The sequence below is a fragment of the Bos grunniens genome, chromosome 13, assembly GCF_055505025.1.
Source record: "Bos grunniens cultivar Pamir isolate PY7600 chromosome 13, Bosgru_T2T1.0, whole genome shotgun sequence".
Lineage (NCBI taxonomy): Eukaryota > Metazoa > Chordata > Mammalia > Artiodactyla > Bovidae > Bos > Bos grunniens.
In genome coordinates this window covers 32,526,127-32,581,805 of record NC_141177.1, presented here as the reverse complement: position 1 = coordinate 32,581,805, position 55,679 = coordinate 32,526,127, and the positions used below count along the sequence as shown (strand labels likewise).

Below are 55,679 nucleotides of genomic sequence, written 5' to 3'. Positions count from 1 at the left end.
CAGAGCCCCCCACAGCCTACTCCTAACTCCAAGAAGAGCTTGCCCAGTCATGTAATCTCCAACCACTGTCCTACTGCCAAGAATTGCTTTCTGAGAAGCCAAGAATACAGTCTATGATCACCCATCATCCCGATTCCCTGCAGGAACCTTCTGCCTTTAGCAAGGACTTCAATACTGTCCGGGCTTGTAGGTCTGGGTCAGAAAGGACATTGAGAGTGGAGGGAAACTGTCATTTCTCAATTCTCCATTTGCTAGAAAAGGAGTCACAGCAATTCTGAATTTTTAGAACAATGAGCTGAGAACGAGGCAGTGGTTAGATCTTTCCTCAATCAGGCAGGACAGAACTAAAAAGAGCTTCTGTCTCTTCCAGCTCCTCGAGCCAGAGTCAAGCCATGAAATGAATCCTCCAGGAATCTGAATCCCTTGGCCCATTCCTGCCAGGCCCCTTTGCTGGAGCTGTGCCACCTTTGTACCCTGGGTGGCTTCCCGTCGCATGGGCCACTGTTCCCTCTATCACCAGTGCCAACAATATCCCTCTTGGGTTAGATGACTCTCCCAAAGAGAGATGTTAGCTACTGCCGTGATAATGCTGCAAAACAAGCCACCCCTAAATTCACAGGTTATAAGAGCAAGCATTTGTCTTTCTTGTTTATGTGTCTGTCTACAGGCCCTAGGTTGGATTCCAGGCTTCTATAAGCTCAGATCTATTCCCCCTTTGTCCATATTCTCCATGAAGCATCAGCTATGAGGGACCTGTTCTTGTGACAAATTGCAAGTACATGAGAGGCAGAAACCCAAGTGCAAACGTGTTGGGAGCTTCAGCTCATACCACAGTGTGTCTGTTCACCTTCTGTTAGCCAAAACAAGTCAGATGGCTAAGCCCAAAGTCAAAAGGCAGGAAATATCCTCTATTCCCAGAGGAAGAAAAGTGATTGATACTCGCTGAGTATCAATTTCAATGAATATCAATATCAATATTTGCTGATAATCTTTAATCCACCACAGGGAGTTAGGTTAGGACTTGCAACACATGAATTTGAGGGGACACAATTCAGCCAATAACAACCTCTTTAGTGAGAGGAGATGCAAGTTCACATAGCAAAGCAAGCAGAAATAAAGAACTGAGGTCACTTTTGCCATTACCAACCCCAAGTGGCAACACCAATCTAGCTTTTGCCCCAAGCTAGACCAAGCTCTATCAAAAGGAATCAGGGTTCTCTGAAGAAATGGCTGTTTCAATGACAGAGACAGGAAATATACAAGATACGCCTAGAGCACCTTATAGTGCCGGAAAGTCAGAAAGTGTTCAAAAAGAAAAGAAAAAAATATCCAAACATTGATGGCAGCAGGTCAGAGACATAGGAGCCAACTGAAAGAGCTCCCAACAACCAAAGTTGGAATAATTTAACAACAAAACAAAGTAGTATTAGATTATAATCCAAAATATAAAATAAATATGCATGAGTCCATTCTGATATAAATAAATGACTGAACAAGTTAATAAATGAAAGGGGGAAAGGAAGAGAAGGAACAATTTTCCTGTGCAGAAGAATTCCAAATAAATTATATAGATACTATTCTCTAAAGGAGGGGAACATAACTCCCCACTCCCTAAGTGTGTGGGCTGCAAAGTGACTTCCTTCCAAAGAGGACAGTATGATGGCAGGGGGATGGGGGAGGATAACTTCACAGTGCAGAAACCTGATAAAGTCTATCTCAGCAAAGTGATCAAGGTTCTATGATGAGATGAAAATGGCACTTAAACTCCGTGGTTTTCCTCCTAAAAACCTATAATCCCAGTCTAGTCATGAAAAACACATCAGACAAATTCCAATAGGGGGCATCCTACAATACATCTGACTATACTACTCAAGGGAGAAGGCAATGGCACCCCACTCCAGTATTCTTGCCTGGAAAATCCCATGGATGGGGGAGCCTGGTGGGCTGCAGTCCATGGGGTCGCTGAGGGTTGGACACGACTGAGTGACTTCACTTTCACTTTTCACTTCCATGCATTGGAGAGGGAAATGGCAACCCACTCCAGCGGGTTTTTTTGCCTGGAAAATCCCAGGGACGGGGGAGCCTGGTGGGCTGCCGTCTATGGGGTCGCACAGAGTCAGACACGACTGAAGTGACTTAGCTTATACAACTCAAAATGGTTAAGATCATTGAAGATAAGCAGAGTCTGAGAAAACATCACAACCAAGAAGAATCTAACAAACATGATGGCTAAATGTAACGTGGCATCATAGACAGAATTCTGGAACAGAAAAAGACATTAGTTTATTCATCTTTCCTTAGTTTAACCTATGAACTTTGGTTCACTGATTAAAACATCGGTTCTCTGGTTATGACAAATATACCACATTAATGTAAGATGTTAATAGGGAAAATGGGGGTAGAGGCTAAATACTCACTTTTTCTATAAGTCTAAAACTGTTCTTTAAAAAGCTATTAATACAAAAAAATGATAGAGTTGAACGGATAAACAGATACACAATTATATTTAGACACTTAAACTATTCTCTCAACAATCAAAAGAACTAGACAGAAAATCAGCAAAGATATAGAGGAAATCAACAACACTATCAGCCAACAGTATCTAGTCAACAGCTGTAGGATACTGCACCCAACAATAGCATAAACACATCCTTTTCAAGCACCATAGATCATATTCTAAGATAGACCATATCCTGAGCCATAAAACAAACCTCAACAAATTTTATTTCTTTTTAATCAAAGGATAATTGCTTTACAATATGTGTTGGTTTCTGCAATACATCAATATTAATCAGTCTTAGGTACACATGTCCCCTCCCTCTTGAACCTTCCTCCCACCTCCCACCTCCCACCCCTCTATAACCCTCAACAAATTGAATTGAGATCATACAGTTCAGCTTCACTTGGGGAATAAAATAAGTTCATAGTTCCTATTTATTTATTTAGTAAACTTACTTACTGAAACATCATTAAATCTTCCTAGCACAGAAGCTGGCATAAAAAAGTCTGATGAACAAACAAAACAATCAATGAATGACGGAATGAAGGAACAAAAAAGAAAATATCTTGTTGTTCAGTTGCTCATTGTGTTCAACTCTTTGCAACTCCATGGACTACAGCATACCAGCCTTCCCTGTCCTTGACTAACTCCCAGAGTTTGCTCAAATTCATGTCCATTGAGTCGGTGATGCCATCCAACCATCTTATCCTCTGTTGCCCCCTTCTCCTCCTGCCCTCAATCTTTATCACGCGGCCAAAGTATTGGAGCTTCAGCATTAGTCCTTCCAATGAATATTCAAGACTGATCTCCTTTAGGATTGACTGGTTTGATCTCCTTGCTGTCCAAGAGACTCTCAAGAGTCTTCTACATTACCACAGTTCAAAAGCATCGATTTTTTGGTGCTCAGCCTTCTTTATCATCCAACTCTCACATCTGTACATGACTAGTGGAAAAACCACAGCTTTGACTATATGGATCTTTGTCTGCAAAGTAATGTCTCTCCTTTTTACTACACTAGGTTTGTCATAGCTTTTCTTCCAGGGAGCAAGGATCTTTTAATTTCATGCCTGCAGTCACCTTCTGCAGTGATTTTGGAGCCCAGGAAAATAATTCTGTCACTGTTTCCATTTTTTCCCCATCTCTTTGCCATGAAATAATGGGACCAGATGACATGATCTTAGCTTTTTTTTTTTTTTTCTTAATTGAAGGATAATTGCTTTACAGAATTTTGTTAGTTTCTGCCAAACATCAACATGAATCAGCCATAGGTATACATATGTTCCCTCCCCCTTGAACCTCCCTCCCCATCCCACCCCTTTAGGTTGTTACAGAGCCCTGGTTTGAGTTCCCTGAATCATACAGCAAATTCCCACTGGCTATCTATTTTACATATGGTAATATAAGTTTCCATGTTACTCTCTCCATACATCCCATCCTCTCCTCTCCTTTCCCACCCCCTCCCCGCCCACCCCCGCCGCTGTGTCCATAAGTCTGTTCTCCACGTCTGTGTCTCCACTGCTGCCCTGCAAATAATTCATCAGTACCATCTTTCTAGATTTCATGTATATGCGCTAGTATACGATATTTGTTTTTCTCTGACTTACTTCACTCTGTATAATAGGCTCTAGGTTCATCAACCTTATTAGAACTGACTCAAAGGTGTTCCTTTTTGTGGCTGAGTAATATTCCATTGTATATATGTACCATGTCTTCTTTATCCATTTATCTGTCAATGTACATGTAGGCTGCTTCTATGTTCTAGCTATCATAAATAGTGCTGCCACGAACATTGGGTTACACATGTCTTTTTCAATTTTTGTTTCCTCAGGGTATGTGCCTAGTAGTGGAATTTCTGGTTCATATGGTGGTTTTTTTTTTTTTTTTTTAAGGCCTTGAATAGCTTTATTGAAATCTGTATAAATAAACATGCACATTTCAAATGTAAACTCAAGTGAACTCAAGTGCAGACAAAATTTTAACCTCTGTCATGCAGGAGATTAGTTTACATTTAAAAAAAAAAAAAGAAAGAAAGAAAAAGAAAAGGAAAGGATAAAAAGGAAAAATGCAAAACAGCTTTAAAAATAACAGGATGAAAAACCAGCTTTAATATTAAGGTATAAAGCAAAGCCATGATCAACATACCTCATTTATCCTGGTTAAATGCATTTTTCTTTCACGTTTAAATGCTAACATAAATAAATAATTTACCATAATGTGCACTCACAGAGTGAACTTTTATTTACAATACACAATTTATAATCTATTGTATTTGATTAGTTCAAGTGAAGAACATTATACTTTTTGCTTTACTAATAGTGGGACACATAGCAATTTCTCAGGTAGTCGATACGTGAAACGTGCCCCAGCATTTATTTTCTATTAAAGGCAGTATTATATGCCAATTGACAATACATTCTTTCAACTAGATCGAAGGGGAAAAAGCAGCAAATGAAAAATGTTTCAAATGTTCACACATATTTTTGGGCATCCTGGATCCTTGAATGTGGTGAACTAAAATCAAATTCAAGGTTTATGTTTTATATACTGTACAGGTTCTGACTCTGGAACATGCAATGCCAATTCTCTTGTAACAAGTTCCCTTCTGAGAAAAGCTGTAAGGCTATGGTGAATTCCATCAGGAACACACAAAGAAAGTTAACAGACCTACCTTTAAAGCCAATTGTCCATTAGTAATTTAAAGGCCAGAAAAAAATTTCTCATCTAAGCTTGATGCAATCATTACTATGGATACAGAATACTATTAAATTTGTCTTTATATTACAATACTTATACATATTATAATAATACTTATTATTATACTTATTATACTTATTATAATACAATACAAAAATCTCCATACTGTCTTCCATAGTGGCTGTATCGATTTACATTCCCACCAACAGTGCAGGAAGGTTCCCTTTCCTCCATACACTCTCCAATATTTATTGTTTATAGACTTTTTGATGATGCCCATTCTGACTGGTGTGAGGTGATATCTCATTGTAGTTTTGATTTGCATTTCTCTAATAATGAGCGAAGTTGAGCATCTTTTCATGTGTTTGTTAGCCATCTGTATGTCTTCTTTGAAGAAATGTCTGTTTAGGTCTTTTCCCACTTTTTGAGTGGGTTGCTTGTTTTTCTGATATAGACTTGTATGAGCTGCTTATATATTTTGGAAATTAATCTTTTGCCACTTATTTCATTTGCTATTATTTTCTCCCATTCTGGGGGTTGTTTTTCATGATCTTAACTTTTCAATGTTGAGTTTTAAGCCTGCTTCTTAACTCTCCTCTTTCACCTTCATCAAGAGGCTCTTTAGTTCCTCTTCTCTTTCTGCCATTAGAATGGTATCATCTGCACATCTAAAGTTATTGATATTTCTCCTGGCAATCTTGATTCTAGCTTGTGATTCCTCCAGCCTGGCATTTTGCATGATGTTCTCTGCATAGAAGTTAAATAAGCAAGGTGACAATATAGAGCCTTGACGAACTCCTTTCCCAATTCTGAACCAGTCCATTGTTCCATGTCCAGTTCTAACTGTTGCTTCTTGACCTGCATACAGGTTTCTCAGGAGGCAGGTAAGGTGGTCTCATCCTGGAGGCCAACAAAGCCTCTTTTTACAAAAGGTTAAGAATGAAAAATAAATGATGCCCTGGAATAAGTTGCAATATTACTTTATTAACTTTATTCAGTATTAACTTATTTTCTATGGCTTATTGAAAAATTTTTTTTAATTCAGAAAATCTCACAGAATCCCAGACACAGATGTTCTCTGTGCAGCAAGAGGGCTGCATTCTGATATGGCCAGCAGATGGCACCAGAGGATGTGGTTCAGCCCATGAGGTTGTCCTTGCATAAACCTTAGGAGTCCTCCTTACCTCTCCCAGCCATGGAAAAGAGAGCCAGTCTAGTCCTTCCCTCTGTGGCCTGAGGACCCCCACCAACCACCACTAGAGTGAGGATAGTGAGGATGCAGAGAGAGCAAGTGTAGAAAATGGTAGAAAATGGCTTGACCAGAAAAAAAGGCAAGGAAAAGTGGGAGTAAGATGAGGGCTGGGGATGGGAAAGACACGAGGAAACTGAAATTCAAGTGGGAAGGAGTAGACAGAATGGGATAGGAAATGACAAGCAAAGTCCCTGCGTTTGGGGCATGGAATACACAAGTGATGGATCACACACTTCCACTGTGTCTGGGAAAGGTCTGCAAGGATGGGTGTGTAGGCTGCTGCTGCTGCTAAGTCACGTCAGTCGTGTCCGACTCTGTGCGACCCCATAGACGGCAGCCCACCAGGCTCCCCCGTCCCTGGGATTCTCCAGGCAAGAACACTGGAGTGGGTTGCCATTTCCTTCTCCAATGCATGAAAGTGAAAAGTGAAAGTGAAGTTGCTCAGTCGAGTCCGACTCTTCGCGACCCCATGGACTGCAGCCCACCAGGCTCCCCCGTCCATGGGATTTTCCAGGCAAGAGTACTGGAGTGGGGTGCCATCGCCTTCTCCGGGTGTGTAGGCTAGCAGTCTGTAGATTTGTCAAGGAAGTTGCCTCCAGGTGGCTTCTATTTTGTCTGTGAAGCAGGAGGCCATTCTGCCTGTTGACAGTTGGTAGGGGAGGGGAGGTGTCAGAGTTGAAGGGGTGCTGACAAGGGAAGCCCATGAGGACTGCTGGCCAGCACCAAGGATGGGTCTGGGAGATAACACTATCCAGCTCAGTTTCTTCATTCACTTGCTCATTCATTCTGCAAATATTCATTGATAACCCACTATACCAGGCACCATTTTGGACAATGCGAGCTACAGCCTGGGGGAAGGGGCAAGGGGAGCAGATAGACAAATAAATAGACATATAAATTTTAAAAATATGACATCATGGAAACAGAAGGACTATGAAGAAAGAGGCAAAGGGAAGGATAGGGAGTGCTGAGAGTGCTGTGAATGGGGACTTAGGGAAGTCTTCCTAGAGAAGTGACAGCTGATTAGAGGGCTGAATGCAGCAAGGGAACGAGACCTGCATTACTGGGGGCAAGCATTCCAGATAAACAGGACAGCCAGGGCCAACAGAAGGGGGACACAGAAGGAAATGGGGCCAAAGAATAGGTCACACGGGACGCTGGAAATCACGTTTTATGCTCAGTATGATGGGAGTCACTGGAACTAGGGAAGCACATAACTGGATTCATATTGGTAAAGGGATCATACAGGCTCCTGTGTGGAGAACAGGCTAAAAGGGCCAAGCATGGAAGAAGGGACACCAGCTGGTCAGTATGAGAAAACACGCTTCATGTGAATCTACCACTATGTTTGGCAGACCATTAGTTAGACAGGCAGTTCCCTAGAACGGAACCAACAGCCCACTTCACTCTTGCACCTTGGGATCACCCATGGGCTCATTTTGACAGGCCCAAGCAAACTCAGAGTGACTCAGACCCGAGGCACTTCACTCCTACCTTTGTGTGTAGGTAGGGTAGACATTCCAAGTGGCTCCCGTGAAGAGGAATACCTGTTCCAGAGCAGCAAAAGTAGGAAGAGACAGTACTTGCCGAGTACCCCAGGGAACCTGAAGGAACATTTCAGAGGCTTCCACAAAGCCACAAACCAAACACCTGGGTCGTGGATTCACTGATGCCCACAGCACAAGAAACCATGCAACCAGTTCTACACAGAATCCAGTGCCAGGAGAGAACTTCCCTCTCAAGTGACCTCCCACAAGTGACAAGAATTGTAGCAGTTTTGGCACAGGATGTCGGCCTGAGCGTGCTGTACTAGACACGCCTAATAGAGTCATCTGAGTATCAATCAATGCCACAGCTCTTTAAGAAACCTAGTCACAGCAAGGAACTCATCCTGTGTCTATCTAGTCTCTGGCACATATTTCAGGTGGGCATATCCACTCATTTCCCTTGGGTGTAGAGCCAAGAGTAGAAATGCTGCCAGGCACAAGGCCAGTTTTCGCAGAACCAGCCACACGGTCTCCTAGTGTGGCTGCACCCAGTTCCACCCTGTCTATAATGGCCTAAGATTTTTTTTTTAATGGCACCAGCCTCTTCTTTTTATCACACAATAACTAGAATAACCATTCACCGTAGCCCCAAACAGTGTAGCATCGGGGCTTCCCAGGTGGCGCAGGTGGTAAAGAACCTGCCTGCCAGTGAGATGTGGGTTCAGTCCCTAAGTCGGGAAGATATTCTGGAGAAGGAAATGGCAACCCATTCCAGTATTCTTGCCTGGAGAATTTCATGGACAGAGGAGCCTGGTGGGCTACAGTCCATAGGGTTGCAAAGAGTCAGACACGACTGAAGCGACTTAGCATGCATGTAGCACCAAACAGACCTTGGATTAAGTCTCATACCACCTATCTGAGTGAACTTAGGTGCCTTACTTGTATTACATAACCCTCTGGAGGTTCTGTTTCCTCACTGGGATGAATCACCCTCCCTAGTCTGAGGTGGCATCCATGTTAAATTAAGAGACTCTATGTCTAGCCCTTAAGTGTGGGCAAGTCCTGACCTGCCCACACCTGAAGCTCTCCAACTTGCAATCACCAAATAAACTTCACCCTCAGAGTTCTTTAAATTCCTACACTTGTGATCTGGAAATTCTACGTATTATTTTCATCCTTCATACTTATGTGATGCGCCGCTTCTGTCCATCCCGGCACAGTTAGTGGGAAAAATCCAGGACGTGGGGAGGGGTCAAGACTGGATCAGTGCCTCCAAAGGTGAAGTTAATAGGAGGTGCTTCCTGCCGCACAACTCTGGCCAGGAAGGAGACAGACACTCCTTGACCAAAGTAAGATCCAAATTTACATTGTCCATTTAAGTACCATTATGGTAAGATCTCCAAGACACATCATGTTAACTAAACAAGCAAAATGCAGAACAGGATGGATACTTTGTCACTTTCACATAAAAAGAGAGAAGGGTATATATTTATAATAACATATCTAGAAATGGATACACAATATACTAATATATATAATATAATAATACTGGGAGTGGCATTCCACTCCCAGTACCACTGGGAGTGGCAGTGGTACTGGGGACAGCTGTGGGAGGAAGTTGTTCAGTGTATCCTTTTATGACTTTTGAGCATGAACTACATTGATAGATCCTCTATTCCAAACATATTTTAATACATATACTTACAATTTTTCAAGTTACCCATGAGGTGAATACGAATCCCTAACATAAACTCCATGAGGGATGTCGGGTAGGTCAACCTTCACAAAACAAGGATGCCTCTTTGACATGTGCATGTAGGTGTGTGGGGGGGAGCGGGGAGGGCGGGGGGTGGGGGGCAGCGTGTATGTGCATGTAGGTGGGTGTGCATGTAGGGGTGTGCAGACAGGTACAGGGAGGAGTGTAGAGGCATAGCCATGTGTTGGACATCTTCATCACAGCCTAAGGTAAGGGAGTAAAGGATATAGAGTCATATGAAAGGCAGTGCCCTAAGCTTCTGAAGAGCTAACCCAACCTAAATTCACACAGAGTTAAACCAGGGGGTACACCCGGCTTTTCATCACATCCTCCACCACCCAACCCCTCAACTCTGTCGCTAGAAATCTGGAGTAAGAAAATCACTAAATGTTCTTTAAGGTTTTATGCACGTGTGTGTAGTTGTACTTGTGTATAGGTGGAAGGGTGTGGGGTGGTGTATCTGTGTAGGAGTGACGTATGTGTGTGTGGATATATAAGGGATGTATATGTGTGTGTATGTTTTCACCCACCAAAATGGCTGTACTACTGTACTTCCCAGAAGTTTTTCTGGGAAAAAGCTTCCCAGAAGTCAACTGGAGCATCCCAAGGGCAGAACCAGGGCCTTCTGGCCAGATGACATTGATTAATACTTAACACATCTGAGCTTGGCATGGAGCCACAACAGGTGTCCCCTCCCATAAAACTCACCTTCACTCCATGTGGCTATGTTACCCAATCAGGCTCTGAGAAGTCCAACAAAAGGCCAGCAGGCAGACCCAGGCCTATCTTGAAGGAGTTGGGGCTGGGTTATGAGGGGCTCTTACTCCTAAGGAGTCTCACTGGCAGGAAGGGAAACAATCACAAACAGACTGGGGTGAGAGGATGCCCCTTCCACTAAAGGCAGGCATCTTCCTTTCTGGGGGTATAACCAGACCACAGCTGGCCCTATTATCCCCTCGAAGAAGATATGACAAACACACAAAGACATACATACACACACATGTACATACATGCACACACACACACACAAGGCTAAGAAAAATGGAAGAGAGAAGCTGAGGAGCACAGGAAGGGCAAGCCTCTTTTATTATCCCAAAATGCAAAGTATTGAAGGCACTTACAATAACAAGGTTAGAGATGAGGGGAAGCATAGGGAGGTCAGAGATCAGAGCACAGAGGTAAATCAATGGACCCCACCCTGGTCACCACCCAGGAAGGAGAAAAGAAGAAGCTACAGGGCCAGGTCTGAAGCCAGTTAGATGTCTAGCTCTACAAAAGATACAAATCCATTCTACAGAGGACTCGGAAATGAGGAGTACACAGCAGCAAGGGGCAGGGCTGGCAGTCACGAGTTAGTGGTTCTTTAAGGAACACGCTCGGCAGCAACGAGGCACTCAGGTCCCCTGCTGGAAGAGGTCTCGGTACATCTCAATGAGACGGGCAGCCTCACGCTGGCCAGAGAGCAGAGCACCATGGGTGGTGGAATAGTACTTGCGATGGGTGGCCTCACCTGAGAACAGCACCTGCATAGGCTGGGCAGGGGGACAGGGAAGTGAAGATGGAGGAGCAAGAAAAGCTACCTGTCTGCCCCAGAACCCCCATCCATACTACAAGTTAGAAAGGAATAGGCGGGCATCTCAGATGCAGGTATTGTTATTTCCATAGGAGGAGGAGCTGCCCATCCCACCTGCCCATCTTCCCCTGCTTCTTCCCCAAACATCCGGGCCTCAGTCCTTTTTGCTCTGAGGTTTTTGTGAGTCCTGGCTCTACAATTTCAGAAATTCACACTGCCTCTTACTAGTGAACTTGGGGAATGATTTAACCTCCCTAAGCTTTGATTTCTTCATCTCCAAAATGAGTTTATACCATCTACTTCTGAGGGTGATTGTAAGGATTAAGTGAAATAATGTATCTAAAGGACTCAGAACCTGAAAGAATATAAGAACTCAATAAAGTTAGGCAGTAATTTAACAAACCTTTATGGAGCCCCTATTAGGTTCCAGGGACTGTTCTGGGCACTTGGAAGATAAAAGGTGACCAGGCAGCTGCTTTGAGGAGCTTCCTTGCTGGTGGGGAAGCCAGACACGAAACCCAATTACTAAATGGCATCATACGTGACGTGATGGGTGTTTGGGCGAGGTGCTGAGAGCCCAGAAAAGAGGCCCTCTGTCAGGGAGATCACACAAAGCTTCCCAGAGGACAGGACCTTTGGGCTTCTTCTCAGAAGATGCTGGATAAATAAACAGGCAAAGGATGTTTCAGGAAGAAGGAAAAATGGGGGCAAATGCATCTCCTAGGCCTTGTCTAGGAGATGGTGAAAATTTTGGCAGAGCCAAGCTTAACATCAAGAAAGCAGGCTGTTTAGGTGGGGTCCAAGCATAGAACAAATGCTTGCATTCCAAGCTTGAGTTTGGATTTTATTCCAAAATACCTCAAACTGAATGTGTAAGGTACCAGTCGGGGACCTTGTAGAATGAGGTTTTCATTCATCAGGTCTGGGGTGGGCTGCAAGTCTTATGTCTAATATGCTCCCACATGGTGCCAGTGCTGCTGGTCCATGGACCACCCACCTTGAGTAGTGAGGTTTTCACCCACCAATAAAAAGCCTGCAGAGGTGGTTAAGCTGAAAGGGAGGCACATATTGTGGCAGAGGGCAAGCTGCCTGCTCCACATCTTTTCTCTTTCTCCTCAGTAACAAAAATCCTGACATTTAACTGGGTCCATGGACAGAAGAGCCTGGCAGACTACAGTCCATGGGGTCGCAAGAGTTGGACACGACTTAGCGACCAAACCACCACCACCACTGCCCTCCAGGGGAAAAAAAAATGTATCCCAGTCTCTCTAGCAGCTGGTAGAGTCATGTGACTACGTTCTAGCCAATCAACTTCAAGTGCACTATTGCTTAGGGACACTGACTCTTCTCAAGGGTTCCCTTCTTTCACTCATCAGCCTGTCACAGACATGAGAACGAGAGAAGCAACCTCCACGGCCCTCTTGGATCACAAGGTGGCCTGGAAGATGGAGCCAGGTTCTACTGGTACTGGGCCCCAATATCTACCTCCGGATTTCCTTTTGTGTGACCTAAGTAAACTTCTGTCTTGTTTAAACCAGTTTGTTTTGCTTTTTGTTATATGCGCTAGTCCTAACTGACGCAGGGGACGAGAGAAGGAGGATGGCTATAGCAGTAGCCTTTCCTGAGCACAGCTAGGACACACACAACACATTGCTTAACTGCAATCTTCCTCATCAATTACACCAGAGAATTATTTTAAATATAATTTTGTTGGGGTTTTAACATTTATTGTATGGGTATGCTTGGTGGGGGGAACTCAAAATCTACTTTATAGGAGCAGAAATATATAGAGATAATTTCAATTTATTATTTTTCTGTGTGTTTTACTATATAGTTACTATAGTTTGGGGGAAGGTCAGTATTTTATTTCCTAAAATACATTGGGGGAAATAAGCAAAACATACTGGGTCAGTGCTGCCCAACAGAACTTTCCACAATGACAGAAATGCTCCATAATGACACACTCTAACGTGGCAACCTAATGAGGCTACTAATGTGGCCTCTAACGTGGCCACTCTGATGAGCAACAGGTGGCTCTCAAACTTGAAATCTGGCTAATGCAACTGAGGAACAAAATGTTGTATTTATTACTTTAGATTTTAATTAAATTAAATGTGGCTAACAGCGACCATATTGGACAGCACAGAATTAAAAGGCTCAGTTTTTATAACCTCAAGAAAGCATTTAAGATATCCTAGTTTGACCCTGTTTGTTCTTCCAGATGTTAAGTGTACTTTTTCTTGTTTTCTCCATCATTACAGGAGCTACTCCACCTATCTTACCTTGGCACTCCTCCCCTGGACCAAACACACATACACAACACCCACCCCTCAAAGACCCCTCACCCCGCAGCCCCTCACGTACCCAGCACACCCACACTCACCGCTGTCTTGGAGCTCTCCGTGTATGGCAGGGGCTTGGCCAGCTTCTCCACATCTGCCCCACTTGAGCCCACCTGTGTGTATGAATAGGATCCCCGGAAGTAGGGGTTGCTGCCCCAGGCTGAACGCAGGATTCGCCGAGGCTTTGGGATATTGGGGTTCCCTGTTGGGGAGTGAGAAGAGCCAAGGGGAAGGAGGATAAGAAATGGCTGCACACAGAAGACACTCCTGAGCAGACAACTCCCATTGTATCTCGGGGGCTCCAGGAAGGCCAGGCACGAAGAAGGGAGGGAGGGAGGCTGGGGTTCAAGCTGTATACCCCTCAATGTCTCCTTGTTTTTCTCCCCAAGAAAAACAGCTCCTCTCCGTGGGCCTTAATTTTCCTATCTGAAAAACATCCCAGATAATCATGTTCCCCATTCCAATTTCAGGGGTTCTTGTGGGGCTCTTCTGGGATAGTGCAGGAAAGATGTTTGAACAAAAATCAGACAAAACAACCACAAGTCCATCTCTTAGCAAGACAACATGACTAGGAAGTGGGGAATCTGAGTTGGGGTGATATCTGAGTTTTTCACCATCAGCCTTAGAAACAGAGAAGAAACAAAGAGCCTGTGATCTTGAGTGTCTCAAATTCCAAATGGAGAGAGCTTGCAATTTAGGAGGCCAAAGCCAAGACACAGTGTCCTACAGCATCTCTCCCAAGGGGTGCGCCCCCTCAGTTTCACAACCTGGGGATGAGGATGCTAGTACTGGTTCAGGAGACTCAGAGGGGCTAGAGGAGGAGGACAGACAGAGCGAGGCCTATTGAGCCGGCGGCGAGACAAGGACAGGGACGCACCTGTGAACTGCCGCAGCATCTCTGTGCAGATCTCGGCCACTGCCTCGTCATCACACTTCTCCATGACAAGGGCCTCCTCCCCACAGATCCAGCCACTCAGCACATGGCCGTATCGCTCAGGCGGGTAGAGGACATCAAAGCCACAGATCTTGCGGTACCAAAGCTCGGGCGGGTAGGTGAGCGTGCAGCTCTCCGCCTCGTCCTCCCACACAAACCGTAGGCTGTTGCACTCGGGGCCCCAGAAGGGCTCCTCGAATTCTAGAAAGATCTTGTCAGTGGTGCCGATGCCCAGTCGGTGGATGGCAGCCACCTTCTCGGCGGGCAGGCCTGGCCGAAAGAAGCTGGCATGCTGCCTCTTGAGCACGCCCAGTGACACGGTCACGATCACGTGGTCTGCCGGGATCACCTCACAGTCCTCGCACTCCACCACCACCGGCCACTGCTCATCCTCATCCTGCCTCTCCTCCCGGGGCTCCTCTCCACCCTGACTGCCCTCCCCGGCATCATGATTATGGTCACCCTCATCCCGGGGCTCAATCTCAGGGCCCCGAGGGCGGGATGAGGCCTGGTCCCAGTGAACACAACGGACGGGTTTCCCCAGCTGGATGACGTGGGCTGGGATGCCCTCAGCCAGCAGCTCCACAACCCGCATGAAGCCCGAGGGGATGACGTGGTGGGCACCAGGAATCTCAGTCCATTCCCCAAAGGCGCTCAGGGACACCTCATCCATGCTGTGCGAGCTACTCTCACAGCTTTCCACCTGTGGGAAGAGCCAGAGGGGAGCCAGGTGACCGCCAAGGCTGGGCAGGGATAGAAGCAGGACTTTAGGGCAGTGCTGCCCTCCTCGGACCCAACTTCCCCAGGGTCAGTCTTTCTCATTCTGGCATTTGTACTCAACAGAGCTCCGAGATGGCAAAGATACCTTCAGGTACTGCTGGATCATGGCGAGCTTCAGGCGCTTGGTGGCCTCTGGATCATCAGGGTCATCCCTGATGCGGTTGCGCACCTCCTCTCGGGTGAACACCCCCACGCTGTTCTGACTCTCAGCGTTAACTGGTTTACCATGCCGGAAGAACTCCTGGGTCAAGTTATAGACCTGCAAAGAGATCCCAGGAGACTGAAAACACATTCACTCGTCCCACCTCCATCTCAGACCTAAGGGTTCTAACTCAATACTCACCATCTCCAAAGTGTTCCCAGATATGCTGAGCCCATGGCACCTCTTCCTGGGAGAATTAATGCGGTACTCAGTTTTGTACTGAGGCTGCACCAACAAAATGGAGGTTTGGGGATGGCAAACTGAACCTGGGCAGTCAGCTTCCTTGCCTCCAGACACAGGAGGTGGGATGGGCCCCAGAAGCTCTCTTACTGAACCCCTGCTTAGAACAAAGTGAAATGTCTGGTGCCCGTACAGTGTGTGGGAAAGGAACTGCCCTTTCAAGTGCTCCACATAGCCAAGCATACCGCCCACTAAAGAACCCACGTCTACACAGATAACTCTTATTCAAGAACCAAATGCACAGACTCTCCCCTGACATTCCTGTCCAAGTGTATCTGCTTCACCCTCTCCCAGGAAGGCAGCATGGAGCTGTGTCCTGACTGGTGTTTTGCAGGGGAAAGAGCAAAAGGGGCCCGTACATTGACAGGAATGTGTCTACCCTGCAACTCAGCTCTAGGACTGCTGAGGAAGAAAGGTGGTATGGCCCAACCCCTATTACTCCCTCAAGGGAAAAGCCTCCACATAAGAGAGAAACATAAATTAAACTTTTCTTTGAATATAAAGAAGAAAGCAAGTTAAATTATTCCTTTTTCTTCTCCCAACAGTCACAAGATGCTGGGTGTTTGGCTTTAACTGAAGTCCTCAGCAAATTCCTCACCTAGTACCATTGCCAAGGAGTCAGGCTTTCAACTTGCCTCCTCCCCCTTAGATTTTTCCCCTTGGTGATAAGCAACAGAGTAGCCAGCCAATCAGTTTATGTTAACTAAAGGCCAAAATGCCCAGCTGAGGACTAACAGATTTGCATGATTCTTTGTGTCAACCACTGACTAGGACTGCCATAATTGAACATGCATTTGCCATGTGGGTGGTCTCCTGTCCTAGGTTAAACAACATCTTCCTAATGTGACCCAAGGGAAATGGGATGGGTCTGTAAGAGCTAACAATATTCACCCCATTTCTCATTAAGCACTTTTCACTGGGATCTCACTTATCCTTCATAACACTATGAAGTAGGTATAACTGTGTCTGTTTTACAGATGAGGAAAGTAAAGCTCAGAGAGTCTCAATAACTATCTCATGAATATACAAGTATGTACCATTCTATATGAATGGCAGAACTGGTACTTGAGTCAAGGCAATCTTGCTCCAGAGATTAAACTCTATATGATAACTACCGAACAAACTCATCTATTCGTTAACAAATATAAGACATTCAAATGAGTAGCCCTTCAAAGTCATCGCCTTGGGAGGGAGGCTACATATTTATTACGAAGCCACCCTCAGGCAAGGCTTCACATGCTTAGAGCACACCTCTTCAGAATGGCCTCCAGCACTGTCTAACAGCTATATAAGGAAATCTCTCTCTTGACCTCATGGTTAACACCTTTTCCTTCTGACTCAAAGCAGCACGACTTAGAATGATAATAATAATAATGTAATGTTAGTCGCTCACTCATGTCTGACTCTTTGTGACTCCATGGACTGTAGCCCACCAGGCTCCTTGTCCATGGAATTCTCCAGGCAAGAATACTGGAGTGGGTGGCCATTTCCTTCTCCAATGATAACCTACCTTTATCTATCCTACTTTCCATGACTCACACTCTTGGCTTTCAAAAATCAGACCCACAAGCAGAAGTTGATGATGATCTACCTTCAGGAACGTTTAAAAGAACAAGTAAGTCATGGATCCTGAACATCATTCTCAAGAGGCATCCATGCTTGAAGCACTCACAGTAATATAGGAATCAGGACATGACTGATTCTCAGTACACCAAGAAGGTCTACTTTCAAGAATGCTGATTCTTACTTGCTTAATATTGAGTGAGAACACACAACACTATAGGATTGTACACACACACTGTATGAGTGCACACACATAAGACAATGAGTGTTCCTGCCTTCCATTGAGCAGGGACAACCCCAAAGCAAGGGTCAGTTCTCCTTTCCTATGCCCAAGAGACATAAAAAATGTATAATAGGTAAGTGTTGAGACCAGTTTACTAACCTAAAGTGAAGGGTCATTACACTATAAATGGAAGCTATCAGAAGGCAAGATCTACAAGTTACCTTGCTTGTTTTTTGCAGTTCACAGCAAAGTTTCTAAAAATATTAACTTTTTTTTAAGCCAAAATAAGACAAGGGCACATTCCCTGACTTACAAAGCTACAGTAATCAAAACAGCATGGTACTGACACAAAAACAGACACACAGATCAATGGAACAAACCAGAGAGCCAGACACAAACCCACACACAATTACTCTGTGATACAGGAGGCAGAATATATATGGAAAAAAAGACAGTTTCTTCAACAAGTGGTGCTGGGGAAACTGGACAGCCATAAGTGAAAGACTGAAATTCGAACATTTTCTCACACCATATACAAAAATAAACTCAAAATGGACTAAAGACCTAAATGTAACAATGGAAATAATGAAACTCCTAGAAGAGAACATCAGCAGAACACTCTTTGACATAAATTGAAGCACATAAATTGAAGAATCCTAAGGCAGAAGAGACAAAAGCAAAAACAAATTTAATTTAATCTAAAAATGTTTGCACAGCAAAGGGAATCACTGACAAAACAAAAAGACAACCTACTGAATGGAAGAATGCATTTGCAAATAATATGACCAGTAATGGCTAATATCCAAAATACATAAACTGCTCATACAACTCAATTAAAAAAAAAAAACTATCAACTTGATTAAAAAATGGGCAGAAGACCTGAATACACATTTTTCCAAAGAAGAAATACAGATGGCCAACAGGCATAAGAAAGATGCTCAACATAGTTAATCATCAGAGAAATTTAAAATGACAATGAGATATCACACCTGTCAGAAGAGCTATCATCAAAAAGAACACAAGTAACAAACATTGGTGAACATATGGAGAAAATGGAACCTTTACCCTGTTGCCAGGAATGTAAATTGATGCAGCCACTATGGAAAATATGGAGGTTCCTCAAAATATTAAAACTAGAACTATCACATGACCCAGCAATTCCACTCCTGGGTATATATCCAAAGAAAAAGAAAAATTAATTTGAAGAGATACTTGTACCCCAAAGTTCACTGCAACATTATTTATAATAGCCAACCTATGGGAACAATCTATGTGCCCATCAACAGATGAATGTATAAAGAAGATGTTAGATAGATATAGATATAAAACATAAGTTATATATGTAGTATACATACACATGTTTTATATACATGTTAGATGCTGCTGCTAAGTCGCTTCAATTGTGTCCGACTCTGTGCGACCCCAGAGACAGCAGCCCACCAGGCTCCCCCGTCCCTGGGATTCTCCAGGCAAGAACACTGGAGTGGGTTGCCATCTCCTTCTCCAATGCATGAAAGTGAAAAGTGAAAGTGAAGTCGCTCAGTCGTGTCTGACTCCTAGCGACCACATGGACTGCAGCCTACCAGGCTCATCCATCCATGGGATTCTCCAGGCAAAAGTACTGGAGTGGGTTGCCATTGCCTTCTCCAAAACATGTTAGATAGATAGATATAAACTATATTGTTATATATATGTATATAGACACACACACACATTGGAATTTTACTCAGCCATACAAAAGAATGAAAATCTGCAATTTTCAACAACATGCATGGACCTAGAGGGTATTATATTTACTGAAATAAGTGAGACAGAGAAAGACAAATACTCTGATCATCACTTATATGTGAAATCTAAAAAACAAAACAAACAAACATAACAAAACAGAAATAGACTCAGATCTAGAGGACAAACTAGTAGTTACCAGTGGAGAGAAGGAAGGAATGAAGGGTAAAACAGGGGTATGGGATTAAGAGATAAAAACTACTATGTATAAAAAATAAATAAGCAACAACTATATATTGTACAGTACAGGGAAATATAACCATCATCTTGTAATAACTTTAAATGGAGTATAATATATAAAAATGTTGAATCACTATGCTGTACACCTGAAACTAATATAATATTGTAAATCAACTATACTTCAATTTTAAAAAATCAGTTATAATTCTATATACCAGGAACAATTAGAAAATAAGGGTTTTTTTTAAGTTATCATTTACAAAAATGCCTAAGAACATTAACAACAATGATCATACACATTTACCTAGTAACAAATCTGATAGATATTTAAGGACTTTCTGCGGAAATATTTAATCATAAGTATCAATAATCTCTTCCCTAGTACTTCTCTACTCATTGTCTTCATTCTACCCTCAAACTGGGGCCCAGAGAATGTACAGACATGACCAGGATCACAGAAAACCCTAGCAAGTTGCCTAGGCCCCCACCCCCATCACACACACACACACACACACACACCAGTGTGCTCCCTGTCCCCCACACTCCTGTGCTCAACTATTCCCGTAATACCTCACCTCGTTGTATAAATCACTGAATTCCTCAACCACATCCTTGGGGATCCTGCAGCCACGGTTGGTGAGGTAGCAGGCCACGCCATTCTTGGAGTAGAGGCTGATGCGGCCCACACTGCGCTCTCCATCAGTTGTCTCTTCCAGGAGCCCGTTGGCTTCTGCTAGATGATAGATAGGATTCCCGTGGGAGCCATGGATCCACGTGGCTCCCAGCTCAAAGGTAGCGTGTCCTGATGGCAACAACAGGTTCTTAGCACAGCAAGGACTCTTCAAAGAGGGCCAGAACACTGCCTCATCTTCCTTCTCCAAGGGGATCCTTCCATCCCCAGCAAGAGGGCAAGGAAGGGGATTAGGCCCCCCTCTGGCAACAAACCAAAGTCTTCAGTGAAAAGCTCCCAGTAAGAAACCATATGCAGCACAAAATGGATTCCACTTTATAAATGAGGTAACTTCCACCCTCAGTGACTCTGACGACACCAAGTCGCCTCACTGGAATTAGAAGATTCTCCTTCTGTGATAACATCCGACAATAGGCCCTCCCTCCTCACTGATGCCTCCCTCTCAGGAGAAATTCTACGGTACCAGAGGGTACCACATGGTACAGGTACCTGAAATACCCAGTGAGGAGGCCCAGCCTTTCAGACCCAAGGTCCCCATTTGGCCTTATTCCAATTCCTCAAAATCCAGTGGTTCAGGAATCTAAACCACTCATCCAGATGGAAAATGGGCAACTCCTAACTCAGTCTAGGGCAGAAGAAAGAGGGAAACATTCCAGTTTTGAAGACTCCTCCCCAGGGCAGTCTAAAACACACTTCTGGAGAAAACTAAGCTTTCTCATCCTATGGCATAGGTGGCAAAACCTTAAGAGATTGTTTGGGGCAAGGGAAAATCTTGGGCCCAAACTGGGATGAGGCTGGTGGCTCATTTTACCACCCCATCCATAGCCAAGGGACCAGATACTCTGAGGCAAGTTCCCACCGTGCCTGGGCCTATTTCCTCTTCTGGGGCTCAGTTTCCTTTTCTTATGCTGCAGAGCCTGTGATACAGTTGTCTCCTCCCTTGCCTAGCTCCCAGGAAAGTTGAAACAAAGAAAGGAAAATATAGAGGAACATTTTTTGTGTTTTGCTTTGTTTTTGGAGGCCTGATTCAAGACATCATGTATGATAACTTTTTTGCCAAGATGGACACAGTAATTCCTCCTATCCTTACACACATGGCCCTTTGCAATGTGACTTTGTCAGTCCTCCCATCAAAAGATGGAGTCTTTCCTCACCCCTTGAATCTGGGCTTGCCTTGTGACTTGCTTTGATTAATAGAATGCAATGAAAGCAATGTTGTGGCTTCAGAGGCTAGGCCTCAAGAAACCTTGTGCCTTCTAGCCTCACCCTCTTAGACTGTGACCACCATGAAGAGAAACTCAGATTTCTGGAGCCACAGAATATCAGCAAATAAAATAATGTTGTTTTAAGCCACTAATATTTCAGGCTGTTCTGTTATGCAGCAATAGCTATCTTGTAAACCATAACAGACAACAATCACCCCTCACCCCAGGAATTGGGCATTCCTCTTTTTCTGTGCTTTCTCTTTCCTGGGCTGCTTCTAATTAAACCATCAGTTCAAAAAAAAAAAAAAGCCCTGTAGCCCTGTATGCATCTATGCGCCAAACACAGAGCAAGAGAAAAAACAATCAACCTCAAACCACAGCCAGTAAGGCAGAACTTCCTGGTGACTCTGGAATCAGGGGCAGGAATGTATGGGTCCCTTTGTCCAGGGAAAGTGGGCAGACTAGAGGGCATGAAAAGCTGGAAACCCAGTGCCCTTCTTCCACAGGGTTCAGGGAGGGGGGCTGGTCACTGGGGACATTTATCACTAATTATCCTTTAGAGCCTCAAGTTCCCAAAGGTATTTTTTTGTTTTTGTTTTGCTTCTTTTGAGCTTCCAAAAGAAGCAAAAGGGGCTTGCATCATGGACCCTTCCCAGGGTACACCAGGGATTTCCAAGTCATAGTCACTGGGCAGCCATTCCAGGCATGGGGTATCCAGGCATAAGCAGGAATAAGGTGAGCAGCTCAAGGTTAGCAACATCAGAGTTCCACCCTATCCCTCAAGCGTTACAAGGAGGTGGGGGGGCCCGGAGCAGCCTCAGTCTTAGGATGTTCCCTGTCGTCCCCCACAGGCCTCTCACCTCTGTCGTCCTTGTAACCACAGGGTACTGGGCGCCATCTCCACAACTAGCCCACAGTGTCCCTGGGGCTTCTGGTCATCGCTGCTGCCCTTACCACCGGGATTCGCAGCTAGCATCTCACACTGCTGCAGGTCCAACTGCAGCCTGGGCTTTCAGCCCCAGGTGTCTGCACACACAACACATACGCGCTTGCCTGGACTTGCTCTCCCATATTCTAGCAGAATCTGCCTTGATCTGACTCCTCATGTATATCATCCGTTCCTTCTTTTGACTACCTATCCGACTCCCCTCATCACCTAAGGCCCACCCAAGCTCCCTCCCCTCCAAGGAAGGCGTCCAGCCACATGCATCTCCTCAGCCTCCTGTAGCCCTATCTCTTCCACTTCGCTCCCTGTATCAACTTCCCTGCAAAGCACATCTCAGGTGTCAACTACCACTGAGACTGGGCCATTTGTCCTCCCATCTTCCGCTTTTATGTCAGACCCTGAATGTCTCATCAAGACTTGAGAACCACAAATGGAGCCATCCCGTCCCTAAAGCTCCTAGCCAGCCAATCCCTAAGGCTCCTAGCCAGCCAATCAGGTGTTGAGCAGAGTCTCCAGGCTTCCCCCAGCTGACTGTCCTCAGGTTTCCGTGTACCTTGGGACGCACTTTCATCCTCACTGCCAACACATACTCCTGTGTCTGCCAGGGAAAACAGACATAACTTCGCATATACCTTCCAGGAAATGCTCTAAGGAAGACTTTTACTGTGATCAGAGTTTTTTAAAACATGAAAGTTTCCCATGTCTCCTCAACCTCTGCTTGTTCTAAGCCTGACCACCTACGTTTCTGAACCAATTGCCCCATTCATCAAAAGTAAATACACAGAATCTGCGTGGCCTTGCAGCCCAAGTAACAATGGACACAAAATCCCATGGAGGGTCAGTGTAACCCACATACGCCAGGCCACCATGGGTAGTCCCACTGGGCCATTTTCATTGTCAGACCCCTTGGCTAGGGAACCCTGACCTCTGGCTGCATTTCAGGCTCTCCCCCACCCTCTAGGACCCCTGGCAAAATCTGCCCACTCTTGGGTGTATCTCTTAACTGGTTGCTTTCTCCAGAAGCCTTAATACTCTGAAACCTACACAGATCCTCTTCCCAGACAATCCTAAGACCTGCCCACCACTCACAAGGAGGCCCAAAGTCTTCTTCCACCTCCACTGTGCTGAGCTCCTATTGTCCCAGGGCTAGCTCTTAGTAATGGTATACTAAATCATATTCAAAAGTTACCAACTAATAAAAACTTGTACAATTCCCCTTCTTGTGAAATAGAAACCAGTCTACCCACTACGAAGTTTGGTTCTGGGTGTCCTCTCCCACCTAAACACTGTGAACCCTAGCTTTTGTTCCAAAAACAGAGGCCAGACTCCTCATTCTGCACACCTCAGAAGGGTGCTGAGGGGGCAAAGGAAGTTTCTGGAAAAGGCCCAGGCCGCATGCACAACAGAACACTAAACCCTGGGAAAAAGCTAAAATAACAAGATCTCAGGCTAGGCCAGGGCACTAGGAGACAAGAGGTGACCTTGGGAGATGACTGGACTGCGGTGAATGAGGCACTTACCAAGTTTCACACTCTGTACGCGGCCCCCGATGCGGCTGGACGCCTCAAGCACAGTGACATCTGTAAAGCCCTGCTCCAGAAGTGCTTTGGCCGCAGCCAGGCCAGCCAAGCCAGCACCGATCACCACCACACGAGGCTGTCCCCTTCTCCGCAGGCCACGACTGAGAGGGTCATCCGCACTGTCACCACTGGATTCACAACTTTGCATACCGTCCACGCTCGCCTCCTAGGAACCTGAAGCGGGGAGGGGGTCACAGCTCACCTGCTCTGCCTTCACTTCCCACCTGCCCCAAGAGATGCTCTCAGTCTCTGCCCTCAAGGGGGGACCTTGAGCCCTCTCATTCTCTTCTGAGGATCCGGACAAGAAGAGCCACCTCCAAAGGATGTTGGGAGAGAGGAAAAGACGGAGCCATAAGGAAGGAAATAGGAAGGAGGTTATGTACTGTGGGCCCTCATCAGCAAACAGGAGAGCTGAGAGCCCATCCCAAACCCCTGAAATCCATCAATCCCACCCCCAATCAACTAGGTACTGCTTCTTCCTCAAGGATGAGACAAGAGTCAACAAGAAAGAGGATGATCAAGAAGGTCAAAAGCAGGAGAAACTGACCCTGGTGCTGCTGACCCCAGACCAGCACAACCCAGCACAGCCCAGCATCACTGCTGTGGTCCAGCTCACACCAACCTCAGGATGCTCACATGGACCCCAGGATGCTGAACAGACCTCAGGGTGCTGGAACCAGCCCCAGGATACTTGGACCCACTGCACCAGACCCTCTGCTCTCCCTCCCTGGCCTGGCCCTTCCCTGGCCCTCACTCTCCCTTCCACTGTCTCCTCTTCTCCTTTTGCTTTCTGTTAGTCTTTCAGAGCCTAAACGAGGTGGTAATTTGGTGGGCAGGACACAGTCCCACCTTCCCCCAAGAAAGTGCCACGAGGCTGGTATTGGATGAACCTCTGCTATTCCGGGTAGGTCTCCGGTTTTTTGTCCCAGGCCACTCAGCCCCTCAGTCACCACAAAGCAGCAAAGAGCCCAGGAAACAGTGGACCATGAGGACCTGTGGCACCAGAGGCCAGACATCAAATTGACAGTTACACTAAGCCAGCTTGCTCAGAGACGCCAGTCTAGGGAGCTGATGAGAGGCCCAAGGGGTCCCTGAATCTGGCCCCAGGGCTGAGAGAGGTTGCCCTTCTATTCCCAGAGTGACTACAAGGGCTTGAAGGTATCTTTGGGCCATCCCAAGGGGCCACTCAGCTCTGATCCTGTCCCCACTTCCTTCCTGACCCAAGCTGCCTTTGCTAAGTTTTCAGAGGCAGAAGTTGCATACCGTCTAGTTATCCATACTATCCATAGTATTCAAGACCTAACAACAGGGAAATGAATTCATGAGTGGAAAGTAGCTGCTGGGCAATGGACAGGGGGCATATAAATCTAATAAAGCTAAGAAAAACCCTTCCTATGACACAGCAATTCCAGTCCTAAGAAAACACCCAAGAGAAACAGGGTATACTCCACCAAATAGATACACTAGAATGTTCAGGACAACTTTCTTCATGATAACCAAAAACAAATATCCCAAAGGCACATCAACAGAAGAATAGATAAATATATTGTGCTATTTGTAGTGTATTCATACAAGGTACTATTCTTCAGTAATAAACAGAACCAAACTACTCTCAACAACATTACATTGACAAAAGAAGCCAGAGACAAAAGAGCACGATATTGTATGACTCTATTTATGTGAAATTCATGAAGCAGTAAAAAGATGACAGAAGAGAGATTGAGAGGAGGGGAATGAGTGAAAGGGTCAGAAGGGAACTTTCTGGTCTGGAAGGAAATGCATCTTTCTATGAATGGTGGTTAGTGCCACTATATATATATATATATATATATATATATATATATGCATAAACACCTCATTCCTGGCTCACTGTAAAAAATAAAAGCTGTGCACTAACAACCTTCTTCCCACACTTCAAGGTCTGACAGCTTGTTTCCATCCCACCTCTAACATTTATCACAGATTTTAAAAGAGTTTTTTTTCTAAATATAAATATGCTCAGGCTGAGAAGCTGCTCCTTGAACTCCTCGTCCCACTCTACCTGCCTATGTCACACCTGGGCACGGACAGGAGTGTCACCCCATTCCTGCCCCCAAACTCTCTCCAAACCGCACCCCACCTCCCATCCCTATGCTGCCCGACTCGGTGGAGTCAGGCACCGGAAGGTGGCGGAAGGTGGCCGGAAGGTGGCGCCCGAGACACGGAGACCTTCAGAGGCAGGGGCTCCCCTCCTCCTAGGAGAACCTGTATCCCGGCTTCCACATTCTTCCTTGTGCGGTTACGGTCTCGCCCACCCCCACCCCAGTGATGTTCGGTTCCGCCTCCTGGGAGCGAGGAGGTCAGAGCTGGCTCGAGCCCTTTCCTCCCCTCCCCCTTACCCTTCCTCCGCACCCCCTCTGCCGCCCTCCGCTTCCTCCCCAGGTTCTCCTTGGGAGGACTAAAATTAGAGGTGAGGGTGTGGCTGCCTGTACCAGCGCCGACAGAGAGGAAGAGTCCGCCCCGCAGCGCAGGCAAGAAGTGTGTTTTACATCAGGTTTGTAAACACGCAGGGAGCTGCCGATGGGCACCACAGTGAGCACGCTGCTATGCTATGCGAGTATCGAGACTGCCCACCCTCCCCCGACGCCTCAGTTCTCCAAGACTGGGGGGCTCTTCCTGGGCGTTGCTCCCTAGGCCTCCAGCCCCACCCCCAACCTGAGGCTGCCCCCCAGAAACAGCCACTTTTACGCTGTAAAGGGGTGGGATTACAGCAGTGGTTCTCAGACCTTACAGATGGAACCCCTTCTCGAAAAGCTCCTGGGGAGACCAAGGTTTAACTGAGATGAAACGGGATCTCTCTACTCCCTCAAGCCCCTAAGGTCTCATGGCAGAACTCCCTTGCTCCCTGAAGCACCACCTCTGAAAACGTGGAGGAGTAGGATAACTTCACCCTTGGGAGGCTTGTAGAGGGAAGAAACGCTTGGGGCAGCACATTGGGGTGGGGGATACCTAAACTTCCTGGCTTTCCCATCTCCATTTCTTTCTCTCTCAAGTGGTCCAGCTTGTCCTAACCTACGTTATTATGGACGTCTAGAGATTGTCAGCATTTTTAAGAGCCTTGTCCAGGAAAATCATTTGTAAAATTCTGTAGCTAAATTTTTTAAAGATATTTATTTATTTATTTTGATTGTATTTACTTATTTTAAAATAAGCATCTAAGAACTCATCATCTAAAATAAAAACTAGAAAATTGATAATAACTAAATTTTTATTAATAGGCTTCAGGAATGGATTGTGGGAAATGTGGGCACACAGTTTGCCTTTAAGATGAACACAAAAAGGACCCCACGTTCCCAACATATCAGAGACCTTCAACTTAAAGAGACATCATAGGGTGCTGTGGTGTGTGTGTTGGTCTGACTCTTTGTGACCCCATATACTGGGGCCCATCTGGCTCCTCTGTCCATGGAATTCTCCAGGCAAGAATACTAGAGTGGGTTGCCATTCCCTAGCTTCCCAACCCGGGAATCAAACCCAGGTCTTCTGCATTACAGGCAGATTCTTTACCATCTGAGCTATAGGGAAGTCATGGTGGAAACAGGTAAACAAGGGCCATGTCGGTCACCTATTCCACTGGCCTTCACTGCTAACCCTAGTTCTGTGTCTCCACAAGCCTTGTCCCAGATGGGCCTGTCAACCCCTGGAGCCCCTAAGCCAGAGAAGCCACAAGCACTGTCCACAGATGGCAAAATGAGGCATCTCCATCTTTCCATAGAGTCGATCTACCCTGGGATCCAAACTGAAGTGAAGAGAGAAAACTATACCTAGAAACACCTACTGTGTGCTGGGCCCTCAGTTAAATGCTGCACTGGACTTTTGGACCCTCTGTTATCTCAGATTGGGAGGGAGCACATTTGTTTTCTATTGGTTTGTGCCATCTCTTCCTTTGAAATTTTTTAATTTTATGAGAAAATGCCTTACTGGGGAAGAAAAATCACTTAATTCTCCTTGGTGCTTGCCTCTCCTCCTCTTGCCTTCCGTAAATAAATAAATAAATAACATACCCTTCCTTGATCTGTATGCACAGGAGAAACAGAACACCCTGTACTTTTCGAGCAGATAAAGGAGAGAAGAAAAAAGTGCTGGCTCAGCCAGGCAGGGAGGGGGAGGGGGGGCAGAAGGCGGGGGAAGGAGCAGGGACAGGGCGAAAGACTCTTGCCTTCTTGCTCCTGTTTCCAAGGCAAAACTTGGGTAGGAGGGTAGGGCCCCCATGTCCCCAGGCAGGCCATGCCTAGTAGCTTCCACCCCCATTCAAGATATCCAGATGCCCCACTGCCTCCCCACCCAACCCCCACGCCCCTCCTACCCTCACTCCCAATTCTCTGGCCTGCAGGCCACCACCTCCCCCTGCAGGCCAGAGCCAACACTGCCCCAGCTGAACCCACCCAAGTAGCCAAATTGGAAAGCAGACAGAAGAGAGGAAAAAGGGAAGAAAGGCCCTGCCCATGGCAGGATCACCAAAGAAGGATGAGTGAAGACCACGAGGCCAGGTGCCAAGAACGGGCACTAGCCACCGAGCACAGGGCCACTGCCACTTTCCCACCTACCTTCTCTCAACACACTCAGCAGTTTCATTTCGTCACCCTTGGAAATTTACCCTCCAAGAAATTAAAAAAGTAAAAGAGATATCCTGTCCAGCCCTCCAAGAAGAATTTCCTAATTGCCAGATACTAAAAACAGGTTTCAGTCCTGGCCTGCAACAGCTAAATTTGCTGAGCCACTTCACTGAGCCCAGAGCTGAACTGGGGACACCATGCATCTCCTTATGCTTTCTCAACCACAGTAAAACCACTGAAGCACCAGAGCACTCACAAGGCTCAAAAGCATCCTAAGCAGAAGTTCTGCCCTTACCCCTCAGGTCAAGTCTTGTCTACCCCACACCCCATATCACTGTTCCCCAGGTGCCTGCCTGCCTGCCTCCTCCGACTGAACCACACTCCTGGAGAATTGTTGGGCCTATTCCAAGTTCCATCCCTTAAAGACAGCATGTTGTTTAGTCACTAAGTTGTGCCCAGCTCTTTGTGACCCCATTGGACAGCAGCACACCAGGCATCCCTGTCCCTCACTATCTCCCAGAGTTCGCCAAAGTTCATTCCATTGAGTCAGTGATGCCATCCAACCAAGACAAGCACATTGTTAGATAAAATCTAACAATTCATGAACATCTACTATGTACTTCTATGGGGAAGGCCTCAGCATGTCAGCCCTTGACCCCTCTGAACCCAGCTGTTCTTTCTGGTTTCAGTTTTCACTCACACACACTCCCTGCCCCCTCCAAACATATACACATACTCCAACTTCACCAAAGACTCAGGTATCCCCAGCCTCGCCTCTCTGAAGGCCTATGGAAAACACTCCTCCCCACACATTACAGAAGGGAGCTCTGGGTTCTCTTAATACATGTACAGCCTTGTGAAGGACACAGAGCTTGTGCAACTGTGTGACTGCACGACTCTGTGTTGACTGAACCACCAGCAAGGCCTGCCCCATTGATGTTTCCTGAAGCTACAGACATCTTGGAAATGAGAGTACTTTGCAGCCATCACCACCCAACCCCAGCCTGTTCCCAAAACATGAGCATCTCACCCCCAGGAAATCCTGCTGCCTATTACTCGAGTGAGGCTGCAGTTCCACAATCACTGAGCAGGGCTGAGGTCCCAGACTAGACTGGTGACCCCTTCCTCAAGCCCTGGGAGTGAATCACAAAGAGTGTCAATGACCCAGGCTGGTGCAGGATGCCCCATCCCCCTCAGTGTTGGAGCCCGCTTCAGCCTATCAGGCTAATTCCCTCCCTAATAGTGACCACTGCAACAAAAACAATGCCACAAGGGACCAGGCTCCCAGGAGCCCCTCACCCTTCCAGAACTGTCTCTCAGAAGAAACAAAAGTCTGCCTATCCTTGGCTCACTTCTGAATACAGGCTCAGGCTCCCAAATGTGTCTGTCTCCCTGTCCTTTTCTCAGCATCACCCCAGGATGAATGACCATATCCCAGACAACTGTATGACCAAAGCAGTTAGCCCACCTGGCTCACCTCCAGTCACCCTTTAGAGTCCAGACTCCCAACAGCTGAAGCACTCCAAAATGGGCCTACCCCTTCCAATAAGCAGGCTTCTCTACACAACATGCTTGCTCATGTGAGCTCTGTCCAGAGCTTTAGGGGCCACTTGCACCTTCCTTAAGCAAACTCACGGACTTAAAAGGGTCTCCTCCCAACAGATATTCCTAGTGCCCTGGAGAAGCAACCCTACCTCAGTTTCTCTGAAGGAACCCCTCTCTGCCTCAGGCTCCTTACAGGAGGGAGGGAGGGGGAGGGAAGCTGGGATACTGGTCCTGAGGAATCTCTCTGGACTGCCTGACAGGTCTGGGGAGGGATTTGGATTCTCAAGGGCCCCCTAGACAATGCAATTATTCTTCAAATGTAAAAAACGCCCAGAAATCCCAGACCAGCTGCTTTGCACAGCGGCCCTGACAATGGGGCTCTGTGTCTGCCCATGAGGCTCCTCCCACCGTCAACCCCAGGGAAGGACTGAGCCTGAACTCCGCCTAGCCAGACCCTCTCCAGCCCTCCTCACCCAGGCTAGCCAGCCAGGAAGTGAAAAAAGTAGGATTGCTGAGCCAGGCCTGGCCAGTCACGGAAGGTAGGCTGGGGTGGGTCAATGTGGGGACAAGGCAAGAGCAGTCTGTGACCCAAGAAGACACAGGGGGAAGGGAGAGAACACTGGCCTGGGAACCCAGAGACCTGGATTCAGGCCCCAGCTCAGTCTCTCTTGGCAGTGACGCCAGACTAGTGTATTCCCTTCTCTGGGTCTCACCTACAAATACCTCTGAACTCACCCCAAAGGCAGAGCACCTGTACCCCATCTGCTGGACATATTTTTCTAAGCCCCATCTAATGTGTAAATGCCTGCCTCCTTCAGTCTTTAAGTTTCCCTTTGGTAAAATGGGGATAGATACAGCTACCTGGTGGGACTGCTGGGAGAATTCAATGATAGCACAGAAAAAAGGTGGGACCACCTGCCAGGGTCACCTCAGAGAAGGAGGGAAAGGGAGGATGATCCCCAAAGAGACTAGTACAGAAGAGGGAGCCACCTCTTCTAGGGCCCAGAGCTCCATTTCATGTGTAGAAGAACCTGTCTTCATCTCAGCTTAGACTCCAGCCTCAACCTGGACCCCAACCCTAATATCAGAGTGGACCTTAGCCTTGGCATCAACCAGACTATCCCACAGCCTGTGTATGACCTACCCCCCAACCTTGACCCAGCCCGACTATCCCACCAGTCTTGCCAGGGAGTGGGTGGGGAGTAGGCATCAGATATGGTGGCCATTTGCCAACTGTAAGCTCAATCAATGAAAGAGACAAAGCATGTGGGCTGAATTCTGCAGAGCCCTCCCACCGGCACTGTTCTCCGGCACTCCCAGGCCAATATGGGGAAGGGGCTCTAGGGACCCCACCTTCCTTCTTGGCACTTAGACTTTTCTCCAAGCATAATGTCTTTATTACCCACATTTCTTTCCTGTAACCAAATGCGTAAAGTCCCTAAAAGCACAATTTTAAAAGGCTTTGTAAGCCTTTTTCAGAAGAGAAGTGGGTAGCCTGCACTGCATGGAAAAAAGACAGCCCTAAACTCAGTGTCTGGGGGGTTGTCAGAGCCAAAGGCATGACCCATGAAGGCACTGGTGGGCATGACGGGAAGGCATTCCTGGGAGGTGAGTGCTCTGGCTAGTTTATATCTCCCTTGATGCTCTGCAAGGTGGGATAGACTAAGTGAATTGTTTTAGGAACCCAGCTTATAGCTGCCTGCAGAGACAGAAACCGGGGACTACCTGAGAAGGGGTGGAGGAGGGGAAAAAAGGAAGGGGAGAAGTCAGGGAAGGGATAGGGTCCTTCTGATGGGCATAAAGCTCAGCTGACAGTGGAACCAGGGAATCCATCCTAGAGATCCCACCCACCTTCAGCAAAAATGAGTGGATCACGCTCTGACATCTAACTGCCAGAGATCAAATTGCCAACATCCACAACCCATACCTTGAATGAGGCCAGCCAGGACCCTGGACCCTATTAGCCAGTGTCCTGTGTCCCCAGTAAAGTCCTAAAGGCACAGGTTTCACTGTGGCTCCCTTTAGCAACCCTTAGGATGAGACCTCATGGCCTGGATTTTCCTCCCTCTGAGCAGAACCTGACACCCCAACTCTAACCACCCCTCTAGGAAGCTATTAGCTACAGAAGTAAAAGAGACCACAGAGCTGGTTACTATGCCAGTGACTACATTGGTGTGAGACTGCCCTTGGTGATGTCAATCAGGCCATGGGCAGGGGAGGGCTGAAGGGAGATAGTACTCATAGTCACTCACTACCCTGGGAAGGGCTGAATCTGGAGAGAGAAAATCAGCCTCAAGACCATATGAGCCCTGTTTTGAGGCACCCAAGTCACCATGGCCCTTGGGGAACCCCAGGAAGACACCTTTTGTTTCTCTTATCCTCCTTTGTCTTTCTGTCCCCAAACCACCCCACACACACACACACACACACACACGCACACTTTTATGTTTCCCTTGATGACTCAGCTTGCTAAATAGTTTCCTCCTTTGGGACTACCTTTAGCACCATGGTTTTCATGGAAACCATGGTTCACAGGAAAAACCCTCAGAGAGGACCCAAAGTGCAGGGATGAGGTCTAACTCTAAGTGACCCAGGGAAGACTCTGTTTTCTCATCTGCAAAATGGGTATTGTCATCACATCTGTTCTCTAATGGATCTTGGGCTCCCACTCAAGTTTTTGGAGGGATGTATGTTTTGCTTCCCTCAAGATGCAGCTTCCCCCTCCTTCATAGCAGCATTATTCACAATAGCCAAAAGATGGAATCCACTCAAGTGTCCATCAATGGATGAATAAACAAAATGTGGTACATGCATACAATGGAATGTTATTCAGCCGTGAAAAGGAAGGAAATTCTAACGCACGCAACAACATGGATGAACCTTGAAGACATGATGCTAAGTGAAATGAATCAGTCACAAAAGGACAAATACTGTATGATTCCACTCATATGAGGTATGAAGAGCAGTCAAATTCAGAGAGACAGAAAGTACAATGGGAGTTGTCAGGGACAGAGGAGTGGGGGAAAATGGAGTTAGTGTTTAAAGAGTACAGAATTTCAGTTTTAGTGGTGATGGTAGCACAGCAATGTGAATATATTTAATACCACTGAGCTGTATGCTCAAAAATGGATAAAGTGATCAATTTCTGTGTATTTTACCACAATAAAAACAACAATAAAGTTGAGTGAGTGCTACTCTGTGACAGGCCCTTGAGGTACAGAAACAGCCAGATGCCTCCCCGTCAAGGATTGGGGTGACAGGTATCTGTGTGTGTGTGTGTTATTCACTCAGTCATGTTTGACTCTTTGCGACCCCATGGAGTGTAGTCAATCAGGCCCCTCTGTCCATGGGATTTCCCAGGTAAAAATACTGGAATGGGTTGCCGTTTCCTTCTCCAGGGGAATCTTCCCAACCTAGGCATCGAACCCACATCGCCTGCATTGGCAGGCAGATTCTTTACTGTCTGAGTCACCAGGGGTGACAGGTACCACAAAGCAAAGCAGATAAGGGGAGAGGCAGCTGCTCTGTACAGGGAGTCAGGGAAGCCTCTCTGACAACAGAGCACAGGAAGTGAGAGGCAAGAGGGGGCCAGAGCCTACAAATGCTGTGGTGACCTCCTAGGGATTTGCTGAATGAAGGAATGTGGGAGTAAGAGCAAGGATGGGGTAGGGATGGCTTGGGTGGCCAGTCATGACACCAGGACCAACCCTTACAAGTTCTCTGTCAACTGGTCGTCTCCTTTCCCCCTCACAACAAGCCTGTGAAGTAGGAAAGACAAAAATTGGTTCCGGGACCCACAGGCAGGAGAAGGGCCCTGGTGGCCTGATTCCAGAGCCCAGTTCTTTCCTTGGGGCTTCAGGAGAGATAGGAATGCTTCTCCGGGCCACCTCCCATCGCAGGGATGAGCCTGCCCCCAAACACACAGCCGAGGGCCCCTCTCCCAGCCCCACTGCATAGGGCATCACCTGCAGGCGTGGCCTTAACCAGCCCCTGACCTGAGCTACTGTCCCCACGTGGAGATCCACCCATTCAGAAGATGGGGCACTTGAGGCCAGCGAGGTGTAAGCTGGCAGATGAAGAGGTAGCCTCCCGGCAGGGCTTCTCCCTTCTCCCTGCCAGGAGCCGCAGCCTCACAGTTCTGGAGGGAAGGAAGACAGCACAGTCAGCAGTTTCCACTGATTTCTTTCAAAATCACTGACAAGAACTGAGGCTTGTGAGACAGCTCGGCCAGGCGCGGTTCCCCCTTGCCTGCCCCTCGTGACCGCACAAAGCCGATCTGTGCTTCAGCTCCAGCCCCGAGGGGGTGGGGGGCTCTCTAAGTAGAGTGGGGACCTCACCCATGGCTCTCTCAAGGAAAGATCTTCCTCTTCAGGAGAGGCTCTGGAGCCAGGGTGGGGTCTCCCGAGCCACGGGAGGGGTCCCCATTCTACTCAGCCCAAGATTCAGGCTCCTAATGGCATAGTTGGGCTATCCAAGGCTTTTGCTGGTTCAGGCAGCATGTGCAGGAAGAGGCTCCCCTTCATTCTAAGTTCCCTTCCTGCAAAGCTCCCTATTCTGTGCTCACCACCCCCCAAACTCAACATGGTTTATCACAGAGCACAGGTGGCATGCATGATCATGAAGAAAACATCCCTCCACAGTCCAGTTACTAAATAAACCCCAGGGCAAATCTCTATTTGTTGAACCCTTTGTGTGCCGGGCCCTGTGCTGGGCACATTCCATTCATGGCATCATTTAATCCTCCCAAACACCCTGATGCCCATTTAAAAAATGAGGAAACAGGCTCAGAAATGTTCACAGGTGTGACGGAGGCCACCCAGACAGAGTGAAGGGCAAAGCAGGCTTGTCAATGCCCGGCTCAGCTCTCTACCCTGCACTTGCCCACCTCTCAGGCCCTCGGTCAGCCTCCCGGGGCAGCAGGCCTGAGCACAGTCCTCTATCTGGCACTTCTGTCTTACCCCTCCCCACACAGTGACACTGTACAAACTGTACCAGGCACCCCGGGCTAGCAGGAGGTGTCCCCGGCCCGGCAATTTACCCTAGCTACACTGCCAAAACTTGCTGCCCAGAGGCCACTCGCCTCCTGGCCAAGGCATTAGTCAGGTGGGCTGTGGGTCCCATGGGGACTGACTTAAGGCTTGCCAGACCACAGCCCTTTGCCCTTGGTTTTACCCTCCATAAATAGTGACAAGGACAGTGATTTTGGTAGCACAAAAGAAAATTCTAAGAGCGGCTAAATGATAATTCCCTCTAGACAGTCACCTCTTCTCTCTGGCCCAAGATTTTCCTCTCCTGGTAACTCCAAGGTGATTTAACTGTGCTCTCCTTATACAGGATTACCCAATAAAGAGCTCTTCATAAAATTCAACCCTGAAGCAGAACACCACCACCTCCACCCCTGCTATCACCTGCCAGCCTTAGAAACAGCTGGAACCAAGTCAGAAAAGCCAATGGTGTTCATTTCAAAATGCATATGTGGGCCCCATGATTTAATCCATAAAACACCTACAGAGTTAAAACACTGAGCTTAGACAATAAACATACTCTTCAAGTTCTTTTGTTGAGTTCAAAGAGAAGCTTAAAAACTCACCAGCTTTTAGAATGAAGAAAAGTCTATTCTTATAATTCTATCATCGCTGTTACCACTATTTTTCACTGAGTATGTCTAAGGTACAGAGGGCAATGCTAAGCATTTGGCATGGAATGTTTAGGTTAATCATGTCAATACCCCCTTCTACAGAGGACAAAACTGAGTGAGTTTCAGAGAGGTTTCACAACCTGTCATCTGACATAAGACAATCCAAACTATACTAAGATACTAAGGCTCAGATTTTACTCTTTCTTAAAGCCAGAGAATGAATCAAATTCATCATCTTTTCTCGAGTTACTTTCTCAGATTAACTCAAAATTTTGCACTAATTGTATATGATTTTTTCATTTTCCAAAACAGAAGAAAGTAAAAGAGATATGTGCATTCAACACTTAAAGACCTCACTTAAAAAATCTTTCCTATGACCATCTGCCCACTTGTGGTCCTGCATGTCTCCTACTTAGCTGACTTAAGGTCTAGATATTTGCCTATCCACTCAGAGCACCCATCAGCCCTCTCTCCCTGGAGTCAGTAGTTTGGGGGGGCTGGGCTGGACTGGCCTGGGGAAGAGGTCTGGTTGTGGGTAGGAAGGCATGGTTGAAGGTGTGGAGATAGGCTCTGAGGGGTCTGTGACTTGAGAAAAGGGCATCAAACCAGATGTCCTAGAACCCAGATTTGAGACCCAGTCACGCTACTTGCTGGCACTGCCAGCATTCCCATCTTTGGGAAATAGCTCATACCCCATGCACCACAAGGAGAGGAATTATGTGTCCATCAGGGTCTCGGACAAGGCTGCAGAAGATGGCTGGGTTCTTTGTTCTGTTTCCTAATAAATCACAACTCATTTCCAAGTGCTGCTTCTCTCGGTCTTAAATCAAACCTTCCTTAACACCCTCCCCCAAGAAGCAGCTAAAGAATCTGTCTGCCAATGCAGGATACATGGGTTCAATCCCTGGTCTGGGAAGATCCTACATGCCACAGGGCAACTAAGCCCAAATGCCACAACTTCTGAGCCTGTGCTCTAGAGCCCAAGAGCCACAACTACTGAAGCCCGCATGCCTAAAGCCCTTGCTCCAACAAGAGAAGCCACCACAATGACAAGTCCAGGCACCACAATTACAGACTAGCAACCAGTCACCACAACCAGAGAGAAGGCCACGGCAGCAGTGAAGACCCAGCACAACCAAAAGTAAATAAGTTAATTTTTTTTTAAATGGAATCTAGACTAAGAGGCAGGGGTACTGAATTTACCTGCCCCAACACAGCTAAGCCACCCTGTTTTGGCTGAATCCAAATGTTTTTCTTCATCCCCTCCTACTGACTCCTGATTCAGAGAGAGCAGGAGAAACTTTGGGTTCCTGCCTATTTGAAGAAGAAAGAAACAGGGGCAAAGGAAGAAGAGAGTGCAGCTGAACTGGGTAAGAAAGCTCACTGAGCACCCAGGGCCTCCCTGAGGGCTGTTGTCAGCACATAGGGCTCTTACCCACATGCACTATTACGGCAATTTCTGGATCGTTGTTTGAAATGCCATACTCCATCACCTCCACCTGAGCTGCTGAGTCCTCACACCTCAGAGGAAATGGGGTGTGGCAAGGGGCAAGGCAGGGTGACCTCACTGACCTCCCCTCCCAGCTATAGGGGAGGCAGGAGGAGCACAGGCCCAGGGATTCTCCCTGTCCTACACTTTAGACACCCCTTCCGGGAAGGTGACAAAAGTGAGATTCTTAACCTCTTAGGAAAATGACTCAGAGCTCTGAAAATGACTATGAGCCGTTCACTCACCCCCAGCCCCATGCTTGAGACATGAAAGGGCACACAATTCTCTTAGGAAGCCAATGGAGAGTCCTGTACTCCTAACCCACCATGACACCCAGCCACTTTTCTCACTAAAACACTGTTCTGATCAAACCACTGCCCTGCCCAAAAACCTTCAATGGTTCCCAGTGGCCTAATGAATGGAGACAGGTCCCTGACACCTCTTCCCTGCCCTCAGGCCCCTTGTCTTCTGCGCACACCCACTGGACCCCAAGACCCCCACACCCAGACCTGGCCCACACGGCATGTGGGCCCTGCCCAGATGCCTTCTGCCCAGATATCCCCACCCTGCTAGCCACTCCCCCAGAAAGCCAGTCCTCACTCACTCTTTCTCTCGCTCTTCCAGATCACTCTTCTGTTCTAATCAAGACCCTACCCCGAGCCTCAAGGTGAGTGCAAAGAAAAAGAGAGCAAGCCAGGCTGTCAGGCAAGAAAAGGGAAATTTATTAGAGTGAAACGAGAGGGTGACTGGCACTTAAGGAGAACCAGCGTCCTCCCTTTCTGACAGGGTCTTTCTTATACCCCACCAATGAAAAAATTATCTGAAGAGATGATTAATTTTTAGCCTGTAGTTGAGTCCTGTAGTCACGTAGCCAGAGGTCTGGAATCTGGTGGTCTCGTAGCTTTGAGAAGGTAGGCCAGTGAGGAAACAGAATGTCATTTGGGCAATTTGGTCATCTCAAGGATCGCTGTGATTTTATTCTTTGTTTGCGAGGTCAACATAATGAGCCATCTTAACAATGAGACCCCATGTGGGCCCTATCAACGCCCTCTCCTGACCTTTGGGCCTTTCAAATCTCTGACAGTCCGCTTCCCTGGGATCCTCCTGGAGACACTGCCTGCAGCCCTGTCAATCACACTAAGAGCAGGCAACAAGAATCTGGGTGTCACACAACCCTAAAAGGGAGATAGCATTATCCTCACAGTACCAATGAGATTGAGACAGAGAGAGGTTTTAGCTTCTTGCCCAGGGATCACAATCCCACTCTCTGAGATTAAAGGAAGGGAGAGAACTTGTAGGGCAAGAAGACAGCAGGGGATGATAGGGTAGGAGGCCCTCCCAGAATCCCTAAGACTCAGGCCTGGCTACTGTTGGGTCCCTTGCCCACCCACCAAGTGAAGCAAAGCTTCCTAGAACCCGAGTCCTAGAACCCAGGACTGGTTCTGGGCCCCAGTGCCCTCTTGGCCATCCCTTCCTCTACAGTGCTCTTTTCTTCCACTGACTGTCCAAATTGAACCCAAACCACCAAGTCCACCTCTCCCAGGAAGCTATTGCTCCATCCTACCTCCCCTCCCTGTCACTGTGGGCCCACCCATCACCCATGTTTACAGTCTCTTGTGGAACAACATCCTCCCACATCAGCCCCTCCCATCAGGTGTTTCATTGGTCAGTTAGTCATTATTAGGATGTCTTCAAAAAAATTTTCTTTCTATGATCAAATCAGTTTAGGAAATACCAGTTTATTTTCTGCAGGACTCTTCAAGAGTCTTTTAAATGCATTCTGAATCTTCCACAGAATTGTAGAGTGGCTTTTCCAGTTTCTGCCCCTGTTTATCCCCTAAAACCTTGAGGCTTCTCAGAACAGTCTTTGAGAAACACTTCCTCCTCCCATCCCCTCAGGCTTCCCTGGTGGCTCAGCAGTAAAGAATCAACCTGCTAAAGCAGGAGATGCAGATTCGATCTGCAGGAGAAGGAAATGGCAACCCACTCCAGTATTCTTGCCTAGGAAACCCCATGGACTGAGGAGCCTGGCGGGCTACAGTCCATGGGGTCACAAAGAGTTAGACACAACAACTAGAGAACAACAGTCCACCCCTTCAGGACAGCCTGCACAGCAGGGAGCACATGGGTAGGAATCAAGGAGGGGAGCATCTGGTCCCCTTTTAGGAGTTATGAGTGACATTCTGGGAGCTCAGCCTGAAAACCCCTCCTGGCACTGCCCAGGGCAGCAGAACAAGTGTCTTCTCTTTCTACCTTCCTTTGGGTAAGGTTACTGCCTACACTTCTGCTAGAGTCTAGAGGGACCTCATTTGACCAGTTGCCTCAGATACTACCCTTCAGGCTATGCAAAGCCCAGAGAACAAGGGGTCTTGGGAGATTCCCCCAAATCAAGCTGGACAGCTCTTCTAGGCAAATCACTCACTCTACTCCATCATTAGCCCATGAGTTTCAATAGTAATCCAGGATTAAAATGTATTAAGCTGCCATTCTGGGAAGATGCAGTGTTCCACTCAACAAACCCTACAACTCTCCCCGCTGCTGCCCAGGGAGTGGACTGAATCCCTCAATTTACAGGAAACTGAGGCCTCAAAGCAGAGCAGACACTTGCTTGTAGTGACCCAGCCAGGGGCAGAGCAGAGAGAAGCATTCAGGCCTCCCCACGCCCACGTGGCCCAACAGCAACTCATGCAACCATCAGGGCAGCTTCAAGGACTCATGCAGGCCAGGCGGGGATAAGGGTTACTTGCTGAGGGGTAATGGCTCAGCAGCTGGGGAGACTTTCGGGGCTTTGAGCAGAAGATGGCATGTCTAGGGCTGGAGTCAGCTGTTTCTCTAATCTCCTTGGCCACACCCTGGCTACAGGAAGGGTGCTCACCCCAGATTGGCTAACCATAGGCCAGCTTGGCTGTAGGGAGAGATAAGATGCCCTACATGCTACCCGCGTGTCATCTTGCCCTGGGGCAGTCACCTAAGATACTTTCTCATGGTTTTGAAAGCTCCTCAAAGTCTGGCAACCTAGAAATCAGGCTTGTGTTCCCAACCTGAGACCCAAGTCCCCAGAAGCCCCTCACTTGGCCCCACCTCCCAACAGAGTAGCCCCTCCATCCTATACACTCTTCATAACTCCCCTCTGCCCTGCCCTCATACAAGTAGTCTCTACACCTCCCCCAACACAGTCCACAGGACCCAAGACAGTCACCTGTTTCAGGTCTCACCTGATCTGTGCCCATCCCTGTATCTGCCTGGCCCAAGGTCCCCAGTCTCAACCCTCACTACACAAAGATAACCCATAAGCCAGCAGCATCACACCACCCAGGAGCTTGTTAGAAATGCAGAGTCTTGGGCCCATCACAGACCTGCTGAAATGGAACCTGAACATTATTAACAAGCTGCCCAGATGACCCACATGTATGCTAGAGTTTGAGAAATAGTTTTATAGGCCACTGATGTAATCAAGTCCTTGCACCCATGGCAAGCTTTGACAGCTCCTTGGGGGCCTAGTGAATCAAGTCTAGACTCAGTGACTTGGCAATCAATGCTTCAACTGACTTGTCCAGGCTTGGGCTCCCACTCTTCCTCAGGAAAACCATCCCATCCTGTGTTGGCCAAAGCCACCCAGGACTTCAGAGCCCCCTTAAAGCACCACCTCCTCCAAGAAGCTGTTCTGAACCACGTTCCACTATATCACATCTGGCTTGGCTCACTCTTTTTTCCTGATGAGTGGGGACCCTGTCCTGGTTCCCAGTGGCTCCAAGCACCAGGATGGGGCACAGAAGATGGCAGGTGCCAATTCCAGGTAACAAGGCCCAGTGCCAGTTATTGGGAAGTCCACCCTCAGCTCTAGTCTGTCTTCACCTCAACTCAGCAGACAAGGACTCGAGCAGGGTGGAGAAGCCCATTGCATACTTCAGAGAAGAAGCACTCCTCAGAAACATGGGCTTAATGAGCTTCCAGCAACAATGTGGAAAATGCAGAGAGAATGCCTCCGAATCTCCCTCTTTTCCTGGGGGACTGGGAGGTCTGCTGAGATAGATAAGCAGATCCCCTAAAACCTGGGGTCAGAATGTGGAGCAAAGCAACTCCATCCCTGTGTGGTCAACAAACCTTTTTTCTGCCTATTAGCCAGGCCCCTAGAAGGCCAAGTCACCTGCCCTGAGGCATCCTCATGACCAAACAGAAAAGCCTCAAAGGACAAGGCTGCCACACCCTCCTGCCCACCCGCTCCTTTCTGGCCCAGATCCTGCAGGCTGGCATCCCATAGGAAGTCCTTGCTCCTTTGCCCTGGGTCTTCAAGAAGGTATTCAAGCATGGACCTCAAGGAGTTCCTGGCTTCCACAGCCTCTGGGGATCAAAGAAAAAAAGTCTCTTGACTCTCATTTTACAGACACAAAAAGAAGTAAGGACAAGGCCAATACTGAAGTAGAGTAAGCTCTTTTCAGTTCCCATTTCTCTGTTCCCCCAGCTCTGCTCCCACCTTCAACCCAGCCCTACTTAGACCCCCATCCAGGTTTCCCAAGGCCAAGTCTGAACCTCCACATCATAACATCCTAGATTGAATCCAGAACAGGCTAGTTTATCTGCAGAGCTCCTATCTGACCTCTCTGGAGTCCTCACAGGCAGATGAAGAGGGCAATGGGGCAATGCTGAATCAAAGAAGTGATATTCTAATGGTGGTATCTCAAGCAGGGAGCTGTTTTTGTACCAGAAGAAAATGTCCTTCCTAGCTCCCTGAAATCACATTATGCATGACACCCTATTTGGCTTGGGCACAGTGCCCCTCCTAGAAGAAAAGGAGAGGCATGAAACAGACAGACTCAGCCACCCACTCTGAGTAAGGACCCCTTCTACCTTAGAGGGTTTGACTTCTTTCCTACCTCTCCAACCCCAAGGCCAAGCACCTTTGGGAGTCAGGAAAAAAAAACACTTGTTAAATAGACTTCAGCTCACATATCTGAGAGGTAAGAAAGAAGTGACAGAGTAGACTGATTTAGAGCATGGATTCTGAAGCCAAATTGCCTAAGTTCAAATCCTTGCTCTGTCACTATTGAGCTGTATGACTATGCCTTGGTCTTCCAATCTGTAAAATGGGAATAAGACCTACCTTATAGAGCTGTTAAGAGGATAAAAGGAGCTAATATTTGCAAAGTCCTTAGAATACTGCCTGGCACCCAGTGAGTATACCAGGGCCCTGGACTAGCCTCTTGGCCTCTGCTCAATTTCTCCCACCCAGGACACCCTCTTTTCTCCCTGCTCTATCCCAGCTCAAAGCCTTTCCTAGGCATGCCAGCCCAGTTGTGATCTGAACCCCAAGCCCCTAGGTCTGGCACTCACCTCACAGTCTTATCTTGGTCCATCACCAGTCTCCCTGTCTAGGGCTGCGCTTCCTGCCCCCAGATCCCTTCATTCTGAGAGCACTAACCAAACAGCTCAATTCTCAGCTGGGCTCCTCTGTGCAAAGAGGAGAGCTGTGAGTGGGAAGATAAAGGACTAGAGACCCCCCAATCTCAGCTTCTTCCTCCCCTTCAACTCTCTGCCCCCAGGGCTGGGTACCCAGCAGTCACCCAAGAAAGTAACTTGAAATAAAGCCCTGGCTGCCCACGCCATCTCTATCTCCTGAGTTAGAAAACACACACAAGCACACAGGTACATACCCTTCTGTTGACCTAATCTGGATTTCCACCAAAGGGAGCAAAGGAAATCATTGATCCCCAACCCACAGCAATTCACATCAACTCCACACCCCCTATCCATCCAATCTCCCACTACATGTACAGGCCTGCCTTTAAGCCATTTGTACTGTCTTTACTTCCCTTTTCCCACTGGCCCCCTCAGATTCTTGCAGTGATTTGCACAACTGCTTTCAAGGAAAGAAAATAAAAGTCCTATGATCACTTGAGATTTACAGGGGGCTCCTGCACTGCCTGACCTTCCCACCTGGCTGAAGATTTCCTGAGTATTGGCTATATTCCAGGCATTCTGCTAGATGCTCCAGATGCAACAGTGGGCCAGTGCTTAGGACGCTACACCAAGTAAACAGACAACTGCAACAAATGGTTATGAACTGTGATAAGCACAATGAAGAAAGTAAACCACATGCTATGATGAATTACAAAGAGGATGGGAAGGCATATTTGAGGTAAGACCTGAAAAATAAGAAGGAGCAGAGCCAGTCCAGTAGAAAACCTTGGAAGTACATTCAAGGCAGAGAAAACAGCACAGACAAAGGCCACAGGGCAGGAAAAAGCTTAGGTGTTCAAACGGCAGAAGTGATTCAGGTGTGGCTGTCAGAAAAATGCAAAGGGGACAGTGGTCAGGATCAGCAGTGACCAGATCATGGAAGACCTGAAAGACCGGGGAAAGCTTTGAAATTTTACTCCAAGTGCAAAAGGGAGATGTTTAGGCTCTTAGAGGAATGAGACTACTCAATATTTTTCTAAATTGTTCTTGTTGCTGTTAAAATGGATTTGAGGAGGCAATTGCAGACTTGGGGAAAGCAGGCAGAAGCTACTACAGTATTAAGGCAAGACAGAAAAGGTAGCTTGGCCTGGGGCAGTAGCCTAGGGCAGTAGCCTAGGGCAGTAGCATGGAGTCAGAGTATGAAGAATAGGCCTGAGATAGATTTGGCAAAAGAACTTGCTGTAGTACCAGCTGTGGAGAGAAGGAAAAAGATTCCACCTAGTTTCCTGTCTTTGATGGCAGGTGGGTTATGGGGCCTTTACTGAGATGGGAAGGCCACAGGAGGGTCATGCTTGGGGAGTGCAGTCAGGACTCTGTTTCATCCATATTAAGTTTTCATACCTATAACATCATAAATCATTAGATTGTGGCTGGATAGAGAGGTTAGATTTGGAGAAGGAAATGGCAACCCACTCCAGTGTTCTTGCCTGGAGAATCCCAGGGACGGGGGAGCCTGGTGAGCTGCCATCTATGGGGTCGCACAGAGTCGGACACGACTGAAGCGACTTAGCAGCAGCAGCAGCAGCAGCAGCAGCAGCAGAGAGGTTAGAACTGAAGATAAAATTTGCTACATAATATTATGAGAGTGAAAATGATGTACATTTAAGATTTGTGCTTGTAAATTAATGTTTGAAATTAATGATTTTAAAAATTATAAGAAAAAAAATGAGAGCTTGAGGGGAACTTAAATAGAAGGGACTCAGGAGAAAGGAGGAGGTAAGAACAGAGCCCAGGATCCTCCAACATTTACAACTGTGTGAAAGACTCATCCTTAAAAACAAGCAAGGAAGGGCTTTGGTAGGAGGAAAGGGGGTTTGTGACGAAGAAAACCAAAAGTCAAGAGAGGACATTACAAAGAGTGATCTAGACCAAGGGAGGTCAAGGAAGATCTGCTTATAGGGGAGTGTAAACCACTGGAGACCTTTACTAGGGCAGTTTCAGTGAAGCAGTGGGACCAAAGCCTGGTCAAGTGAGCTGAAGAACACAGAGACCATAGGTACAGGCAGCTCTCTGGAGAAGTATTACTGTGAAGGGAAGTGAGGTCATCTGTAGCTGGGGGAGAATGAGGGATGAAGAAAAAAAAGGTGGGGGAGGGTCATAAAAGGGAAGCAGTGGGGTGCCAAAGCATGTGAAGAAGGTACTGCTGGGAATGATCCAAGAGAAGTAACTGAAGAATGAGGGACAGGGAGCAGACTACGTTGGAATCCTAGTGGAGGCATTAGCCTGAGGCAGGAACTGGGATGCTGGGCAAAGATGCAAAACGCAGATGTGGGTCCTTCACTACACACTTTCAGATGCATGCATACGCATTCCAATGACCCCCCTAGACACCTGCCGTCTTGCTGCCTGCTCCAAACACAGACAAGTTACCCACCTACTTCGCGGTCTGGCACGGGATGTGCCACCACCGGCAGATCCTGCAACCAACCTGTGGGCACAACTCACCACAGGTGCCAGCTACAGCGCTTGTCTTATCAGGCCATGCCTTTTCCTGGTGCAAGCTCCGAGGGGGTCCCCAGCCTCTGACCGGCTCTATCTCTAAGCCCCTCCCCCAAATTGAGCACTCAACACTCCCTACCCCTTTCCGAGACGGTAGGGAGCCTAACCTAAAGCAGTCTGTGAGCCCCTAGTTGGCTCTTCGGAGAGAGCTGCTCCCAACCCTGTCCGGGGGACTCCTCCCATACCCCCCGCGAGGAGACTACCTGGACGCCCTTTGGGAGGACGGCCCAGCCTCTTCCAGCGTCCCGACCATCGCCCCGGCGCCTTCTCTTCCCTCCCCAGTGCCCACCCTCTGGGTCGCCCGAGCAGTCGCGGGGCGTCAGCGCCCTGCTTTGTCTGCTCCCATCGAGGACGCCCTCCGGGGACGTCTCCTGCCGCACGCAGCCCCAGGGTCCCGCCTGCCCTCCACCCCAGCACAGCCCCTGCCCCGGGAACCACGGCCACTGGGTCGGACCGCCGCCTCCCGCAACACGAGCAAAGGGGCGCGGCACCCACCGCCCCCGCCAGCCTCCGGGAACGCCGGACACCCTCGCCCTCCCGCACAACCGCCGCTCTAGCTGCCCGAGCCCCGGACCGGCCGAGCCCTCGGGGCTGCTGCGGGCCCCTCACCCTCCCGCGGTCGACTCAGCCCCAGCCTGCGCCCGAATGGGGCCGGCGGCCGGGGGTCGAGGATCGGGGAGCAGGCGCGCGCTGTACCTTTCCCTGCTGAGCCGGGGAAGAGAGTTTTCCGTGAGTGGCGCTCCACCTCGGCCTCCTCCGCCTCCCCTTCTCCTCAGCCGCCTGGCTTCCTCCTCCAGCCGCTGCTGGGACCTTAGGGGCCCGAGCCAGCCGCCGCGGCCTGTGTGGGGCCCCGTTCAGCCTCGCGTCCCCAACCCACCCCGCCCAATCCGTTCAGGCCCAGCCCCCGCTCCGCCTCTAGGCGGGGACGCGCCGAGCTCCTCCCAGGCTCGGCTGGACAGGGGCGGGGAGGCTGGAGGCCGCGTTGGCAGAGGACCTCTGTGTCCCTTCTTGTAGAGGGACCGGGACCCAGCGCTCCCTACCTGAGCTCCAACGTCCCTTCCTCAATCTGGGCACCTAACGTTCCCACCTGTCCCCCAAAAGAAAAGCAGTTAGTCCAGCCCTGCCTGCCCTGTGCTTGGGTGTAAGGTGGAGCCCAAGCTGCCTGCCAGGCAACAAGCAGAGCTAGGCCCCTGGACTCAGTTTACCCGCAGAACTCCAAACCCTACCGTCGAAAGGAAGAGGAACCTCTCTCTCCTTCCAGAGCTGCCTTCACTTCCACAGATCCACTGGATCTCAGTTGGGGGCGGGGGTGGGGTGGTTTCCTAAGGGGCTACCTCTAGCCTCAGATTGTCGGCAACACCACTTCGCACCCAGCAACCACCACCCCTTCCCATGCCACCTCACATTAATACCGGTGCAGAAATCTCAGCATCTCTGTACACTGGTGCCAATCAAATCTCAGAGACAGAGTCTTGGATGAAGTAGGAAAGGATAGCTTTAGTGCTTTGCCCGCAAAGCAGGCCACAGCCAGCTCATGCCCTCAAAACTATATGTCCCAATTTGGGGAAGATAGTGAGAAGTTTTATATTAATTGTTTAAAGAGGGCATGATCAACTCCTGGACATTCTTCTGCTGGGCTGGTGGTGAGGTAAGTAGGAATCAGCATCATTAACCTTCAGGTCCAACTGGGGTCTACCTGCCTGTGGGCAGCATACCATCATTAATCATTAACTTCCCCCACCTGGAGCAGGTTTCAGTATCTATGAAATATCTCAAAGATGTTGTTGTGTGTATCCCTTGAATAGCAAGGAGAGATAAAGGGGCCTTCTTAAAGGAAAAGAAATAGAGGAAAACTATAGACTAGGAAAGACTAGATATCTCTTCAAGAAAACTGGAGATATCTAGGGAACATTCCGTGCAAAGATGGGCACGATAAAGGACAGAAACAGAAAGAACCTAAGAGAAGCAGAAGAGGTGTCAAGAACAGAAGAACTATAAAAGAAAGATCATAATGACCCAGATAACCATGACAGTATGGTTACTCACCTAGAGTCACACATCCTGGAGTGTGAAGTGAAGTGGGCCTTAAGAAGCATTACTACAAAAAAAGCTACTGGAGATGACAGAATTGTAGCTGAGCTATTTAAAATCCTAAAAGATGCTGCTGCTAAAGTGCTGCACTCAATATGCCAGCAAATTTGGAAAGCTCAGCAGCAGCCACAGGACTGGAAAAGGTCAGTTTTCATTCTAATTCCAAAGAAGATCAATGCCAAAGAGTGTTCAAATTACCAGGCAGTTGTGCTCATTTCACATGCTAGCAAGATTATGCTCAAAATACTTCAAGCTAGGCTTCAACAGTACATGAAGCGAGATGTACAAGCTAGATTTTGAAGAGGCAGAGGAACCAGAGATCAAATTGTCAACATTTGTTGGATCATGGAGAAAGCAAAGGATTTCCAGAAAAACATGTGCTGCTACTCATTGGCTCCACTAAAGCCTTTGACTGTGTGGGGGGTCAAAAAAAATTGTGGAAAATTCTTAAAGAGATGGGGGTATCAGACCATCTTGCCTGTCTCCTGAGAGGAACCAGACATGGAACAACTGACTGGTTCAAAAACTGGGAAATAAGTACAATAAAGCTGTATATTGTCATTCTTCTTATGAAACTTATATACAGAGTACATCATGCAAAATGCCAAGCTGGATGAATCACAAGATGGAATCAAGATGACTAGGAGAAATATCAACAACCTCAAATATGCAGATGGTACCACTCTAATGGCAGAAAGTGAAGAAAAACTAAAGAGCTTCTTGATGAAGGTGAAAAAGGACATTGAAAAAGCTGGTTTAAAACTCAACATAATAAAAACTAAGATCACAGCATCTGGTCTCATCACTTCATGGCAAATAGAAGGGGAAAAGTAGAGGCAATGACAAATGTTATTTTCTTGGGCTCCAAAATCACTGCAAATGGTGACTGCAGTCATGAAATTAAAAGATGCCTTGCTCCTTGGAAGGAAAGCTATGACAAACCTAGAACAGGAATTAAAAAGCAGAGATATCACTTTGCCAACAAAGTCAATATATTTGTTTCCAATTCCAAGTTTTGTCTGTTTACAGCATGACAGGCCAGTTAACCCAGCAACAAGGTATTGAGACAAGGAATATGACTTTATTCAGAAAGCCAGTTGACAGAGGAAAATGGTTGACAAATGTCTCAAAATAACCATCTTTTTCAGGTCTGGATTCCAACTTCTTTTATAGGACAGAATAGGGGAGGAGTTGAGGAAGTAAAAGCCAAGTCTATACCCCCACCAATAATGCCAGAGAAGATGAAGTTGAACAGTTCTATGAAGACCTGCAAGACCTTCTAGAATTAACACCAAAAAAAGATGTCCTTTTCATCATAAGAGATTGGAATACAAAAGTAGGAAGTCAAGAGATACCTGGAATAACAGACAAGTTTGGCCTTGGTGTACAAAATGAAGGAGGGCAAAGGCTAACAGAGTTTTGCCTAGAGAACTGATCATGGCAAACACCCTTTTCCAACAACATAAGAGATGACTCTACACATGGACATCACCAGATGGTCAATACCGAAATCAGCCTGATTACATTCTTTGTAGCCCTGAAGATGGAGAAGCTCTATACAGTGAGTAAAAACAAAACCTGGAGCTGACTGTGGCTCAGATCATGAGCTCCTTACTGAAAAATTCAGACTTAAATTGAAGAAAGTAGGGAAAAACCACTAGGCCATTCAGGTATGACCTAAATCAAATCCCTTGTGATTATACAGTGGAAGTGACAAATAGATTCAAGGAATTAGGTCTGATAGACAGAGGTCCAAAGAACTATGGAAAGAGGTTCATAACATTGTACAGGAGGCGGTGACCAAAACCACCCCCAAGAAAAAGAAATGTAATATATACAAATAGTTGAGAAAAAAAGAGAAGCGAAAGGCAAAGGGGCAAAGGAAAGCTATCCCATCTCAATGCAGAGTTCCAAAGAACAGTAAGAAGAGTAAGAATAGTAAGGAGAGATAAGAAAGCCTTACTTAAAGTAAAGACGATTATCTCGCAAATATCTGCTGGAATGGCCAACCTCAGAGAGTGCGTGCTTGTGCTTAGTTGCTTCAGTTGAGTCTGACTCTTTGTAACTCAATGGAGCTACAAGAGCCTGCAAGGCTCCTCTGTCCATGAGATTCTCCAGGCAAGAATACTGGAGTGGGTTACCATGCCCTCCCCCAGGGGATCTTCCTGACCCAGGGAGCAAACCTGGTCTCCTGCATCAGCAGGTGGATTCTTTACCACTAGCACCACCTGGGAAGCCGCAAACTCAGGGAAAGTGGAAGTGAAAGTTGCTCAGTCGTGTCTGACTCTTTGCAATCCCATGGACTATATAGTCCATGGAATTCTCCAGGCCAGAATACTGGAGTGGGTAGCCGTTCCCTTCTCCAGGGGATCTTCCCAATCCACGGATTGAACCCAGGTCTCCCACACTGCAGGTGGATCCTTTACCAGCTGAGCCACAAAAGAAGCCCAGGGATGTATTAATCTCTTCAGGCAGAGGGGCAAGGTTCCCCAAGGCAGGTCATTATGTATGATTATAATAGCAAAAACAATGAAAAACAAAGGTTAAAGTCAAAGAAACAGATACATCATGGAGTCGGAATTGGCTCTTCCCTGCAACACAGTCAAGGGTATGGTTTTTCCAGTAGTCATGTACAGATGTGAGAGTTGGATCATAAAGAAGGCTGAGCACCAAAGAATTGATGCTTTCCAATGGTGGTGCTGGAGAAGACTCTTGGCAGTCCCTTGGAATGCAAGGAGATCAAACCAATCAATCCTAAAGGAAATCAACCCTGAATATTCATTGGAAAGACTGATGCTGAAGCTGAAGGTCCAATATTTTGGCCACCTGATGCAAAGGGCCAACTCATTGGGAAAGACCCTCATGCTGGGAAAGATTGAAGGCAAAAGGAAAATAGGGGCAGCCCAGGATGAGATGATTAGATAGCATTACCAACTCAATGGACATGAGTCTGAGCAAATCCTGGGAGATGGTGGAGGACAGAGGAGCCTGGCGTGCTGAAGGCCATGGGGCCACAAAGAATTGGACACAACTTAGTGACGGAACAACAACAATCCCTTGATGGGGAAACAAGACCTTGCCCCAAGGCTGCTCTTGACTGTTTCTCCCTGGTCTCACTCCTCCTCCCTTTCCTAATTATCAACTGTTTGAATTTACCCATTGGAACTCAGGGAAGGTCATGGAGGCTGCATGAAGATTATTTACTATAATCAAAGAAATGGGGGACACAGAAAGGCCTTGTGTCCAGAAGCCCCACAGGACCCTGCATGGTATCAATCTCGAATGTTTAACTGCACGAAGAGGAAAGTGCGGTGGGAGGGGGAGCATTCAAATCACTGGAGCCTGTCCCTTCACAGTGCATGACCTTGAGTGGAAGTGGCCTCTGTAAGAAACTATTTTTCATTTGTACCCACTGCCTCATCCTCGATTTAATAAAACTCAAAGCGACTCTAAATGTGAGGGTCAGTTTTTCCTTAAAGAACAAAACAAACAAACAAAGAAAACCCCCCAAAGATTTGGAGGTTATTTGTTCATTTATTTTCTACTTGAGATTCTGCTCCCTGGTAGTCTTTCACTGCTCTACTTTGGTGGCAGGGAGGAGGGAGTGTCTTTGACAATTTCATTCTATTTCATCCTGTGAGCATCTCCAGGGCTTCCTGGTAGTGACAGAGTCTAAATCCAAGGGGTCAAGCCTTCCGTGGAAGCTGGGCCCTGCCTTAACTGAGTCCACTAAGCTCCTCTGTCCAATGGAATTCTCCAAGCAAGAATACTAGAGGGGGTTGCCCTGCCCTCCTCCAAGGAATCTTCCCAACCCAGGGATCAAACCGAGGTCTCTCACATTGCAGGTGGATTCTTTACCCATCTGAGCCACCAGGGAAGCCCCTGGTGTAATTGTCTATTACTGTGTAACAAACCAACCCCAAAATTAGTGGCTTAAAGCAACAATGATTTCTTCCTCAGAATTCATTGGGTTCACTGGGCTCAGCTAGATAATTTTTTCTGTTGCTTCAATGTTGACCAGTTGACCAGTGTTAACCAGTTTAAGTTGACATCAACTTAAAGCTTGTCTGGAGCTCAAACAATCCAAATGGCTTCTCTCTACAGAATATACTAACAACCTGGCAGCTTGACTTCCCAGAGGGTGAGAATGGAATGTGCTAGGCATCTTAAGACTAGGCCCAGGAGGACCTGCAAGATGGTGAAGGAATAGGACAGGGAGACCACCTTCTCCCCCACAAATATATCAAAAAATCATCTGCATGTGGAACAATTCCCACATAACATCTGAACACTGGCAGAGGACCCCAGACTTCCAGAAAAACAAACCAATCTCCTCAGAATCAAGTAGGGCAAAAAGTAAAGACAAAAAAAGGGAGACAAAGAAGTTCGGGACAGAGACCTGCACCCCAGGGAGGGAGTTGTGAAGGAAGAAAACTTTCCACACACTTTCCTAGTTTCCTACCCACTCAGAGACAGAGTCAGAGGGGAACTTCAGAACCTCAGAGAGGAGTGCAGCGAGACAGGTGCTCTGAAGCTCTGAAGGCAAAACAGAGAAAATTCACCACAGAGATCACGCCAAATGGCATTTCCCAGCTGAGAAGCAGCTTACGTGCTCTCATCTGCCCACAGCAAGTAGGGGCTGAGTGCAGAGGCTCAGGCCTCAGGGGTTGGTCCATAGGGACAGGACCAGGGTTGACTGCCATGAAAATACTCTGAAGGGGCTAATGTGACACTGCAGAGGCAGACCAGGGAAAACCACCCGAGGAGCAAAATATCATTCCTGCAGGAAGGCTTTAACACAGTACTCTAACCCCAAATGCTCACAGGACAAAGGAACCCTGTACTAGCTAATGCCTAAAGGGGGGCGAGCCAGCTATAGTCTACAGCCCCAGAGGCAGAGAAGCTGGTGAGAATGCCAGAGGCAGAAGTCAGGGCGGCGCTATGGTCCCAACCCCAGAAATCACAATTACCGCCAAGCTGTGAGCTGCCTCGGGTTGCTACCCATGTCTTCCTAGGAGCCCAAGTGGTTCAGCTCTGCCAAGGGTGTCACAACCCAGGACCCATAGGGAAACGCAAGACCCACCTCAGACTGTGGCAACCTCCTGCAGGGACCAACTGAGGTGAGCACGCCCCACACACCCTAGCAGCATCTGCTGTACTTCTACCCTTTCCCAGCACAACTGAGCAAGTGAGTCCTAATAAGCAGCTGCCTTCACCCACCTCACGTCTGGGCAGAGAAGAGACACTAAAGAGAGATTTACAAGTGGAGGTAGGCCCAAAACCAAAGCAGAACACCAAGGGCTACATGAGCAAAGGAAAGAAGGGGAAACTACCCTGGAAGTGGCAGGTGCAATGGTTTAAATTCCTGCAATTAGCCCGAGACTGCACTTCAGGGACAACTGTAGACTTTGAGAACAAGTACAAGCTGGAGCAAGGGAAGATCTGATTCTGAACTGAGCCCACACTGCCCACAACAGATCCAGAGACCTTCCTAGGTATATTGGAGGACTTTCTGAGTAGGCAAATCAACTTAAACAGGAAAATGGAAGAATCACTTGGTCATTCCTCTCACTGCTGTTGCTGCTGCTGCTAAGTCACTTCAGTCGTGTCCAACTCTGTGCAACCCCATAGACAGCAGCCCATGAGGCTCCCCCGTCCCTGGGATCTCCAGGCAAGAACACTGGAGTGGGTTGCCATTGCCTTCTCCGATTCCTCTCACTACTGCTATCTATATATTTCCACCCCCTATTCCCTTTTTTCTCATATTGTCCTAATATGTTTATTACTCCCTTAATTTTTATGACTTATTTCTTCCTTTTAAAAAAACACTATATTTTTAAAATAAATTCCGTATTTTTGATTTTTGATTTTGATGTTTTGTTTTTGATTTGTATTTTTGAGTCTAATTTTTTCCCATGTTTTTTATCTTTGTTTTTTGATCTTTTGTTTCTGATTTTGTATCTTTGAGAGTCTAATTTTTAGTATTAATTTGCACTTAGGGGTTTGATAATAATCTTGATTGCTGTCTTCTGACTCCTTTTCTTACCCATCTTTTTTTCTTTTTCTTCTTCCTCCTTTGTTTCCCTATATAATTATGTGAATTTCCTTGGGAGTTCCTGGCTATTTAGAGTTTTTTCACTGTTAGTCCAGAGATTTTTGTTTTCTGTGCTGTGTGACCTGTGAAGTCTTCATGCTACTGTAAGGAACTCGAGTCCAGGAATCTGGACCACCAGAGAACTCTTGCCCCATGGAAGATTAATAGGCAAGAGCCCTCCCAAAGGCCTCCATCTCAACATGAAGGCCAAGCAACACCCAAAAGACAGCAAGCTCCAGAGCTGGATGCCCCACGCCAATCCTTCAGCAAAACAGGGGCACAACCCCGCTATATGGCAGACAGGCTACCCAAAACCATACCAAACCCATAGACACCCTAAAAGACACTACTGGACACAGCACTGCCCTCCAGAGAAACAAGACCCAGCCCCATCTACCAGCGTACAGGCACAAGTCCTCCCAACCAGGAAACCATCACAAAGCCCTGGCCCAATCCCACCCAAGGTGACAGACTCCATAAGTAAGAGGAACTGTGACCTTCCAGCTTACAGAAATGAGACCCAAAACACAGTAAATTAAACAAAATGAAAAGGCAGAGAAAAATGCAGTGGATGAAGGAATATGATATAAACTTACAAGACCAAATTAATGAAGAGGAATCAAGCAATCAACCTGAACAGGAAGTCAGAGTAATAATAGTAAAGATGATCCAAAATCTTGAAAATAAAATGAAGGCACAGATAAATAGACTGGAGGCACGAATCAAAAAGATGCAAGAAATGTTTAGCAAGGACTTAGAAAAGAGTAAATAATAACAATGAACAACACAATAACTGAGATTAAAAATACACTGTAGGGAACCAACAAAAGAGTGACTGAGGCAGAAGAACAGATAAGTGAGCTTGGAAGATAGAATGGTGGAAATAACTGAAATGAACACAGTAAAAATAAAAAGTAATGGGAACAATCTCAGAGATCTCTGGAACAATGTTAAGTGCTCCAACATTTGAGCCATAGGGATCCCAGAAGAAAATAAATGAAAGGGCATGAGAAAATATTTGAGGAGATTATAGTTGAAAATTTCCCTAAAACAGGAAAGGAAATAGCCACCCAAGTCTAAAAAGCCCGGAGAGTCCCATACAGGAGAAACCTGAGGAGAAACTTGCCAAGACATGTATTAATCAAGCTAACAAAAATTAAGCACAAATATTAAAAGCAGCAAGGGAAAAGCAACAAATAACATACAAGCAGATCCCTAACAGCTACAAAGCTAACAGCTAATAGCTGATCTTTCAACAAAAACTCTGCAAGCCAGAAGGGAATGGGAGAATATAGTTAAAGAGATTGAAAGGGAAAAGCCTACAATAAAGATTATTCAGTCGTGTTTGACTCTTTGTGACCCCATGAATCGCAGCACGCCAGGCCTCCCTGTCCATCACCAACTCCTGGAGTTCACTCAGACTCACATCCATCGAGTTAGTGATGCCATCCAGCCATCTCATCCTCTGTCATCCCCTTCTCCTCCTGTCCCCAATCCCTCCCAGCATCAGAGTCTTTTCCAATGAGTCAACTCTTCGCATGAGGTGGCCAAAGTACTGGAGTTTCAGCTTTAGCATCATTCCTTCCAAAGAAATCCCAGGGCTGATCTCCTTCAGAATGGACTGGTTGGATCTCCTTGCAGTCCAAGGGACTCTCAAGAGTCTTCTCCAACACCACAGTTCAAAAGCATCAATTCTTCGGCACTCAGCCTTCTTCACAGTCCAACTCTCACATCCATACATGACCACAGGAAAAACCATAGCCTTGACTAGACGAAGCTTTGTTGGCAAAGTAATGTGTCTGCTTTTGAATATGCTATCTAGGTTGGTCATAACTTTCCTTCCAAGGAGTAAGCGTCTTTTAATTTCATGGCTGCAGTTACCATCTGTAGTGATTTTGGATATTTCACCCCAAAACAATAGATTTCACTTTTTTCTCAAGTGCACATTGAACATTTTCCAAGATAGATCACCACTTGGGCCATAAGTCAAGCCCTGGCAAATTTTTAAAAATTGAACTCATTTCAAGCATCTTTTCTGACGACAAAGCTATAAGATTAGATATCAACTACAGGAAAAAGCTGATAAAAAAACACAAAACCTAGGCCCAGAACTGCCAATTCATTATTTCTGTCACATTGTATTGCCTGCTGCTGCTGCTGCTAAGTCGCTCAGTTGTGTCTGACTCTGTGCGACCTCATGGACGGCAGCCCACCAGGCTCCTCCATCCCTGGGATTCTCCAGGCAAGAACACTGGACTGGGTTGCCATTTCCTTCTCCAATGCATGTGAGTGAAAAGTGAAAGTAAAGTTGCTCAGTTGTTTCTGACTCTTCGAGACC

The 55,679-nt window shown here is 47.1% G+C and overlaps 1 protein-coding gene across 10 annotated transcripts; it reads right to left on the bottom strand.

Annotated features, from left to right (window-relative positions):
• Positions 1–6,158: 6,158 nt before the first annotated feature.
• On the bottom strand, positions 6,159–46,036 carry SMOX (spermine oxidase). 10 transcript variants are annotated; one of them, XR_015139375.1, is made up of 8 exons: positions 45,853–46,036; positions 23,874–24,107; positions 20,087–20,313; positions 15,404–15,577; positions 14,482–15,241; positions 13,646–13,806; positions 11,666–11,919; positions 6,159–11,221 (listed from the first exon to the last, which is right to left on the bottom strand). XR_015139375.1 is itself a non-coding variant. In XM_086333394.1 (8 exons), the coding sequence occupies exons 2-8, from the start codon at positions 24,079–24,081 to the stop codon at positions 11,084–11,086; spliced, it is 1,758 nt and encodes a 585-aa protein (XP_086189520.1). In that variant the 5' UTR covers positions 24,082–24,107; positions 45,853–46,036; the 3' UTR covers positions 6,159–11,083. The 10 variants fall into 10 exon arrangements, 9 of the variants coding, with proteins under 9 accessions (XP_086189520.1, XP_086189522.1, XP_086189521.1 ...); XM_086333394.1 differs by having other exon boundaries at positions 11,666–11,755; XM_086333396.1 differs by having other exon boundaries at positions 11,666–11,755; positions 14,482–14,836.
• Positions 46,037–55,679: the final 9,643 nt, after the last annotated feature.

Coding starts and splice junctions, on each gene's coding strand:
- SMOX (XM_086333394.1), bottom strand. CDS start 24,081: ATGCAAAGTTGTGAATCCAGTGGTGACAGTGCGGATGACCCTCTCAGT. Junction 15,578..20,086: donor TCAGTGATTTATACAACGAG/GTGAGGTATTAC, acceptor ATCTCTTTGCAG/GTCTATAACTTGACCCAGGA. Junction 13,807..14,481: donor GATGCTGCGGCAGTTCACAG/GTGCGTCCCTGT, acceptor ACTCCCCAACAG/GGAACCCCAATATCCCAAAG.